The 72,089-nt window shown below is 43.6% G+C and overlaps 1 pseudogene; it reads left to right on the forward strand.

The window, feature by feature from the left end:
* The first annotated feature begins 29,985 nt into the window (after nucleotides 1-29,985).
* Nucleotides 29,986-31,264, forward strand: LOC147442336 (uncharacterized; annotated as a pseudogene).
* The last annotated feature ends 40,825 nt before the right edge of the window (nucleotides 31,265-72,089 follow it).

Raw genomic sequence — 72,089 nt, forward strand, 5'->3', positions numbered from 1 at the left:
CCACAGGGTGCCTAAGATTGCGTGCACCCAGGAAGCTGGATGAACATGACAGTCCTTCCGAAGAAGCCCAATTAACATCTTGTTGGTACTCTCTGCTTTTCCATTTGTCCTTGGGTAGTAGGAACAAGATTTTTGATGAAAGATCTTTAGTTTGACAGCAGCGTTGAGATTAGTTTGTTGACAAAGTGACTACCACGATCACTAGTGATCTCTAGAGGGCACCCAAACCTACAAAGGATATTTTCATACAAAAATTTGGCGACAATGTTACTTGTGTAGTCGGTAGTAGCCACTACCTCTATCCACTTGGTAGCATAGAAATGCCGCTTACCTTGACGAAGGACCACTTCAAAGTCGAATTCTCGGAATAGCAATAGCCACCTCCAGACTTTGCCTGCAACAACCTGGGGCTTATTTAGAAGATAACGCAAAGCATGATGATCTGTTATATTGGTGAAGTGTATCCCAAGAAAATAATGGTGGAATTTTTGTATGGAGTACATGATAGCCAAGCCTTCCCTTTCTGTGGTGTTGTAGTTGCGCTCAGCCTTTGTGAGCATGCGACTCGTATAGTGGTCTGGGTGATCTAGGTTGAACTCCTTGCTAGGCTGAGTCAAAACCACGTCGACAGCAAGTTGACTAACATCAATATGGACACGAAATGTAGTAGACCAATGAGGGGCAACTAAAATGGGCACGTCAGTCACGTGTTTTTTGAGATAGGCAAAAGCTTGGGACTCAACTGTGGACCACAGAAAGGGTACAAGAGCACTGTTTAGGCAAGTGAAAGGCTGTGCAACCTGTGCATACATAGGAATGAACCCTCCATGATACCCGGTATGGCCTACAAAGCTTTGAACACCCTTGGGATTAAGAGGGGTACGCAACCTCAGAATAGCCACTATCTTGTGAGGGTCAAGGGCCAATGCTTTGGCAAACACAACATGGCCTAAAAGCGTACCTTTAATGAACAAAAAGTGGCATTTATTGGGGTTGAGCTTTAGGCATTCCTCCCGACACTTGAGGAAAATTGCAGAGAGATGAGCCAGATGCTCCTTCAAATTGTCCACTGGGGTGGCACACTGCGCGCTAGAGAAGGTCAAAAAATCATCCCCATCTACCATGGGACCCCAAGAAACATGAGGCTGACTACCAGCGAGGTGGCCTCTCTGACTGCCAACCAAGGGGTTCCAAACTAGGGGCTGTCTCAAGTGCTCCTCCGTGTAGGTGGGTTGGTGCTGCTCTAGGCCTCTACTTATTTCTCTCAAGCATAGTCACATGGGGATGGGTACGGGTCTCGGGGATGTGACGGGTCTCGGTGACAAGGACGTGGCAAAACAGGGGACGGGGGATGTGACATGGGACGCGCTTTAAAAAATACTAGTTCTTTGGAGATTTAATACTTGACATATACTAGACAACACTAAGAGCACAAGATTGCAAATAAAAAGTGGGTTTTGCACTCGTATTACATAATACCAAAATATAACATGCAGTAAGGGCATGAGTGACTGTGGAGTCTCGACAACGCGCATGTTGGTGTGGTGATGAATCATTCTTGTCAAAAGGGAAAAAAGTAATGATGTACAAGTGAAGAGTGGATAAGTAGAGTTTAGCATTTATGGGACAATGTCAAGACTCAAAGAGGCAAATGACAAAAATTAGAAGTACAAAATATGACTCGAAAAGGGAAGGACTCAAGAGATCTACATGTTGGCCCATGGTGCCAACTGTATGACAACTCGCTCTGCAAAGTCCATTTGCTCCAAACTATCATCCTCAAGTTGTGTTGTCTCAATCTCTCCCTCTGCATCTATCTGTGTCTCTGGGATAGGATCATCCTCTGCAAATGCCCACTCCACGAAATCATCACTTTGGTCTGTCTTGGAAAGCATCTTCAAATTTGATGAGACATATATGAGATCATTGGATCTTTGCACATCAAGAAGATTCCTCTTCTTTGAGGCAACATGAGCATACACACTCCAAAGTTGCAGACACACGGTTTGCAAGATAACTCACGCAAAAGCTCATGAGAGCTTGCCTTGCAAGACAAAATAAAAAACTTGCAAGGTTAGCATTGGTGCGTAGCCTTGCCATTGCTAACTTGCTGGTGGTGTCGGCTTTGCAGTAGATACTCCATAGGGCATGCAAGGAGAAGATAAGATCTCTCTCTCTCTCTCTCTCTCTCTCTCTCTCTCTCTCTCTCTCTCTCTCTCTCTCTCTCTCTCAGTCACATAGTCATGACACAGAGTAGACACAATGAAAATGATTAATTCAAAAGTCTCTGAGGGTTTAAAACTTTGGCTTATATACATTCTTCTTGAGAGGCACATTCCTGTCAATTATAATCTCTTCTATCTATCGGAATTAAATATTACAAAAAATGGGTGATCCATCTCAGTGTTTCTCCAGCAACACTCTCCCCCTGCACGTCCATGTTGTCCGTGACATGACTGGTCCGTGTCTTTGTTTGATCTTTTGTCCATTCCTTTGCTCAATAGAACCCCGGGGGCTTAATAATCTTCAAGTACGATTCATATGTGATGTTGCCGATGCTCATCGTAGGACTAAAGATTTTGATGGCATATGTGAAAAAACCTATGTAGAAAGCCTCTTCAAAGGCTTGCATGTGGAATTTAGATAAGAACATCAGCCTTTGGTAGAAATGGTGTAGCACTTGTGTTGAGGGGTGAGTGGAGATCGAGGTCATAATCCAATTTGAGGAGAGTGTTGCCCATTGACAATAGACTTGAGTCCGTAGCTTTGTGATGCGTGAACACCTCGATACATGCTAGCAATGTTTTGCAGATCTTCCTTAGCATTACACACATCAAATCAGGAGAGCCACTGAAGAGCCTAATGGCACCCGTTAGGGTTTTCACCATATAAGTCCCACTTATTCTCTCTCTTTCTTTGAGTGGTAGAAGCTTAGGGTAATTCAGCCAAGTTGGATGCTTCTCCAAGAACCTTGAGTGGTCCTTCTAGGTTCTCATTCTCGATACTGTGCAAAAGGAGACACCATCTCTGACAGATTTGGGTACATCAACCAAATATACTAGGTGTGCCGGGTACTTTGTGAGAGAACCCTTTCTCCACTTTGGTTGTGATTCTACTATTCTCTTGGAGACTGCTTGATCTTTTATGTCACCCTCAAAGAGTGGCGTCGTCTCCTCTGCTTGAATTTTTTTCTTCGTGTGAGCACTTCAAATTTGAGCAAAGGGTAAGGGAGGGATGGATGCATCCATGATTCTTTGATTACATTTTCACCTAGCATTAGCATTCCCACAGAGTGTAGCATCCTCTGTTCCCATTCTATTGCCTATCTAGCACTCTCTTCAATTGCTTGCTCTATTAAAGTCCAAAGACAGACCTCGTACTTTGCTGTCAGCTCTTGCCTTCTTCTTGAGTTTTTGGAGGTTTCTCCACCAATATAGGCTCCTTTGAGGTATCTGGAATCTCCATAGGCTCTTGTTGGGCATTGACTCCTGAGTCACTTGGACCCGGATCTGTGGTTTGGCCCCCTGCTCTCTCCACTTTTTGTCTCAATTCTATTAGTTGCTTCTGTATAATTTCATCTCTTCTCGTGACTTCTTATGCATTATTGACCAACATATCTTGTAACATCTCCGATTGATTCTTCAGTTGATCATTCTATTTTTTAAGCTCTTGTTGTTGTGCCTTTAGTCTTTCTTTAGCTGCTAAGGAACCTTCTACAATATGGACTCTTTGCTTTTGCTCCAAATTCAATTCCTTTTGCAGTGTTGTGATTTGAGCTTCTAAGGATTGTACAGCCTAGTTGTCTGCTCATGCACTTTCTCTTGCAGCCCTTGGGGTTCCTCTTAGTCTTTGTATGGTCAATTCTTGGAGCTCTAGTTTGTCCTTGAGCTCTATTATCTCATCATGAGTTGACTCCAGCTCATCTTCTATCTTCTCTTTTTTCTCTTGCAGATTGGCAATCTCTTCACATACCTCAGTCATCTGGAGGGTGAGGGTATCCCTTTTATTTTTCTTCTTTTAAAATCTTGCTTTGTGCTTCTTGCTCTCTCTCTAAGCTTTCTGCTCTTTGAATAGATCTTTGCAGTTCTTTGGTGAGGTTATGATGCTCTCCTATCAGATTTTCCTCTCTCATCCTGAGCATGATTGTTTCCTCCACCATAGTGAGAGAACTTGTTTAAATTCTGTCCAAAATTTGGTGGGTAGCTCTTACATCTTTTCCATTTACTACTACCACACTCTTTGCTACTGGCCTAGGTAGTGGTCTAGTCAGGGGGACTTGGTGGCCCATACTTAGCATAGCTCCCATTGGAGGAGGGAATCATGGTCTTTCCAAAGGCCTCCCTCTTGGCACGCTAAGGATTTCTCCTAGCACCACAGTGCCGAACAAATACACAATTCTCTTGGTAGAAGATCTTTCTATCTACATAAATATTCACATGCATATGCTGCAAAAATCTAAACGGGAACGTTGTTGGCCCGTTTTCCATCATGCACAAAGGGTGGAGCACTTACTTATACTCTTACTGTGCCGGTGTTGATGAGTTAGCACATCCACAAGACGTAGTCTCCTTTCATATACTCTACCTTTCCTTCGTCGCTTAGCATGTTCTGGGTGATGGCGATTCATCTGACTACTCCCATCCTTTTGGCTAGCAGCAACTGCAGATAATTACCATAGTTGGCATGTTGCATAAATTCCACTCCATTCCGCACTAATTCCTCTTTAGCCCAATGGATTTCACCCGTGGTGGAGAGATTCTTCTGGATGAGCTATACAGGGAGAGGAGAAATACCCTTTACCCGTCTTCCATAACAGCGAGAGAAGTAGCCGAACCACTCTTCCTTAGGGCATGGGAACCTTCTTACCACTTCTACTTCAGGATTGTCGAAATGGACTGGCAGTACTTGCATGCGCTGTGCGAATCGATAAGCAAACTTCTGCCTCTTAGCCTCGGATGACCTTCTCTTTGGAAAACTAGGTACGACGCGGCTTTCCAAACTTGAAGCACACGCTTGGCCAGATGCTTCTTCCTTTGGGGTCATGTGTTTCCAGACTCGCTTAGCCTCTTCTTACCTTTGGCTTGAGCAACACCTTTTGGCCATTTTGGAGCAGAGGTTATACCTTTGATTGCAGTTTCCTTAGGAAAGGGAGGCCTTACCGTTTTCTTTCCTCCTTTGATATGGACGACTTCCTCACGGTGAATGTCAATGTAGATGATTTCGGCCCCTTCGCTGCCTTCATTGTTGGTGACGGACGCAAAGAGGACCCCGAACCCCGACGGCCTCTAAAACTCCGGGGGCCGAATGACTTGCCTCGAGCCTGCCACGGTAAAGCAAACATGGGGCACCACCTAGCTTTGAGCGGCTAGGACTCAAAGCCCACGATGATATGAACACCGCAAGCCTACACAGAGAGAGAGAGGAAGGGAGAGAGAGAGAGAGAGAGAGAGAGAGAGAGAGAGAGAGAGAGAACACTCGCAATTGATGAAAACAACCTCGGGGGTGTGAGGGTGAATTATTTCTGCAATATTTACAAGGTGGCATGCCGTGGTGGTAGAGAGGTAGGGGAAAGAGATGGTGCAACCTACTTGGTGAGTTCTCTAGGGAGACTCAATGACTGTGAATGTTCATTGCCAGGAGCGTGCATACGTGTGTGCATGGACCATTGGAGTCGAGAGATGGGTTTGGTTCCCTTCGCATGGTGAAATTTCCAAGGCAAACCGAACACACAAGACCCCCTCCCCGTGATGGTGATGGTGTCAATCCCTCCTACTACACTCTACCCAATGCTTGGTTCCACATAAGTTCCCCCCCCCCCGATAGTGACCTCTCAATGCCAATTTATAGGTGTTGGCTGCTTGGATTATGGTAATCCCAGTGTGGTTAGGATAATCTTAATCGGGGAGACAAAGCAAGTGGTGGGCCCGGTGTTGTTGACCCTTGCTTTGTTTTGGGGAAGGTTATTAAAAGATGGGAATCTCTAGGTGGGCCTTTGTCTCCATCACCTAGAGAGAGGATATTTACAAAAGGGAAATTTACAATGGCTTGGATGAAAACTGAAGATAATGGTAAAATAACCTAAAATTATTGGGACGGCATTGAGGTTGCGTGTTGCCGGCGAATGGCGAGCTGCCGGTTCGTTGGTGTCGAGCGTACTTCTTTTCGGAGTCGGCTGGGGCATGCCTTCGGCGCATTTTCTGTTTTTTGTCGTTGGCGGCGCGTGCTTTCGATCCTTCTTCTTTCGTTTGTTGATGTCGTAGGCGTTTATGCGTGTGTGTATGTATGTATGTGAGTGTGGGAGCATATATGTGTGTTTTTGCGGGTGAGTGCGTATATGTATATGTATGTGCGCATGCGTGCGTGGGAACACGGGAAGGGGGGGGAGTTATATAATGTATATATATATATATATATATTTTTTTCTGAGGCGGATGGAGGACTGTTGCGCATGACAGAAGGAGAGGAGGGGGTAGGATTGGGGTGTGTGTGTGTGTGTGTGTGTGTGTGTGTGTTTTCTGATGCCGCAAGGCACGTGTGTGTGTGTGCTTGGGCTGCGGACTGCGCGTGAGGGTGTGGGTGTGTGTGTGCTGCAACGCATGGGAGAGAGAGGAGGGTTGCACACTGGAGGCATCCAGATGGAGGGAGAGAGACTTGCGCGCTGGCGTGCCGTGAGAGGGAGAGTGAGGGAGAGGGGGAGGGGAGAGGGGTGAGGGGATAAGAGGTAGAGAGAGTGTGTGAGGAAGAGTGAGAGGAAGAGGGGGTATGGCGGGGCATGGGTTTGTGTGGGTGAGAGGGAGAGGGGGAGGGTGGTGTTGTTTTTCATGGGCTTAAGGACGAAGGAAAACTAAGTCAATGGGGGTGGGGGGGGAATATATCCGCGGGGGGGGGGGGGGGGGGGGGGGGGGAATGAGCCGAAGGAGGGTGAGGCGTGCGGGTGGCGAATGGGTTAAGGGGTCGGGGGAGGGAATATTGGCGGGCCGAAGGGGGGGGGGGGGGGTAGGATAGGGTAGAGGGTAAAGGGTAATGGGAGAGGGGGGGGTGAGGGTGAGTGTAAGAGTGGGGGGGGGGGGGGGGGGGGGGGGGGGGTCTCATGTGGCTCACACCGAGGGAGCACGAGAGAGGGGTTGGGGGGGGGGAATATTAGGGAAGGGGGTAGTAAGGAAAATGGGGGGGAGAGAGTGTGAGGGTTTTATTTGATGCCTGTAGGGCGGGAGGGAAAAAATGAGTTACGGTGGGGGGGTACTGAGAGTGGGGGGGGGTGAAATGAGTTTTTTTTTTCTTTTTCCTTTGATTTTCTGAAAGTCGGCTATCATTAGCCCTCTCTCTTTTGGCTAGAGGCATTCATGCTTCTAGCCCTTCTTCAGTTTCTTCAGCTGTAGAGTTAGAGGGTTCTCCCTCTTCTGGAATGTCTAGAATGAATTCTTGGTCAAACCTAAGAAAGTACCTCTTCAGTCTCCATCCATTGACTCTAGTCTTGTGAATTCTCCCATCTACCTCCATCAGCTCATAGCTGCCGTTGTTGTAGCGTTTCGTGATGGTGAATGGTCCTTTCAATCTGGGTTGAAATTTCTGATCCTTCCTGGTATCGAATCTGTTGTCGTATCGCAGCACTAACATGCCTTTTTCCAGTCCTTTCTCTTTAATCCCTTGATTGAAAGTGAGTCGGTATCCTTCTGCTTGTGCTGCATAGTGATGGATTGCTTCTTCCCTATCCAATTGTAGTATCTCTAGATCCAAGATGTGGTTTCTAAGGTTTACGATTGGACGGTGGGTCTGGCTGGCCAAGACTCGTAAGCTGGCTATTTGTACCTCAATGGGTATAATTGCCTCCTTCCCATAAACTAGAAGGAAAGGGGTGAAACCTAGTGATGTTCGGAACGTTGTTTTGTAGGCCCAAAGAGCTGCCATGAGATGTTTATCCCAATCTCCTGTATGGTTGTTCACCTGCTTTGTGATGATCTTGCAAATCATTCCATTTACCTTCTCTACCAGACCATTGCATTGTGGATAGTATGGTGTGGAATGCCGACCTGCGATGCCTAACTTCTTCATCAGTTCTCCTACCACATCACCTCTGAATCCTGGTCCTCTATCTGATATTATCTCAAGAGGAGTGCCAAAACGGCAAACGATATGCTCAAAAATGAACTTTTCCACCTCTTGGGCTGTAATGCGGGTGGTGGCCATTGCTTCTGCCCATCGCGTCATGTAGTCTATCCCCACTATGATGTACAACTTACCTGATTGGGCCCTTGGTAAGGGACCAATTGCATCTATTCCCCGTTTCTCAAACGGACCATATGAAATGATAGGGGTTTGTGGCTCGTAGGTTAGCGTGCGATCACTGACCACTTGACAAGCCTTACAGGTTTTACACCAATGGTGTACATCTCTGTTCAAACTAGGCCAAAAGTATCCTGCTTGTAGAATCTTCCTACTGGTGATATCTAGAGCAAAATGACCACTGTAGACGCCGTCATGGCAGCTTGAGATTACCTCTGTGATTTCACTGGAGGTTGGCACCCGCCTGAGAATTTGATCTTTGCCCTTACAATACAAGTGGTCGTCTATAAGGCAGTACCTAGTAGCCTTCCTTACCAGCCTTTTTTTTTTCCCTTTAGTGTGTCCTGTTGGACATTCTCCTGTATTCAAAAAGTTGATGATATCCGACATAGTTCACTGCCTTGGAAGAGGGGTAGCTTTAATTTGATTGCTTCTATGGAAACATCTTGTATTCTTTCTTTAGCTAGTGCATCTACCTCTTGATTTTCTGCTCTGGGAATATGGAAGAGCCTTACTGCTTCAAACTTTTTCAGAAGGTCCTTAACTTGGCGAAGTTGACCAAGTAAAACCTGATTTTTGCACTCCCAAGTGCCATTTATCTGCCTTATCAGAAGCAAAGCGTCGCTGAACACATTCAAGCGCTGAATTTTTTGTGAAATACATTGTTCCAATCCAAGGATTAGGGTGCATATTCTGCCTCATTGTTAGAGTGGGAGCGTGATAACTGCCCCATGGAGAATACTCGTTCCTGCCGTTCATTGAAAATGACCATGCCTGCTGCAGACTAATCCATTGTTATCTTGTATGCTCCGTCAAAGAAAAGAGAGTGAGATCTCTCTAGCTTAGGGCTCTCTTTATCTGGTGTTCCTTCCTTTGCTTGCGTGTTGACCTTCAGCTTCTTCTCGTAGTGGCGATGAGTGAGAATTCCTGCTAGACTAGCCCTGGTGGAGTTTTCTACTTGCATGGTGTAATCAAACTCTTGTAGTCTAATTAACCACTTTGAGATCCTAGATGAGACATCCATGTGTCTCATTACATAAGGAAAAACCTCTTCCATTGTCAGGATTACAAATGGTTTATGCAAGAGATAGGAGCGGAATTTCGTGGTAGCAAACATTAGTGCCAGAACCATGTGTTCTACTTCGGTGAATCCCTTCTCTGATGGGGTCATGACTCGACTAGAGAAGTAAATAGGGCGCATGAAAGAAGTTTTGGGATCCTTTTGCATTAGCACTGCTCCCAGAGTATCATTTCCCACACTAGGGTTCACATAGAATGGCTTGTCCCACTTAGGAGGTGAAATAGTGGGGAGCTTAGATAGGACTTGCTTTACCTCAGTAAACTGCTGCTCATTCTCTTCACTCCATGAGAAAATATCCCTTTGGGTGAGTTGTTGTAGGGGAAGGACCACTTGAGATAGCAGGTGACTGAACCTGCTTAAAGATCTTACCTTCTGAAGGAAAGAAACCAACTACTTGGCGGTGGTGGGAGATGATAATGATACCAGAGACTGAATTTTGCTGGGGTCAGCCTTGATCCCTTTTGCTGAAATTACATGACCAAGGAGAGTGACCTTGCTCTCACCAATGTGACACTTGTCCACGTTGAGTTGGCCACCCAGGGTTTGTAGCCTGGTTAAGCCATCATAGACTTTGCTTAGATGAAGGGCTCGTGAGCTATAGATGCAAAAATAATCAATGAAAACCCGTATTGATGTTCCAAAGTAGGGTTGGAAAACAAAGGTCACATAGCATTGAAATGTGTCTGGGGCATTGGTGAGGCCAAATGGCATCACTCTGTAGGAAAAACATCCCCAAGGTGTGATGAAGGTTGTCTTCTTCTGATCCTCCTCCGCAATGCTAATCTGGAAGTATCCTGTGTAGCCATCGCATATTGTGTAGCGTTCGTGACCTGCCACTTCAATGAGTATTTCATCCTGGAATGGGAGGGGAAAATGGTCCCTCTTTGTGGCTGCATTGAGAGGTTTATAATCCACACAGAATCTCCATTTACCATTATTTTTGGTGTGACTACTACTAGGGAGACCCATTCTGAGTCTTTGACAGGGTAGATGAAACCTGCTTATAGCAAATTCCTTACTTCTTTAAGCAATGCCTCTTGTTGAATTACTCCAAGTCTTCTGAGATTCTGTACTATGGGTTTACTGCCTTTCTTGAGCTTTATGTAGTGCCGCACTACTGTAATCCCTGTGATCTTATCATAGCCATCAATGAACAAAGTAGTGAAGTTGCCTAACATGGAGACATACTCCTTCCTCTCTTCATTGGTTAACTCATTTGAGAGCATTTTTTGTAGCTTACCTGCATCCTCCAATGACTGCTTACCTGATGGTCCCTCTTCGTTTGCTGAGGTTGCTTCAGATTGTGTTAATATGTTTGGGTCTTGAAGAATGACTCCCATTACTTCAATGCTACTGTCAATCCCATCGGTGGTGGTTGTGTCTTCTCCTGAGGTAGACGAAGATTCGTTGGTGGACTCCTCTTCTGAAGCCTCCAAGATCATATTGCGCTACTTTCCAGTCCTCATGTCATAGAATATGGACTTCCCTTTAGCATCCTTCATCTGGATCATCCCGGTGCTCCGGTCTTGTTTTGCTTCCATGGCCATAAGCCAAGGCCTTCCAAGAATGATGGGGTAGCCCTCCCCTTTGTGTGGAATGAGGAAGATGTCTACCTCCACTTCCGTATTGAATGCTTTTACTTTGACCGCATTTACAATGCCTACGCATTTTACTCTCACATTGTTTGCCATCTTAGCTCGGCAGGGTGTCGGCCTACTTACCTCTAGACCTAGGTGGTGCATCATCTTCTCACTCATGACGCATATTTGCGTGCCACCATCTATGTAGACGTTTGAAATCTGCTGCCCTTTGATGTGAGCCTCCATGGTTGGCAAGATGTCATCGAGATCCCTCCCAGAGATAGCCCCAACTATCCGTGGTTTTGATTTCGTGGTACTTACCATTTCGTGGTACTTACCATTTTTGTCTATTGCCTCCTCATTCTGGGTGCAAGGTGGAGTAATTGGGGCCAAGTTATCTTCCGGCCTTGCATTAACACATCCTGAACTAAGTCATAGGGTTGTGCTTCCTCACCTAGTGAGAAGTCCACTATGTCTATCTTCCGTCGCGGTTTAGCTGCTTGCTTGCTAGACTCGGCTTTCCCTTTCATCTTCTCTTCCTTTTGAGATGCCTCCTCGTGCCTCGCACGTTTCACTCCCATAGCATCCACTTCTTCTACCTTCGCTTTTCCTTTGTGCTTCTCTCGAGCCGACTCTTCTACCTTCGCCTTCCCTTTAGCCTCTAAGCTAATGACACTCACCGCTTGGTTCATCGTAGGTGGTGGGGGTAGTGGCGGAATGAGAGGTTGTGGTGGTGGTTGCTGTTGTATAGGTGGTTGCAGGATTTGGATTGCTGGGATTGGTCCTGGCTACCTTGGTGGTGGTCTTACTCTTGGCAGAGAGATTTGATTTTGTCTCCACCCTCTATTGAAATTCTGCCTTCTTGGGTGTGGGCAGTAGTACATTCCATGGCCATCTTCCCCGCAGTTGTAACAGTGGTATTCTGGGTTCTTCTTTCGTTGTCCTCTTCCTTGTTCTGGATTTCTGCCAGATGCATGCCCTTGCTACACCAGATGCATATATAAACTCTCTAGTTGGGTGGTGATGCGACTCAGCAGGTCTTGTTGTTTCTTTGTTGTCTCCTGTGGTTGGACTCTATGATTGGTTGTTGCCGCCACTGGGGTTGGTCGGGCCGAGCTTGTTTCCTCTGACTCGTTTACTCTTGCTTGCATGTGCAACTTCTTGTCTTTAAAGCGGGCTACTTCGACTGCCAACTCATATGTTGCAGGAAACCTTCCCTTCACCTTCTCTCTAAGTGGCGACCATAGACCAGTAATGAAACAGTCCTTCTTCAAGAAATTAGGCGCTCCTTCGCCTTCCTCCAGTGTGGCAACCCATATCTCCCATAGGTCCACAAACTTTGACTCATAGGTAGCGTACTCCAGCAGGCCTGCCTGCTTTAATTCTGTCAATAGGTGCCATAGCTTCTCCGAGGTTGTGCCTCCACCAAACCTCTTTACAAAAGCAACCCTTAACACATCCCATGCATTCTTGGTAGCCTAGGGCAATGCATTGTACCAAGACTTGGCCTCTACTTTCATCAGTAGAGGAAAAATTCTGAGTCGTGAAGCATCATCATCTTTTTTGGAGACGACACACGCAATGTCAAAATCATCCAAAAATCAGTGGTGAGATCCTCACCATTCTTTCCACAGAACATGGGGAAAGAAACACTTGCCATGGTGGTGACTCGGGAAATTACAAACCCTTTTTTTTTTTCAACAGCAACTGCTCATAGTGGTTTCTTACAGCGGTGAATGGATAGGCTAAAACAGGATAAAAATAGAGACATTAAAGGAATGATGGTAATCAAGTATGGGGAGAATGATAGGGTTCGGGGAATTGAGGATTTCTCCTAGTACTGCCGCACGAAATAGGTAGATGATCTTCTGTTGGTAGAAGACTTTCCTATCCAAATAGATGTTCACATGCATATGCTGCAGGAATCTGAACGGGAATGCCGTTGGCCCGTTTTCCATTATGCACAAAGGGTGAAATACTTACTTATACTCTTACTGTTCCAGTGTTGATGATTCGGCACATCCACAAGAGGTAATCACCTTTCATGGGTTCTACCCTTCCTTCGTTGCTTAGCACGTACGGGGTGATGGCGACGAGTCTGACCACTCCCAGTCTCTTGGCTAACAGCAATTGTAGGTAATTTCCGTAATCGGCGTGTTGCATGAATTCTACTCCATTCAACTGCAGCTCATCTCCAACTCACTGGGTCTCTCCTGTGGTAGAGAGATTCTTCAGGATAAGTTGTATAGGGAGGGGAGGAAGGTCCTCCACTCGCTTCCCAAAACAACGAGAGCAGTAGCCAAACCACTCTTCTCTAGGACATGGGAATCTTCTCACCACTTCTTCTTCTGAATTGTGGAAGTGGATTGGTAGCACTCGCATGCGTCCTGCAAATCGGTAGGCGACCTTCCGCCGCTTAGCTTCGGAAGACTTCTTTTTTGACAAAGTGGGTACAACCCGGCTCTTTGAGCTTGAAGCACTTTCTTGGCCAGATGCTTCTCCCTTCGGGGTCATGTGTTTCGAGGCTAGCCTATCTTCTCCTTGCCCTTGGCTTGAGCAGCCCCTTTAGGCCACTTTGGGGTTTTATCTTTGACTACAGTTTCTTTAGGGAAAAGAGGCCTCACCGTCCGCTTTCCTTCCTTGACGTGAATGACCTCCTTGCGATGAATGTCAATGTAGAAGACTTCAGCCCTTCCGTTGCCTTCGTTGCTGGCACTCATCGACCGTGTGCCTTGGTTGACAACAGTGATGGCACCTCACCAATCTGCCACCTGATGCTTTCGATTTATAGTTAGAACGAACGATACGAGATGGAGAATTTACCTCTTGAATGTTGATGACACTGCAGCCTGGTAGTAGCACCTCAATGAAGGCGGCTAAGGCCTCCTTCGTCTCTTCTTCTTCCGTCCTCCAGTTAGAAAATTCCTTTAGCCACTCGTCCATGATTGATAGTGGGAGTCACTTTCAGCATTGTAAACTGAAGGGGTCCTAGAAAATCCCTCCTCCGTGGGGGCACCAAATGACGGATGCAAAGAGAACCCCGAACCGCGACGGCCTCTAGAACGCCAGGGGGCCGAATGGCTCGCCTCGAGCCTGCCACGCTAAAGAGAACAGGGGGCACCACCTAGCTTTGAGCGGCTAGGACGCAAAGCCCACGATGATATGAACACTGCAAGCCTACACACAGAGAGAGAGGAAGGGAGAGAGAGAGACATACAGAGAGAGAGAGAGAGAGAGAGAGAGAGAGAGAGAGAGAGAGAGAGAGAGAGAGAGAGAGAGAGAGAGACAGAGAGAGAACACTCGCAATTGATGAAAACAACCTCGGGGGTGTGAGGGTGAATTATTCCTGCAATATTTACAAGGTGGCATGCCGTGGTGGTAGAGAGGTAGGGGAAAGAGATGGTGCAACCTACTTGGTGAGTTCTCTAGGGCGACTCAATGAGTGTGAATGTTCATTGCCAAGAGCGTGCATACGTGTGTGCATGGACCATTGGAGTCGAGAGATGGGTGTGGTTCCCTTCGCATGGTGAAATTTCCAAGGCAAACCCAACACACAAGACCCCCTCCCCGTGATGGTGATGGTGTCAATCCCTCCTACTACACTCTACCCAATGCTTGGTTCCACATAAGTTCCCCCCCCCCAGTGACCTCTCAGTGCCAATTTATAGGTGTTGGCTGCTTGGATTATGGTAATCCCAGTGTGGTTAGGGTATTCTTAATCGGGGAGACAAAGAAAGTGGTGGGCCCGGTGTTGTTGACCCTTGCTTTGTTTTGGGGAAGGTTATTAAAAGATGGGAATCTCTAGGTGGGCCTTTGTCACCATCACCTAGAGAGAGGATATTTACAAAAGGGAAATTTACAATGGCTTGGATGAAAACTGAAGATAATGGTAAAATAACCTAAAATTACTGGGACGGCATTGAGGTTGCGTGTTGCCAGCGAATGGCGAGTTGCCGGTGCGTTGGTGTCGAGCGTACTTCTTTTCGGAGTCGGCTGGGGCATGCCTTCGGCGCATTTTCTGTGTTTTGTCGTTGGCGGCGCGTGCTTTGGATCCTTCTTCTTTCGTTTGTCGATGTCGTAGGCGTTTATGCGTGTGTGTATGTATCTATGCGAGTGTGGGAGCATATATGTGTGTTTTTGCGGGTGAGTGCGTATATGTATATGTATGTGCGCATGCGTGCATGGGAACACGGGAAGGGGGGGGAGTTATATAATGTATATATATATATAATATAATTATATATATATATATATATTTTTTTTCTGAGGCGGATGGAGGACTGTTGTGCATGGCAGAAGGAGAGGAGGGGGTAGGATTGGGGTGTGTGTGTGTGTGTGTGTGTTTTCTGATGCCGCAAGGCGCGTGTGTGTGTGTGTGTGCTTGGGCTGCGGACTGCGCGTGAGGGTGTGGGTGTGTGTGTGTGAGTGTGTGAGGAAGATTGAGGGGAAGAGGGGGTATGGCCGGGCATGGGTTTGTGTGGGTGAGAGGGAGAGGGGGAGGGTGGTGTTGTCTTACATGGGCTTAAGGACGAAGGAAAACTAAGTCAATTGGGGGGGGGGGGGGCGGGGGGGGAATGAGCCGAAGGAGGGTGAGGCAAGCGGGTGGGAAATGGGTTAAGGGGTCGGGGGAGGGAATATTGGTGGGCCGAAGAGGGGGGGGTAGGATAGGCTAGAGGGTAAAGGGTAATGGGAGAGGGGGGGGTGAGGGTGAGTGTAAGAGTGAGGGGGGGGGGGGGGGGGTCTCATGCGGCTCACACCGAGGGAGCACGAGAGAGGGGTTGGGGGAGGGGGGAATGAATTTCTGCCTGGCCGGGGAGGGTAAATCGGGGGGGGGGGAGGGGGGGGGGGGATATTAGGGAAGGGGGTATGTAAGGAAAATGGGGGGGAGAGAGTGCAAGGGTTTTATCTAATGCCTGTAGGGCGGGATGGGAAAAATGAGTTACGGTGGGGGGGTACTGAGAGTGGGGGGGGGGGGTGAAATGATTTTTTTTTCTTTTTCCTTTGATTTTCCAAAAGTCGGCTATCAGTGGCACTCATTGACAGTGTGTTTTGGTTGACAGCAGTGATAGCACTTCATAGGCCTCCCACCTGATGCTCTCAATTTGTGGTTAGAACGAGCAACACGAGATGGAAAGCTTACCTCTTGAATACTGACGACACTATAGACTGGTAGTAGTACTTCAATGAAGGTTGCTAGTGCCTCCTTAGTCTCCTCCTCTTCCGTCCTCCAGTTAGAGAACTCCTTCAGTCATTCATCCATGATTGATGAGCTACGTTGCTTTTAGCATTGTAAACTGAAGGTTTCTTAGAATCCCTCCTCAGTGGCGGCACCAAATGACGAGTGAAAAGCGCAACACGGAACCCGACGGCCTCTAAAACTCCGGGAGCCAATGCACGCCGCAAGCCGGTCACAGTGAAGCGAACAGGGGGCACCATCTAGCTTTGAGCGGCTAGGATATAGACAACGGTGATTTAAAATATCACGGACTCTACACACACACACACACACAGAGAGAGAGAGAGAGAGAGAGAGAGAGAATAGAGAGGAGATGAAAACCCTCGGGGGTGTGAGGGAGAATTATTCTCTTGCAATCTTTACAGCAACCTTATTTTCGACGAGGTGGCAAATCATGGTGATAGAGAGATAGAGGGAAAGATAGTGAGCCTACTTGGTGTTTTCTCTAGAGATGACTCAGTGACACGAAAGTTTGCTAACATGAGTGTGTGTGCATTGACTGCTGGAGTCGAGATGTAGACATAGCTTCTTCACATAGTATAAATTCCCAAAGAAAATTGCTACACTAAATCCTCTCTCTCGTGGTGCAAATGTTGCCAATTCCTCCCACCAAAATACTACCAAGTACTGACCTCTGATGAGCTTTCCCCCCCTCTGATAGTGAACTCTCAGTGCCTTTTTATAGGTGTTGGCTGCTTTAGATTAGGATAATCTGATGTGATTAGGGTAATCTAATTAGGGGAGACAAAGCAAGGCCCTAGACCCTGGGTGGTTGACCCTTGCTTTGTCTTGGGAAATATTATAAGGAAAACCTCTAGGTGGGCCTTTATGACCATCACCTAGAGAGATGAGAAATTACAAATTTGGGGTTTTTACAAGGTTTGGTTGAAATTGGAAAAAATGATGAGAACCTATGTTTTTTACTGAAGAGGCCATCGTGGATGCGATGCCGACAAATGGCGGCCTTGTTGGCACGTTGGTGTAGCGCATTCCTCACTTTCCGGGTCGGCCAAGGCATGCCTTTGGCGCCTTTGCTTGTTTTGGTGTCGGTGTCATGAGATTTGGTCATCTTCTTTCTTTTGCTGATGTCGATGTCGTCCGGTTTCTTTTTTTATATATTTTTCTAGTGTGTGCATATATGCGTGCATGTGTATGTATGTGAGTGCGCGTGGATGTGTGTGTATATATATGAGTGTGCCGTGAGTGTGTATATGTATGGATGTATGTATATGCGTATTAGCGTGCGTGTGAACTAGGGGAGTATATGTATTATATATTTATTTATTTTTGGTTTTTTACTGCTGTAAGGAACACGAGGATGAGAGATATGGAGAGAGAGGTGTTGTGTGTGTGGGGAAGGGAGTGTGTGCACAAGAGATGCGGTGCCTTCGGGCTAAGGGCAAGAGAGAGAGAGATGGTTGCCTGTGCAAAGAGAGAGAGAGAGAGAGAGAGAGAGAGAGAGAGAGAGAGAGAGAGAGAGAGAGAGAGAGAGAGGTGAGGTGGGTAGGGAGGGAGAAGGTGAGAGGGTGTGTGTGTGTGTGGCGTGTATGTGTGTATGTGTGGCACCTTTGCTGGGTACGGGAGTGAGAGAGAGGAGGTGGCTTGGGTGGCCTGTCTCTGAAAGAGGTCGAAAAGGGGGGGGGGGGGGGGGGGGGGTATAGTCAACGAGAAAAAAGGGGGGGTTGGAGTTAGATAGAGAGAGAGAGAGAGAGAGAGAGAGAGAGAGAGAGAGAGAGAGAGAGAGAGAGAGAGAGAGAGAGGAGAGAGAGAGAGAGAGAGAGAGAGAGAGAGAGAGAGAGAGAGAGAGAGAGAGAGAGAGAGAGAGAGGTCCTTATGGCAGGTTCCCACCGTGGGGCGGGAAGAGAGTGAGAGAGTGTTGGAGTGGAGGGGGAGGGTGATAAGATGTGGATAAGAGGTTATTGAGGAGGAGAGTAAATTGAGAGAGAGAGAGAATGTAAGATTCCTCTTATGCCCACGGGGCCGCTCACTCAAAGGAAGAGAGTGAGAGAGTTAATGTGAGGGGAAGATAGGGGGGGGGGGGGGGGGGGGTATAGACCGGTGGTCCGCTAGAGCTAGGAAGAAAACAGAGGGTTATAGGAAGGAGATTGAGGGTGAAGGGGTGTGGAGGAGAGGGGAGATGGAGGGGTATAGTATGGGGGCCCGCTAGGGCTGGGATATGGATGATCAAGAGAGAGAGAGAGAGAGAATATACAAAATGCGTGGCGGCCTGCCAGAGGGGTGTGATAGTGGTATGCCGTCTTATGCACCCACTTGGCCAGGTGATGCAGCGGCAAAGTAAGTGTGAGAGAGAGAGTTGGGGGAGCCAAGCAGTAGCTCTGTCTTCTCGCAATCATGGAGAGGTGTGGCCAAATTGGTGGCGCCCCGCTAGTGGTTAAGCCTAGAGGAGTGGTGAATGGTTAAAGAACTTTTTTTTTTGTTTTTCTTTGGTAATATGCTCTCCCCTTCTCTGGGTATGGTTCTCACGGTCGCGGTTTTGAAAACCGGCCATCAAGAGCAATGTAACCACTTCTGATGGTTCTTCTGTGAGTGGAAAACCTTCTATTCCTAGCGCTTCTATTGGCAACACTTTGTCTCGGAGTTCTGGTGATATGGGCAAAGAGAAGATGTGTTTCCATTATTGTAAAGCTAATGATCACTTGATCAAGTAGTGTTCGAAATTAAAGGAAAAAGAGGCTAAGAAGAAAGAGGATGGATCCACTACAGGGTCAAATACAAGCGCATCTATTGTAGAGTCTTCTATGAAAGGATATTGTGATATGATGTTGATATAGAATGGTCTTTTAGTGTAGTGGAATTATGATCCCACTATCCATGATGCATGTATGTAAGTTGTTGCAGATTCCCATGTGCGGTATTTTGACAGTGGTGCTACAAAGCACATTACCTCACATCGTGATTTGTTTAGCTCTCTTAAGTCTATGCCTCATAGGAATACGGTGACTTGTGCCACCAATGCCTCGTATCCAATTCACAGAGTTAGAACGATTGTGCTTACTGGTATGAATGGCAGTTCTTTCACACTTGTCGATGCATTGTATGTACCTGGGATACAAAAGAACCTTTTGTCTGTATCTGCACTTTCTAGACTTGGTCTTGTTGTCAAATTTGTGGATGGTACATGTACAATTCATTATCTTATTTTTGGTGATGAAATTGTTGCATTTGGCATTTTGTGACATGGGCTGTATAAGCTCACTTTGTATGACAAGTGTCAGAAGAATTTTGCATTTTCAATTGTGGATTTTAAGGCTGTTTCAAATGAAAACTTTGGCATGCACGTTTTGGGAATCTAAATTTTACTAGTTTGCTGTGCTTGCAAAAATCTGATATGGTTGCTTCTTTGCCACCTCTTGAAGCACCTATCAAACATGTTTGTGAAGGTTGTATTTTGGGTGTAGTGTGCAAAGTTTCCAAAGGATGTTTCACTTCGGGCTACGTGCAGGTTGCAACTTGTGTTGCATATAGTGATGTTTGTGGGCCTATGCAAACTCCGTCCTTGTGAGATTACCTTTACTTTCTGACTTTCATTGATGATTACCCCAGGCATGCATGTGTATATCCACTAAAATCTAATTCCAAAGTGTTTATGTGCTTCAAACAATTTCTGGCTATGATTGAAAATGTCTCAAACTGTACTATGGGCACCCTCCCTTTAGATCAAGGTGGGGAGTATATGTCTCATGAATTTAATGCATTTTTGGCTAGTTGTGTGATAAAATACCAATGTACAGTGCCATATGTTAAGTTTCAGGTCCCGTGGCTAGGTTATGGCCGGGAGCCCGCCGATCTAATTGCCTATTCTTTGGTTATATACAGAATAAGGAGAGTGATAAGGCTTCCTCTCACAAGATCCACCAAACACAATTGTGCTCTCATCTCCTTTCACCTTTTATGCTTCCCTCTCTTGCACTTTGCGTTCCGCATCTACAAGTGGTATCAAAGCTCAAGAGCAACATCTTGAGCCTCGACATCTCCTGCTCCCAAACCCACATGTGCAGCAACTCCTCCAAAGTAGGAAACCTTGGAAGTTATGGATAACCAAGAAAGTGTCGCTCAGAATCCAGTTGCTTGAAGGTCAGCGTTACAGGCAGCACGTTTGAAATGTTGAGATCACATCATTGGTATACACCATTGGTCTGTGATGAGATGAGAAGGGAAATCCACAGAGAGCCGCGAGCAGGTAGTTAAAGGCAAGCAACTCGTGACCAGAGAATCGACAGCACATTAGGCATACCGAAGCAGGAGAGCACCGATCAAGTGAGACAGAGAGTGATTGTAGAAATTGTGTGGTCACAAAATCAAACTGACAAAAGGGTTGGGCGATCACGTGTCACTAGCTACGATGATGGCTTCACAACCTGTTCAGGCATCAAGTTGTAAAAAAATAGCAATGGACATCCTCCTCTTTGCTATATTAACCACCCAAATTGGTGTGCTCGTTGGCACCAAATACAATGGATCGGTTGGGGAAAGGTGGGTAATTACTAATCTGTAGATCCGAGTTCAACTCTCCCAAAGCCTCAATCAGGTAGTTTGGTCTCCCAGTCCCAAGTTGATCAACAAAAATTCCAATAGCTTTGCAAACAATTTCTTCATCTCCAAAGTGTATTTGCTAATCGCATGTCTGAATGAATCAGGATTGGGCCAGGTTTTCATTGTCCCTCATGGACTCGAAGTAGGTTCGAAAGTGAGAGAGAGAGAGAGAGAGAGAGAGAGAGAGAGAGAGAGAGAGAGAGAGAGAGAGAGAGAGAGAGAGAGAGAGAGAGAGAGAGAGAGAGAGAGTCAGAGTGAGTGTAATAAAGAGAGATCTTGAGAGAGAGAGAGAGAGTGAAAGCTTGAAAGAAAGAGAGAGAGCAGGGATTTGCAGCTGACATTAACACCTTGTAATTGTTGATTCACCACCGCATTGGTGTTTCATCGTTTCCAACACTGATCTCTATGACTCATCATTGACGGCTCAACACTCGTTTCACCCATAGGCCTCTATGGCTATTTGGCTAGCCACTTTTGTCCAACAGCAAAAGGCGACATCGATTTCACTTTTGTCATCATGCATATATGTTGCACGTATCAAAGAAAGGGACTTGCCGTACACTGTGTCCAAGCCACAAATGGCTGCAAGCACACAACCAGACTAATCTAGCAAGCTCAAGAGAGCAAGGGTGTATCACTCACCACCCTACGCGCGCCTTCATGGAGGATTCATCGCGCCGCGAAGAAGGGGGAGCTACCGCCATGCCACGCTCAACCGCCTTGACACCACCGTGTTGTCGCAATGCTCGATCACACACACTCTCTCTCTCTCTTTCTCTTTCTCTCGCTCTATCTCTCTCTCTCACACACACACACGCATACACACACACAAGAAGATGAATAAGAAGATGGAGATGGAGCAAGAGCACTCTTCAATTTCACAAATGAGAGAATGAGTGATTTTTACGTTTAGGTGACTTTTCTTGGGCGCCCATGCTTAACCAACTAAGCCTTGAATGTTCCAGTTGATTGCGCCTCTCATCGACAATCACTCTTACCCTTTTCCTATTGGACTGACAAGCCCGGTCTATGACTCGATCAATTAAGGATAAGGCGTCGAAGGTGATAGGGTGTCTGTAAGGGTTAACATGCAAAAATGTGCGCATTTGTCGCACGTGTCAAAGCAAGGGACTTGTCGTACATTGTGTGCGAGCCACAAATGGCTGTAAGCACACAAATGGATGTAAGCACACAACCAAACTAATCTAGGAAGCTCAAAAGAGCAAGGGTGTGTCACTCACTACCCTATGCTCACCTTCGTGGAGGATTCCTTGCCGCGAAGAAGAGGGAGCTACCACCGTGCCGCACTCAACCGTCGTGCCGTCGTGATGCTCTCTCTCTCTCTCTCTCTCTCTCTCTCTCTCTCATGCATACACACACACAAGGAGATGAAGAAGAAGATGGAGATGGAGCAAGAGCACTCTTCAATTTCACAAATGAGAGAATGAGGGATTTTTAGGTTTAGGTGACTTTTATATGAGCTCGCCCATTCACACTTGGGCGCCCATGCCTAGCCAACTAACCCTTGAATGTTCTGGTTAGAGTGCACCTCTCATCGGCGATCAGTCTTACCCTTTTCTTATTGGAGCGACAAGCCCGGTCCATGACTCAATCGATTAAGGATAAGGCGTCTGTCGAAGGTGGTAGGGTGTCTGTAAGGGTTAACATGCCCTCCTTCCTGATGTAGATTCCTTCCTTGAAAGCTATTGAGATAAAGCCCGTTCGTCGAGGTGGAAGAGAATCCGAGTTTGTAGTCTTGAGATTTCTTCAAACACTCAAAATCAACCATAAATCGCACAGTAATTGCATTCTCATATAAAATTAAAAATCATATGCAGTGAATAGGCATACAAGTTGATTGGTAAAAGAATATTAAACTATTTTTAGCAGTAAACATTAAACTCTAATATAGTTAAATGCATAAGAACTTGTAAAGGTAAAAAATAAACAAGTCTAGGGTCGCTAATTCAACGATCGAGAGGCACTAGAGGTCAACTTATTAATAGCATGGACAAGCTTCTCAATTCCGTTTGGTCAATTAAGCTGTTTAATTGCGAGAGCAGAGTATTTCATGTTCGAGGGATGACTAGAGGCTATACCTAGAAGACCTTCTAGTTAAGCTACAATAAAGAAATTACTTATGAAATCATCGCCTGAATTATTCTCTTTTCTTTGACCCCCCAAAGTTTTTTCACATTGATTCATTCGATGTGTGTGCTTATTTTGTATGCCTTGAGATTTTTGCTTTTCAAAGGAAAGCGCCCACATTGGGAACCTCTAGGGCTCTAGTACCATAGGCAATACATTTTAGTGAAGTACCAAATTAGGATTTTATATGTGTTAGCACTTTTATTTTTTGTTTTTTGATTTCATTGCCTTTCAATTTTGTAACTTTTGGGGGTCATATTGACACGGTAAAATAGGGACTAAGACCACTAGAAAGCCCTAGTACATTGCACACAATGTTGTCTAAATTGGATTAAGAACCTAAAGTAACCATTGATTATTAGAAAGGCATTCCCCATGGTATTAAGAGAAGATCTCTAACGCCTAACTTGGTCAAACTAGCTCAGTCAGACTGCTTGATTCTTAAACCTAGAGAAGGAATTATGACATAAAGTCATATTGAATCTAATGTTTTAATACTAAATAAATGTGATGAATATTGTGCTACCAATCAGAGTAAAAACAGGCAAACATGGATGCTAGAAAAGACCTGAGGCAATGCAAATGGACAAGAAACACCTGTTTGTGTTGATGATCGCGCTCAATTTGAAGAGTGAATTAGATAGAGACTCAAAATCCCAGCAATTTCAATATGTTCCTATACACACTAGAAAACACAAGGAATACCTCTAGGAGGCACATCCGTTGGAAGAGGCATCAACCTTTATTGAGCACAATCAAGCAATATAATGAACCCTGACCTAATTATTTTCACGCCCTAGAGAGTCAAGGGAATAGGATATTGAATAGATGGGCAGGTAGCCCTAGGTCTAAACCCTATCCTCATCATTGTCAATAAAAACAAAATCATCATCCATGAGACCATACGTGCCATCCGTGTAATCAAGTAACTCTTCCTCATCATTAGAGGCACAAAGGTTCACTAAGAATGTCACTAGGCGTCTATAGTCATCTTGGTCAAGAGGGTAAGCTTGTGCAATCGGAGAGACGTCCTCTACTAAGTATGGATCAGTCGTGGTCAAGAGACGTATCAGCCATTCTAATTCCTCAAAATTCTTCTCACAAGATAGCGTATCTACCAAATCTCATTCACAAGCAAGCACCGAGTAGACTATGTGAAACACTTGTGAAAAGTAAAGAGGGTACCTCTCACCCAAGGTAGGAGTGGATGACTCTACCATAGTAGCCATATATGTACACTCATATAGATTTTGATTAGTGTGCAAATATTATAAGGGTTGTGTCCAAAGATCGTGTCCTTGTGAGTGATATGTCATTATGATTCTTGGGTCCTGTACTAGCATTTGTAAGTTTTCAAACTTTTGTTTTGGTGACTCTTGCTCTTTTACTTTTTTTTTTTTTTTTCTTGAGTATAAGGCTATATATGTACATTCCATGGGATTGGAAGATTGAGAGGTCAGGGAGGAAGGTTAAGAGGGGAGTAAGAGAATGCTAGATGTCAGCAAACAGTCCCCCCTTCCTTGGGTGGGTCATACTTTTTGAAAAATTGGTCATCACCCTTTGAAACCAACTATGCCAGTTGGTAATAGGTGGGGATTTTGGCCAATATTTTTCTATTACCTTAGGTGTCTCATCAAGTTGTAAGAGTGGAAAGGTGCTCTCCCAAGAACAAATTTGAAGTGGTTCCTCAATGATTGTTGGACAATGGGAGGTGTGGATTCCTGTGTAGCTTCATGGAGGTCCACTATTGTAGGTGTAGGTTGTGGAGAAGATTTTACCTCTATGGATGCATTACATGAGGATCTAGAAGCTTGATGGGATTCTCCCCTTCCTGAGATAGGTGGAATAACTTGGTCTTGCCTTAAAACCCAAACTAGATTTGGAATGGGTGTGTAGCATTCTGTGATCTTTCCCTTTCCATGGTCTGCCATTGCCTTTGGATTTACACTATTTGACTCACATGGTTCTGTAGGTGATAGGGAAAGACACATTTTACTTTTAGGTACCCATATTTGATCATTTTCACCATAGTACCCTTGGGCTTCTAATAGTTGTTTTGGAATCCAACGTGATTTGGTCTTGACTCCACTAGAGGGCACTCTTGGTTTTCTATGAGAAGTTGTTCTTAAATTGGGTGGAAGAGTGGAGGTATTTGGAAGTAAGGCCTTTGGGACCCATTGATATGTACTCATAGGTCATGCAGGTTGAGTCCTTGTAATATTACTACTCTTTGCAAGTGTTGAAGTGCTAGGTTCATGGGCATCTGACAAAGACGAGCTAACCACTTTGGTTTGTTAATCTTGACTATCCTGCAACTTCACTAGAGTTTGCAATGTAGGTGACTTTTCTTCAATGGTAAGGGTAAGAGTTGGTGGCTGCGTTGTGACACTACCAGTACCCCAATCAATAGTGCATTTGGTTGCCAACATCCATGTGTGTCCAAGGTTTATGTTGTCCTCCATAGCTCCCGCTGGCATGACTAAAAATCTCTTAACTATGCTTCCTTTGTCATAGACAACAGGAGATTGAAGGATTCCAAGAATATCAGTTTTCTTTTTATTAATGCCCTTGAATTTCATTGTACTCTAGGATAGGGTTGGTTTCCCTAATTGACACCAAACTCCATAGGATAACAAATTGTCTTTAGCCCCCGTATCTAATAAGGCATTATATAGAACCTTCCCATAGGGGCTATTTAGCTCAATGGGGTATCGTAGGGGTGTCTCAGATTCTAATGAATTATCATTAGTGTCCTCAAAAAATGCTTGCATGATTCCCAGATTAGCCTCTCGTTGTGGTCGTTCTTCAACCTCAACTCTTGCTTGGATTTTCTTCAGCTCTGCTTGTTCCTTGGCAGCCTTCTTTTGATGAATGGATTTTAACTCTCCCTGGCTTAAAGGATCATAATATATTTTGAATTTACTCCCGTTAAAGAATTCAATGGTTTTAACTCCATCTAGAGTCTCCACACGAATGGTACCTTGCGGGGTAGTTTCACACACTCGATATGGTCCCTTACTAGCGTATTTCATTTTTTTCTTTTAGTTACCCACTCCATACATAAGGACTTTATCACCAACATCGATATCTTTGTTCTTGAAATGATGGTCAAACCATTTCTTCCTCCTATCTTTCTCCACAAGTGCATTTTTCATAGTCAATTGCCTTTCTTCATCTAACCTCTCAAGGATGTATAAGCGCTCAACTAAAGGGTTACCATACCAACCTTCTTTTGTGAAGCTACGCGCAGACTAGGAATTACAAACTCCCATGGCATAACTGCTTCTTGGCAATACACCATCTTAAACTCTGTGCAATTAATGGCAACCTTATATGTGGTACGATAAGCTCATAAAGTTGATGTGAGCTTTAGGTCCCAATCAGTGTGATGGGCCTCAACTATCGTTGTCAAAATGGAGATGAGAATTTTGTTGGTACTCTTAGCTTGTCCATTTGCTTGGGGATAATAGGGTGTAGACTTGTGGTGAGATATCATGAAGTCTAATGTGAGTTGTTTTATTACTTCATTTATAAAATGAGTTCCATTGTCGATCACAAGTTCAAAGGGGCATCCAAAACATTGGTGCAGCCAAACCGTGTCTGCCCACGGGGGTGTCAGAAGCGGGTATATAGAAGTCGGCAGGGTGATGACAAGGTGCTTTGGCAAGTGCTAGATGCATTTTGGAGCAGGTACCGCTGGGATATGTATGCGAAATGAGGAATTTTACAAGTCAAACTGTGTTTTTTTAGCTCTCCTAGTCGGGATACTTCGAGGTCTAGGGGGGGAACTATGCCAAGAAGAAGTTTGAGCTCAACCGGTTGCAGATTGGTACTTGAAGGTGGCCATTTTGTAGCTTATGGGTCGTGGCACCCGAACGAGAAGTTATGGCTCCAAAGGTGATGGCCATCGTGGTAGTTGTGCTTTGTCGATGAAGATCTTGTTACCCAAAAACCATTATTGCGGGTGGTTTATGTTCACTGTAGGGGATGGAGCTTTAGTACTCGGAATATAGAAGATTGGAATTGATTAGTGGGGTGCAAAGCTTGACACGGCCACGGCCATACGACCTCCTCAAGGAGCTCTACCAAAATTGAAAGAGGGAGTTTGCATGCTGGATTTGGATTATTGAAAGAAGGTCGAAGTTGCAGGAGAGAGAAAGGACAGAGGGCGAGAAGCGTGGGAAAAACAGATGAGATGGAGGTTTTTTTTAGTTTGAAAGTCTGCATGAACAGATGTGTGAAGTGGAGCTAAGGAGGAATTAAAAAAAAAAATTGTAATTCTGCATGCAGCAATGATGGTGCTCCTACAGCTCGGCATGGAAACAAACGAATGAGCTCGCGGGAAAAAGGGCATGATTAAGGGACCGAGGGCGGCCTTGGATAGGGGTCTGCATGAAGAGAGCCGATATGTGGCTGCCAAGTGCATGAGAAGGGGTCCACTTGTGAGCTAGTGAGCATGCAGGACTGGTAGGGAGGAGAGCTCACAAAGTCTCCATGACTGGAGTGGATGGTGGGGAATGAGGGACTCTGCAAGGATGCGAGCAGGATTGGGAGGCCGTGACCATGAGTTGGAGGGAGAGGACCCGCCTATAGCTACACATAGCAAGGCCAAGGTGGCATCTACAGTAGCCGTCAAGTGCATGAGCAAGGAAAGGTGGCACTGAGAGCTAGCCTTGGGCTAGGGTTACGACCTACAAAGGGATTGAGGGTGCCACAAACAAGGAAGAGGAGATACACTAGGGTCACTACATGTACAGGTTCCAAGGGAGGAGCTTCATCAGAACCGTGACCTACAAAAATTTCAGGTGATGAGATGAGGGTATTCTAGCATGCAAAAGACAGACAAAGCGGGATGAGCGTTAGAGGGGGACCCTTGGTTGAACGCATGAAGGAGGAGCACCAAGGGGTGGCCAATAGGAGTTGCACGGGGGGTTGCCACCATCGGGGTGATGAGCTGTAGTAGACGGTGAGGGCGACCGGGTGTGCCAGTTAAGGTAGGCGGGAGGAAACGGGCTGCAGGAGAGCAGGGCCATTAAAGGAGGGGCCGATACCGGCTGTGCAGGACTACAGGGAAGGGGTCATGAGTAGTAAGAAAAAGCTGCAGAGGAGAAAGGGTTACACGGTCTAGCTGGCATGAAGAGGTGCCCAAGAGTGCATGCTCGTGAACAAAAGCTGGGGGTCGCCAGTGCAAGGAGTACCGAGGACTACATACAGAAGGAGTGCTATTAGGGCTGCCAACTAGAGTGGCCTTGATAATTTTTTGACAAGGACGTGTGAAGCAAAAAGTGACGCCACCAGTGCGGGCTGCCTTTAGTCGAGGAAGGGTGCCGGATTGCACCGAATCGATTGCCGCCATCATTGTACATACACTGCCAGGAGTTTTTTGGATCAAGGGATTGTGCATATGTACATACACATGCATGGTGCACAAAATAAAGAATTGCCCATTTTCCAAAGCCAGGTGGTTACGTGGGGCCCACATGTTTACAGGTAGGACAACATGTACATAGTGCATCGATTTTCACTATCACTAGTACCAATATGTTTTTTCTACAATAATGAGGAGTTGGTAGTGCGTAAAAATTCTCGAGGAAGCTATCCGCGGGCTGACGACATGAGGTAAGCAGGTGCCTCAGATGGCATCTAGTGGCGTCAGGAGGTCGAATGGAGTCAATACTTGCACGTGGATAAGCACCGACACAACGTGGCTATTTTTTTATGATAATTATGCAAAAGGTCATCATGAGGACCATCTTTTGGGGACACTTCACGTGGTGGTAGGATGCATTATTGGAAAAAGTTGAGTGCCAGGTGTGCGGAAGGATGCAACAGGGTGACAACTATGCACTGCGAAGTAAGTTTTTGGCCTATTCGGGGTCCATTTGAGGTCATGTAAAAGGCCAAGGGTGCCCAAGTAATAAAGCTAAGTGTGGAAACTGAAAAACCTGAAAGAAGACCAGAAAAAACGTGGAGAGAAGAGGAGGAACAACCGCAACTGTGTTTTTGCTATTTTTGGAGCCTGTTATGGCCGTAAACTGCTCATCCGAGGTCGGATTTGAGCACTTTGACATTGTAGAGTGGGGTTTTGGGCCATTCCGGACGTGATGGTGCTGTCAATTTTTACAAATTACTCACTGTTTTTCTGTTGTTTTGGCTGTGTAAGTTTCTCCTATGAGCGAATCTTCTGCTCCAATTTGTGATTGTATCTGGTATATTTTATCCATATTGTGTGAGCTATTTGTCCCATTGGTGTTGGCCCAAGCTCATTTGTATCTAAACATCAGAAGTTCTCCTCTTTTGAACTGAGTTTTTTGGGTGTGTGTGTGTCTCGCTTTCTCTGTGTGGAGTGGGTAAATGGCTAGTCTCTCTCCTCTCACTCCATCGGTGTGTTCCCTGTCTCGGCCAGGCGGGTTGTATAAGCCGAGTGGTGCCCCATAGTGTGTGTGTATATCATCCCAAGAGTGTGTGTTGGGTCATTATAGAGGCATTGTGTGTGTTTTCATCCCGCTCACAACGCCTTTGTGATATCCTGGTTGTCTAGCGTCTTGTTCACTTATTTGAGTTCTCTTGTCTCTTTTGTCTTGTCTTGTACGGTTTAATCCATCATAGCGTGTGGCTCCGGATAGTGTGTGTGCGTGTGCTGAGAGGGAGGGAGAGAGATAGTGTGAGCTTAGTGCATGCATGAGAAGTTTGTGTACACTTGAGGCTTGTGTAGCCTCCCATCCATTGTGGGTGAGAAGAGGTAATCAAGGGTGACGGCGTGCTGTCAGTCAGATAGGTGCCAAGTTGTTCATGGGCAAGTGTGTGTAGCCATGATTGCTCGAAGGCTGTCTGTACTGTGAAGGTCGGTAGAAAGTGTTTATGTGTGTGTGATTCTGTGTGGTTAGGGGTGCGGGTTTATCCCTGGGCTATAGGGAGGTAGACATATTGTGTGCTGGGTGTTTTCAACCTTCCCCCTTTCCATCAACGTGGTGCCCCCACGGAGGATCTATTGATTGATTCGTGGAGAAGTCCTACAGATTGAAGATGATTGAAGATTGCATCCGCCATTTTTCACAGGTGAGGAAGATGTAGTAGATTCGATATGCGATCTAGAGTTGTATATGATGTCGCTAGGCATGCTGACCAAGGAAGAAAAGTTGAGAGGTTTGTCACAGGTGATGTAGGGCAAAGCAAAGGCCTGGCTCAACAATTTGGAGGTTGCCGATAGGTAGTCATGGTCGAGGAGAGCTTTCGGACATGTTTTGTCACAGATTTCAAGATGGGAGTATCAAATGCTTCATTGGGTGGAAGATTCGACCAAAAAGTATGCATTGCTGATGAAGAAGTTGACTCCTATGATGAAGATTTAACAAGCTTTGCCATTGGCAGATATGAAAGTGATGACAAAGATGCTTGGAGTGATTCAAGCTCCAGTTTTATGGAGGATTTTGCGGCTTATGATGAAGATTGGAAAGTGATGCTTGACCTAGCTTACCATGCAGAAGTGCAAGACTTTGAAGACCTAGTGAAGAAAAATGGACTGCTATCTACATCAGGTTCAAGTGAAGGAGAAGTAGAGGTATTCCGTGATGATTTATCTATGTAGGGGGTGGGGCAACCTTGCCTTGATCAGCAGGTAGAGGTGCACTTTAGGGTTCCGCAGCAAGTGTGTGGCTGTGGAGAGACAGCTCCGAAAAAAACTGACTCTGTGGAGACAGGTATTTGTGTAGCTTGCAAGAGCCAGGTTACTTGTGAAGAGGAGGGTACTGCCAACCTTGCAGGTGATGAAGTGTGGCATCAATTTTTGTCTTGCTTGTCCAATGATGTGGTGATCAAGGAGGTCGCAATCGATTGTGGGGATAAAGAGGCTTTTCTAGAACTAGTACTTGGGCACTTCAGTCCGGCCTATGATAAACAGGAAGAATTTGTAGGCTTTGCTATGCAGAAATCGGAGGCCAAAAATAAGGTATTCAAGATGTGTGCTATGCTTTTGATGGGCTTGTTGCTGAAGGTTTTTGTGCAAGCAACTGTGCACAGATTGCAAAGGCTTTTGGGACCAAATCATGCTACGGAGCTCTCTCTAGAAGGTAGCAACATTATGGTGTATGATGTAGGCATTTTGCAATGTGTACAGGTTTGTTTTGTGTGCGGAACAAGATTCTGGATACAGGTTGAGGTTTATGTTGTGCCAAATGGCCGGAAAGATTTATTCTTGGGCTTGCAGGTGCAAAGGGAGAGTTGAAGTCATATGTTTTACAAGTGGATGGCTACAATCAAAGCCATATCTTTGATCCTAGAGGAGTTTTCATTGCAGTTGGGGGAGCTTATGGATTTTCATTTGACCTGGACGGGTTCTACAGCCAGTTATACGCTGTCTCTATCTATCTAGTGCTTATGTAAATACTATCTATCAATTTTCTTCTTATGCAGTTATATTACCTATATAATGCTATGGTTGAGTATTAATGCTCAACTAGGGGGTGGGCAATGATGGTGCAGTCAAACCATGTCTGCCCACGGGGGTGTTAGAAAGGATCAGGGTATATAGAAGTGATCAGGGTGATGACAGGGTGCTTTGACAAGTACTGGATGTGTTTTGGGGCAGGTACCACTGGGATATGTATGCCAGATGAGGCATTTTACAGGTCAAAGTGTGTTTTTTTAGCTCTCCTAGTCGGGATACTTCAAGGTCTAGGGAGGAAGCTATGCCAGGAAGAAGTTTGAGCTCAACCAGTTTGCAGATTGGTACTTGAAGGTGGCCGTTTGGTAGCTTATGGATCGTCGCACCCGGAGGAGAATTTATGGCTCCAGAGGTGATGGCAATCGTGGTAGTTGTGCTTTGTCGATGCATGCTCATATCCTCTAGCATGCTAATTACTAAGCTAAGCTATGCTAATATGAGTGATTATGTGAGGAGATGTACATCTTTCTCATAACAATACTCCTTCTTCCTCTCAATCTACTCTCATACCCCGCTAGCTCTCACCATCTTCGAAGGTGTGTGAGGTCTTGGGTTTGAGACCGTGATGAAATTGATGTTGTGTTTGATAAGTGTTTTTCTTAGTGCATGAGTCTTCCATCTTCATTGCACTAGCTAGTATTGAAGCAGCACAAAGAATTGTATTGTAAAATGTCTCTCTTGATGGGAGAAACCATAATACAAAGCCTTTTGAAGGGGGGACCGGCTCCATGTAAATCCGGTCCTCAAATGTTATCAATAGCTTAATTTCTCTTTGTTTTGAAGTATTGTTCATGCTATCTAACTAGGTGTTATGCTTTTTGTTTCTCTCTCCACCCAAGAACTCTTGTTATTCTCATTAGGAATCTATTATAATGAAATGCTCACTATGTTCATGCTAATTTTTGCTACACACAAGTTACTAGGCCATTAAATTTTACAACGTCCATGGCCATCCAATAGGATTTGAGTACACCTTGTGGACATCTGGCCTAGGGAGCTAACATGTGTCCCTCATTCCCTTTTTGTAAAGGGATCTTGTGTGTGTGTGTGTGTGTGTGTGTGTGTGTGTGTGAGTTTGTCTCTCATCCCCTCCTTCTTGGGCTTGCCCCCTCCTTTGTAGGACTTGGGAAGGCTTTTTGGGACACACACAAAGCATCCAATTTCCTAAGCTTTTGACCATTGGACACAACCTTGGAATTTTGGAACCTTAGCATTTTGGAAGTCTGAATGGGTTGAACCCTAAGGTCTTTAAATCCCATTGTTACACATAGCTCTTTGCAGATGGCCCCCCCTTGGATCCCTATTTTCCCTCCTTTGGATCCCTACTGTGGCCGATCTCCCAGCTTAACCAATATTCTAGATTTTTCTCCCTTGGCGCTTCCACATATTAAATGATAAGTTTAACATGAGAAAATCATTTAGGAGAATTGGATATTAGTTATTATGACATGTATAGTGCTAGAACAACATAATACAAAGCCACTGGGCAATTTTGGGTTCAATCGGATCCAAATTGATACATGTTCACTCAGTTTCCAGGTTGCAAATTAATCCTTTGATCTTTGCCAAAGTCAAGTTTAAAAATTGTAACTGTTGACTCAATTAGCTTGATTTGCAGTGATACACATAGACCAATCACAATAGGTAGCAAAAATTATATTGTCAGTGTGAAATAATAGCTAACTTGGTCCAATTTATACAGGAATCGGGTTGTAGGCAAGGAATCAGTAGCTTGACAGATATTGCAATCAAGTCAGGTAGAAATTGACAACAAGTCAATCCAAAGGTAAGTACTCTATCCAAGGCTTCATAAGTCTTTATGAACCTTAGATATGATTGTGTACTAGGAAATCAAGGCATATTTGGAGAAACCTCCAGTAGAGTATCCACCAAAGAAAGCGTGAATCAAGGCAATCCCTTGCACAATATCCTTGAAGAAGTCTCAGACACTTTTTCAGATTCAGCCTCTGAAATGTCTTCTTACCCGACTCACTAAGAGACAGGAACAACATTGCGTTATAAGCATATAATCTCATTTTATAAGACTAATCGCCATGGAGCTCAGGTTTACCTTGATCCTAATGAAGAGTATGCTATTCGCATTGAAGACCATGGTATTGAGTTTAAAGAAGAAATCAGGGCAAACAAACAAGGAAAAATGTACATGGATTGAAACGAAACTCAGTATTTGCAAGTAGAAAACCATGACGTGCTAAAAAAATGAGGATTAGAAGTGAACACCATAATCCCAAATATGTCAGCAAAAAAAGGACCACCAACTTTACAATTTGAGGGATACGAGCAAGTAGATTTGAAACCTTTTAAACGGCTTAGTACGGATAATCCTAGGATCGGAGTCTATTGTTGGGAGGATAGAAATGTAAAAGATCTTCTCTCGAATTTGCATGCCAAATCAGGACAACTCACGTGTGAAATTAAAATATCTACCTCACTCTTAATGTTTATGATGTGTGGGACCAAATGATATAATGTACATAGTGTGATATATGCGAAAATGAATGCCACGGTTGCAGCCGTGTACATACCTTGTCGGGCGGGCGAGGCCCTACCCGTGGCACCATGGAATTCTTTTACACATAAATATATGCCTAATTTTCTTTGTTAATGTACAAATGTCAAGTGTTTCGAAGTGGCACGCTTCTTTTGCCTAGAAAGTTCAATGCGGACAATCTCGGCCAAAAATAGCAAGTTTCGTACGCTAGCGTGAAAGACATATCCAAAGTGCTTAACAAGTGGAAAAATGAGGTTCAACATGAAATTTTATACCAATGTAATTTTTCCACAATTTTAGGGATTTTTTCGAGCTCGTTTGGGCTTTTTACGGACAAAAAGTGACATTTTTGGGCTTAAAAATTGTTGAAGATGATGAAACAGGAAACAGAAGGAAGACAGTAACTCAGAGTAGGAAGAAGATGGAGAAGGAGAAGACACAGAGCTTGTGTACGAGATCTCTGTAGCCTCTCTCTCTGTATTGAAATAATAGTGTATGTACAAACTCAGAGCTACAAAGCTTATATGAAACCCTAAGAGATAAGGTGTCCTTTCACACCGGATGTCCAGGGGGAAAAACCCAGTGGGAGAAAAGTACCCCTGGTGAAGCGCGTATACACACTAACACTACTACATGTCTACAAATCCCCCCTGTAGTGATAGTGTGAATCCGTACAAGGTAGCAGATCATCATGTGTATGAGAGTAAGCCCAAAGCTTTTCGGAAAGCTTCAAACTTTTCTCGTGATAACGCCTTCGTAAATAGATCTGCAATGTTATCCTGTGTAGGACAGTAAGTTAGTGTGATCTCCCCTGCATGTAGCCTTTCCCTGACATAGTGGTAGTGAACCTCTATGTGCTTTGTTCTTGCATGAAATACTGGATTCCTTGCAACTGCCATAGCACTCTGACTATCAGTGAAAATGGTAGTGGGTGCCTGTTCACACTCACAAAGATCTGCCAATAACCTGCGTATCCATACACAATCAACTGTTGCCGTGAAAGCTGCCCTGTACTCAGCTTCACAAGTTGGTGTAGCCACTGTGGGTTGCTTCTTTCTTAGCCAAGATATACATGCATTTCCCAAGAAAAAACAATTGCCACTTGTGGAATGTCGTGTGTCAAAATCACCAGCCCAATCTGAATCGTTGTAACCAAGAAGCTGCATAGAACTGTGCTTTCCATACATATCCCCCCTTGGAAAGAACATGGCAAGATTAGGGGTACCTGAAAGGTAACGAAGTATGCGCTTCACAGCCTGCCAATGATGCATACCTGGGCTGTGCATAAATCTGCTTGCTTGTGAAACCCCAAATTGAATGTCTGGACGAGTGTTGCCTGCCAAATATATCAAGCAACCAACCGCCGCTGCATAAGTATGTACATCAAAAGTTTCTCCAGCATCATGCATGCTCAAATTTGATCCAGTTTCTACCGGTGTAGAGATTGGCTTACAATTTTGCATACCAAACTTGTCCAAAATTTTATGCAAATATTTTGCCTGCAACATGTATATGCCATCCTCTGATTGCACAAACTGAATACCCAAGTAATAATGTAGCAAACCAAGATCAGACATCTCAAAGGTTTTTCTCAAAGCATCTTTAAACGCTTCAATTTCATCTGCAGTATTGCCTGTAAGAAGCATATCATCCACATAAAGTGTTAGCATAATGAGAACTCCATCTCTCTTTTTGACATACAAAGTACTTTCTGTTGGACTATTCTGAAATCCCTGGCCAATCAAATAAGTATGTATCTTCTCATACCATGCTCTTGGAGCCTATTTGAGACCATACAAAGCTTTACGCAATCTACATACCTTTTGCTCTTGACCTTTTACAACAAAACCACTTGGTTGACTTACATAAACTTCTTCCTGCAAATCACCATTCAAAAAAGCAGTTTTGATATCCAACTGATGCACTTTCCAACCATGATGAGCAGCAATTGCAACTAGTGATCTAACTGTGGACGCACGAGAAGTAGGAGCAAAGGTTTCATCATAATCTATGCCTTTCTGTTGTGCATAGCCTTTTGCCACAAGCCTTGCTTTGTACCTGTCAACAGTACCATCTTGTTTCCTTTTTACCTTAAAAACCCACTTTGTACCAATAGGCTTTTTACCTGTAGGCAAGTCCACTAGATCCCATGTATGATTCTTATGAATAGAATCAATTTCTTGCTGCATAGCATCTTTCCACTGAACACACTCTAAAGCTTGTTCAAATGAATCAGGCTCATCTGCATCACAAAGAGTGCTAAAGCAAGCCAAATCTACTTGCTCTCTACCAAAAGTAGTACGAGCACGTGTTTTTCGTGGCAACGGTGCATCCAACTTGCTATCCTGCAAAGTTTTCTGAACCCATTTAGGCAAGGTTCTTTCTTCCCTGAGAACTTCTTGCTCTTCACGCACAATTTCCTCTACATCATGAGGTGTCACATGCTGATCAAAAGATTGATCAAGATTATCAACCTGTTGTGATTCTTGATTCTCCACAAAAGAAGGAAGCAAACCTTCAAATACATCATGTGTCTGCATATGAGGTACATCAAAAGAAACCATAGGTTGAGCAGTAGTTTCTGCAAAAATTACATCACGACTTTCAAAAATCTTGTTTGTAGCAGGATTGTAAAGTCTATAACCTTTACTTCCACTACTGTACCCCACAAATATACATTTGATTGCCTTATCATCAAGCTTCCCACGTAACTGCTGAGGGATGTGAGCATAAGCAAGACAACCAAAAACACGAAGATAACTGACTGAAGGTTTTTTGTCATACCAAGCTTCATATGCAGTAATGGTCTGCAAGGCATGAGTAGGACACCTGTTCAAAACATGTGCTGCACAAGCAACTGCCTCCATCCATAGCTTATGAGGCAAACTCTTAGCCTTGAGCATACATCTAGCCGTCTCCATTAAAGACCTGTTCTTCCTTTCTGCAACACCATTTTGTTGTGGTGTGTATGGCATAGTGCATTGGTGTTTAATGCCTTTCTTTCCCAAAAAATCCTTAAATGCACCTGACATGTATTCACCTCCTCGATCGGTACGAAGAGTCTGTACTTTGCAACCTGTTTCATTTTCAACCATGGCGACATAATGTTGAAAAACTGCAAACACATCTGAATTTGCTTTGAGTGGATACACCCAACAAAACCTGGAAAAGTCATCAATGAAGGTCACAAAATAAAGGCTGTTTCCTATAGATGGCGTCCTCATAGGACCACATACATCACTGTGTACAAGCTGCAACTTTCGTGTCGCTCTAACTAAACCATCCTGCAAAAATGCAAATCTGTGCATCTTTCCAAGAACGCAACCTTCACATACATGTCTTGGTGGCATCTCCAATAAAGACAAATCATGCACCATATTATGACGTTGTAAAGTCATCAAACTGCCATAACCAACATGCCCAAATCTAGCATGCCACAACTCAGCATCCTGCATGGCCTGAGTCTTTGTTTCTGCAATACATACCTGAATCTGCTTTTCATAACGATCTAGCACAAATAGTCCATTGTCCAACGTACCTGTAGTGATAAGAGAATAACCATTCTCTCGATCTCGTACAACACATCTGTCATCCTCAAAAATGACCCGAAGACCATTTTTTGCAAGAGAGGATACAGACAACAAATTCTTCTTGATCCTTGGAACATATAAGACATCTGGCAAGCATAAATTTGAACCATCTGAAATGGTAATCAAAATCTTACCAACGCCTTTGATTGGATAAGAAGCATTATTTGCACATGTCACCTTCTTTCCTGCTGGAGCTGCATCCAATGAACAAAACAAATCCTTCCTTGAAGTAATATGCCTGGATGCACCACTATCAAAGTACCAAATCATTTGTGTCTTGTCAACACTGTAAGCAGAAAAATCTGAACATACTACAAAAGCATAAGAATCCTGCACAAAGTTTGCAGACTCTTCTTTAGCTGTAGAAGAATCACCAGAAGCTGAAACAACCAAACTTCACTCTTTCTTCTTTTCTTTAGCAATTCGCTTTTTACACTCACTAATGTAGTGACCAGGTTTCTTGCAGTAGTGACATTTACCTTTCTTCTTGGACTTGTCGTAATCACCTTTAGACTTCTCTGAAGATTGTCTTGCACTAGACTTGGAGTGATGAGCACTCTCTTTATCCTTGTTTTTGTTCTGTACAACAAGAGCATGATCCATACCATCCACCTGTAAAGACTTGTTCTTACGTGATTGATCCTCCTGCAATAGCAAAGCCACTAACTCTTCAAAATGAAGAGGGTCAGGATTAGCTCGCAAAGACAGAGTCAAAGAAGTCTGAAAAGTCAAATAAGATGGTGGTAGTGAATTGAGTGTTTTGGAAACCAAGTCCTTCTCTGGAATCACTTCATCAATGCTAAGCAATTGCTCTTTAAGATCCCTGATTTTTGTAAGATGCTCGACAATATCGTCACCTTCGTCCATCTGTATTTTGTCAAGTTGTTTCTTCAAAAACTCTATTCTGGCAGCGTTTCTTCCTCCAAACATAGCTTGCAAAGTGTTCCAAGCATCCTCAGAAGTTCTACAAGATCTGATATGTGGTGTGATTGTCCTCTTTATGGTTAAGGCAATCACAGCCATAGCCTGTGCATCTTTAGTATCCCATCTCTTTTGCTCTGGAGTGACTTGTGAGGGTCCTGCACCAACAGCTGCACCACGACCAGGCGTGGCAGGTGCAATGCTACCTGGACGAACTTCATCTCCAGATACATAATCCCACAATCCTTTACCAACCAAAACATTTTTGGCCATAAAAGACCAAAGAGAATAGTTGGTACCATCCAATTTGTCTTCGGATGTAAACGCACCAAAAATCTCTTTCTCCGTAGATTGAGCCATACTGTGGATGCACACAAGAGAGCAAAAGAACCTCCAAGAGATTCACAAATCTCCTCTCCAATCCAAGCAAAACTCTACACAAAATCTCAGCACAGGCTAAGACAAGCTGCTTCCCAAAAGAACTGTTTACCTGAAGAAAATCTGTCAAAAAGCACACCCTCTTGATCTAAACGCCTCCGAAAAGTAACTTCTGCGACGCTACTCAGAAAAAAATTTTGAGGGCTCGAACGGCTTCGAAAGGGGGGTAAAACCCTAGGTCGCCTGATCAGAATACTCCCGGAACGTCGAGGATGCTCCCACGAGCAAATTTTCTGAAAACTGCGATTGTGCACGCGGACGCGAAAACGCAAGTAGAGGCTCTGGAAATCACCTTGCTCTGATACCAATTGTTGAAGATGATGAAACAAGAAACAGAAGGAAGACAGCAACTCAGAGTAGGAAGAAGATGGAGAAGGAGAAGACACAAAGCTTGTGTACGAGATCTCTGTAGTCTCTCTCTCTGTATTGAAATAATAGTGTATGTACAAACTTAGAGCTACAAAGCTTATATGAAACCCTAAGAGATAAGGTGTCCTTTCACACCGGATGTCCAGGGGGAAAAACCCAATGGGAGAAAAGTGCCCCTGGTGAAGCGCGTATACACACTAACACTACTACATGTCTACAAAAATGGCCTAAAAATGGTCAAAAATAGCCTTAAAAATGCTCAAAATAGCTCAAACTTCCACATCAACGATGTTGGAATTGTTGATCAAGTTGTGTGGGAATTTTTAGAGCCAAGAATAAGCTCATTTGGGTACATGAGCAAGGAGATACAGCCATTCCTTTACAGGGTGCTTGTGTAGTCCCATGCTGCTTCCACTACATGGTTGAGATTGTGAGGCCTCTAATTAGGGTTTCCCCTCCTCAAACAACTACTTGGGCTTCTCCAATGAAGTATTGAAGCTTCCATGAAATGGTCACGACGAAGAATCGAAGCGTAAATTTAGGGTTTTTAACAGGTCGAATGAGCACTGTATCTGTGCAATTGGGAGCGAGGCTACACCTAATCTTCACACACACAAGAGTTTTGAGTTAGTATTGGTTATTTTTGAAAGTGGAGCTTTCATGGCTGGAGTTTTTTTCTTTTCTAGTGTGTTTTTGGCTTCAAATCGTCTACGCCTTGCTTGATTTTGCAACGAATCCTCACAGTCAGAGGCCCGCCGCTTTCCTAGTCGCACTGCGCACTTCTTGACACGTTTTTGGTGAACCCGACGCGAAGTAGGCTAGGGTGAGGGTTTAAAATCTTCATTGGAGGTCTCAAAAGAAAGGTTTAAAGATATGGAGAAACAAGAGCAACAGGGGTCCGGTTTGATTATCACAATGCAAATGTTTCAAGCTTTTGCAGTGTTTATGCAGCAGCAGCAAGCTGCAGAAAGGAGGGAGCCTTCCTCAACCAAAGCGCTTCAATCTGTGGTGAAGAAATTGGACCAATTTAAAGGTAAATATGTAACAAAGTATCTTTGTGGGTATGTAAAGGAGATGGAGCTTCATCGAGTGCCCGAAGCAGAGATGGTGCAAAGTTTTGAGCTTGCTGTGGGTCTCGAGATCAGAGAGCATGTAAGGAAATTAGAAATGAGCATGGGGCAACTTGGGAAGCATTCAAATTAGCCTTGAAAGAATAGTATTTCACGGAGGACTCGGAAAGGGTAACAAAGAGGACTTTCTTAGAGTGGGTAGTTCGGCCAAAAGAGGGGCTCTCGCCTACCGAACTGCTAAGGGAATTAGAACGCCGTTATGATCAACTTTCAAGAATTGAAAAGGCTACCCTAAACTCAGAGAAGACAGAGCTCTTTTTGCAAGCTGTAGGTAAAGAGATTCAAGATAAGTTAGAGCTACTACTTGAGGATAAGGATGCGGAACAGGGTTTGAAGACTGATTGGAATGAGGTTGAAGACGCCATTTCACTTCTAGCTAAGCGACAACGACGAAGAGACAATATGATAGTCAACCCTACTCAATCCCCAAGTGTTTTTGAGAGTCCTATAAAGCCTATGATTGTGATTCCAAAGAGTGACAAATCCATCCTAGATGATATTGTCAAAGGAATGCAAGAGCTCAAGTTAAAGCTTACAAGGCTAGAAAAAAAGGGGCAACCATCAGGTCAATCTACAGGGAAATGACCGCAAACCAGAGAAGGCTTTGTCAATAGATGCATATGGTGTGACAGTACTGACCATGGAAGGAGGGATTGTGAAATTTTTAAAGACGCTTTGACAAAGGAGCTCGTTTTCTTTAAAGATGGAAAATTTCATTTAAGTGAAACAGGTAAGCTTTTGGGAACAAACTTTGGCAAAGGCGGGATGAAGAAACCCCGGGGAGGTCACCTAATAAATGTAACATATCACGTGAGTTCAACAAAAGGGTTTTTAAAGTTCTTGAAACTTACAGAAATATATATACAGAAGGGATTTTTTTTTTCAAATTTGAAAAAAACTTACATACTTTAAAAGAAAAGGGTACATTATATTCCTAACAAAATTCACAGATAAGGGGATTTACAAACATGTCTTGAACGCACGTGATATGGTAGTTTTACACAAAGTGAACCCCCCGAGGAAGAAACTAGTTGAGGACATGGCTACTAGCCATGCCATCTCAATGGTTGAGGCAGCCGCCTATGGGTTGAAGGTGGATCCTATTAAAAGAAAATGATCAATCAAGGTTGGAGAAGAGGAATCTAATGGTATTAAAGAGCTATGGCCATGCGCTATAGAGTCTTCTATGAAGGGTAAAATGACAACAGAGCTTTTACATGAAGCTGGAGATTGCATTCGGCTTGAAACAGGTTGGAATGACCCTGTGGACTCTTTGTCAGTGCATGCGTATACTGCCAAATGTCAAGAAAATGAGGCCATTGTTGAAGAGAAACGTAGGCGCGAGAATGGGGATGAATGGCCTTCAAAGCGGGCAACAAGGAGTGGAGGTAGAAATGACAAAGTGCCTCCTAGATCACCTTCCCCGCTACAGATGCCTGTCCCCAAAGTGCCTATGCAAGAAGCCTCTAAAGAAAAGAAGAAGGATGCAACATAATCCAAAGCAAAGGGTCCGGCCTACACACTCCAATCCGATATAGAGGCAGCAACGGATCTCAAAAAGGTTTGGGAAGAGAGGATTCTAAACAGTAAAGTGGGATTTACCTTGGGTGAGGTCCTTGGTATAGCAAAGCGGGAATTCCACGAAGAAATAATTGATATCATAAAGAGGAAGCGGCAGTCTCTTACTGAATCTATCCATGTACAGGGTGAAGAAGGGACTTTAAATGCACAGGGTGTAGAGGTCTATGGCAAACAAGGTGATGAAACTATTGTTGGATGCTACAAGTCTAGGGGAGGAGTAAAACACGTTCGCTTCTTGGATGATGAAGATGAAGTGGAGACCACTGACAAGAGCTACTACTTGAATAGTCACTGGGCAAGAGCAAATATTGAGATGCTGGTAAAAGTGGGAGACTTGGAAGAGCCATACATTGCGTTGATAGATCATGGGTCAGAAATTAACATCATGTCAAAGAGTCTTTATCAAAAAGTAAAATGGCCAATTGATATAAATCATGGATGGATGATTCGTGCAGCAAACAACTCATCAGGGGAGTTGTATGGAGCTTGTCCAAATGTTAAGGTGACTATAGGGGATGTGAAAGATGACCATAATTTCTTTGTGCACGAGATGTCTACATACCCTCTTATCCTTGGGCAGCCATACATCACTGCTACTCGCATGGAAACCAAGGTGATGGATGATGGGTCAGCTTATGCAAGAATAAGGAGCAGGGATGGTAAGCGTGCAATACAGTTCCTTACTATTTGTGTGGACCATAAAAGGAAGAGTGAAATTCTTAGAGAGCAACCCTTGCCAAAGACAAATAAAGAATTCAAGGACTACAGGGATATGAGGGGTTCTAGCCATGTACCATTGTAGAGTGGGATTGCAATGGTATAAGAAGAGAAAGGTTCTCGCATGATGTATATGCAAAGGAGACGTTTTCTACAGGTTTTGTAGGATTATCAGACTATGGATCTATTGCTTTTACAGAGTGTGAGGAATTAAAGCGGGGTGAACGACAACATGTAAATAGTGTACAAAGAGGTTTGAAGATGAATGGTTTGCTAGAAGATGATGAATGCATTGCAGGTGTGTTTGATGAGTGTTCGTTTGTGGATACTATGCAAGATTTGGAGTCTTTAATGGATTGTAATTTGCATATGGGAAATGAGGTTGTGAAAGTATGCTCAATAGAAATGTACAAGGTCATTGAGGATTTCACAAATGCTCAAGGTGTTGATGGACGAGTGGAGACTAAGTATAAGTCCGTGGCAAAGAAAGTGAAATCAGTGGCATTACCTCTACCAAAAGATTGCACAAATAAGATGGATCAAGCTGCTTTGCAGCCTAGCCTTCGTAACCCAAGAAAGATTGGACACAAGTTCACAAAGGATTCTTTGAAAGAGTTAAAGGTTGGTTGCGAGGATAGTTTGACGAAACCTGAAAAGATATGCTTTGAAGACATGCTTGCCAAACATGGAAAAGCTTTTGCATTTGAGCCTTATGAGATAGGGTGTGTTGATCCATCCATTGTTTCTCCTATGGTGATCTTCACTATCCCTCGTGTACCTTGGAACTTGAGGCCTATTCCTGTTCCAAAGGCTCATTTGCCAAAGATCATTGAGTTTCTTAATGAAAAGATCAAGATGGGTATCTTGGAGCCTTCTTGTGCTCCATATTCAAACAGGTGGCTCACAATTTCCAAGAAAAATGGTTCTTTACGCTTTATTCAGGATATGCAACTTGTAAATAAGGTGACGGTCAGAAATGTGGGTATAGGGCCAATTGTCGATGAGTTTGCAGAGGCATTTGCAGGAAGGGGAATATATTCTATGGGAGATTTTTACTCAGGGTATGATCAGTTCCAACTAGCAATGGAAAGCAGGGACCTGACTACCATGAGGACACCCTTGGGTTTAGTAAGGATGTGCACCTTACCTCAGGGGGCAACCAATTCAGTTGCACACATGATGAATGGTATGAACAAAGTCCTACGTGACTTCATACCGAAAACTACAATGCCTTTCCTTGATGATGTGCCAATCAAAGGATGTGATGTAAGTGATAAAGATGTGGCTCTAGACTGGAGGGGGTGCCGAAAGTATGTGGCAAACCATATCAATGATTGTGATAATATCTTGTCAAGGTTGGAAGAGGTGAACCTTACCTTGTCTGGCCAAAAGTCAATGTTTAGTGTAAATGAAGTTCTTATTGTGGGACATATGTGCGGGCCGTATGGTAGAAGGCCTTGTCCTGCAAAGATTGATGTAATCCAGAGAATGAAAGAGAAATGTATAAATCTCACTGAGGTTTGAAGGTTCTTGGGTGCATGCGTGTTTTATGTTATCTGGATTCCGCATTATGCACATGTAGCAGAACCTTCGTATCAGCTTTTGAGAAAGAACAAAAAGTTTCAATGGGAAGAAATGCATACCCATGCCACGAGGAAATTAAAGAAGTTGTTGCTTATGTCTCCAACTTTGAGAAAATAAAACTGTGAATGTGGAAGATATGTAATTGCGACATTGGATACTAGCCCCATAGGAATTGGATGGGCGATTGGGCAAGATGATAATGATGGCAAGCGATATGTAGTGAGGTTTGGAGCAAAAGTCCTAAGTGCTCGTCAACGCAACTATCCACAGGTAAAAAGAGAGTTATGGGGAGTAGTCACAGCTTTGAAATGTGACAAAGAGTATTTGATAGGAGCAAATGTAATAGTGGAGACTGATTGTCTACCCCTTCTTGGAATGATAACAAGTTTCTCAACTCCCGACATTTCTATGTTGAGATGGATTGCCTACATAAAGTCCTTGAATCCAGAATTTAAGCATATTTCAGGGAAAGATAATCCAGTTGTTGCAAATATGCTTTCAAGAGCAAGGTATGAAAAAGAAGAAGACATGGTTGTCGAGGGCGATGATGTAGGCACACAGTTCTATAGTATCTCTCATGCCAAGGGTGATCATGTTTGCCTGTCAAATGCACTTGAGTTGTTTATAGAGGACCTGTATCAAGGTGACTGGTTGCTCATCGGACGCTATGTGAGCACTTTGACAAGGCAAGAAGGGGTGACTGATCAAGAGTTCAAAAGAATACGGAGAAAGGCCTATGTATACTTTTTGAAAGATGGGTATTTATGGAAGCGTCCAAAATAAAGAAATGGAATTCCCATGAGAGTGGTGAATGATAAGGACTCTCAAAATGAGCTTATGAAAAAGTTTCATCAGAGTCTTTATGATGGACACAGAGGTGTATGGGCCACCTTTACAAAAATGAAAGAGAGGTATTGGTGGAAAGGTATGTATAAATATGTATCTCACTTTGTGGCATTATGTGAAACCTGTCAAATGTACGTCATCATGATGGGTTGCACCCTACTTACCCATTGACCATGCATTACAAGTGGGTAGTAGATCTGGTTACAATGCCATTGGGCTTATGGCAAATGAGATACATAGTGCTTGCATGAGAATACTTAACCAACCAAGTTGAAGTTCGTGCTCTAAGAACAAAAAGCACACAAGGGATATGTAAGTTCCTCTTGGATGATGTAATTAGCCCTTATGGCTGTGTTGGGAAAATAACAGCGGACATGGGTGAGTTGGATGCTGACAAAGCAAGGGAGTTTTTCTCTAGGTTGGGCATTAAACTTGCTCTCACTACTGCATATAATCCTGAGGGAAATGGTAAATCGGAGCGTGGGCATCCTCCTATCATTAAATATTTAGCTAAGGTCTACAAAGGTAAAATGGGAGAGTGGCCTAGATTGTTGCCTTATGCTTTATGGGAAAATCGTACAACTCATAGCTCGGTTACTGGTTATATGCTTTTTGAGTTGATGTATGGTCACAAACCTATAATGCCAATGGAGGATGTAATTCCCACATGGAATGTATTACCTTGGGAAGATGGAATGAGTAGGGAAGACCTTCTTGCTTTTCGCATACAACAGTTAGAAAGAAGGCCCCAAGATATTGAGATTGCAGTAGCAAAATTGAAAGATGCAAGGTTAAAGAATAAGGATAGATTTGATAAGAGGCATAGACTCAGACCTAAAGCTATTGAGGAAGGTGATTGGATCTTGGTGTATGACAGCAGTCTTGACAACCAACATTCAACAATAAGAAAGCTTTCCAAGAGATGGTTTGGTCCTTATGTGGTTCAGCATGTACATGGGAATGCAACTTATACCTTGCATGAATTAGATGGGACAAAAATGAACATTCGCATAGCAGGGAAAAGAATCAAGTTATTCAAAAGAAGAGGTGATATATACCCCTTTGATTCACATGAAGATCAAAATGAAGGCTCTGGTGAAAATGGTATGGATGTGGATGAACAACAAGAGGATGACGCGTTAGATTTTGTTGCAAGCAATGATGACATCAACATGTATGTTGACTTAAATGAAGAATGAACCTACAAAAGATATCTGTGGCACATGCCGAAGGATGTGCAGGTTTAGAGGGGGTGGATGTCGTGCCATGGAACGTTCATAATGTGAAATTAAAATATCTACCTCACTCTTAATGTTTATGATGTGTGGGACCAAATGATATAATGTACATAGTGTGATATATGCGAAAATGAATGCCATAGTTGCAGCCGTGTACATACCTTGTCGGGCGGGCGAGGCCCTACACGTGGCACCATGGAATTCTTTTACACATAAATATATGCCTAATTTGCTTTGGGAATGTACAAATGTCAAGTGTTTCGAAGTGGCATTCTCGTTTTGCTTAGAAAGTTCAATGCGGACAATCTCGGCAAAAAATAGCAGGTTTCATGCGCTGGCGTGAAAGATGTATCTGAGAGCGGGAAAAAGAGCAGTGCAATCGAGTGGCCTCTATACTCGTGCACACTCCACAAACCACGCCTCATGCAAACAAGCAAAGAACAAAACAAAGGGGGCACCACCCTAAATTAAGAGGTTTAGGGACCTCACACATAGTGCACATAGGCAAGTGAGACTTCTGGCATTATGATGGCATCAAAACATATGGCAAAACACATAGAAACGAAGCTTAGGGACCTTATGTAGCATATATATACACAAGAAATCAGCTTAACAATACAACGGCATTTGATCATACATAACAAGGATATAGAGAAGCAAGCCAAGGATGGCATAATCCCTTGTCAAAACAATCAACCCAGCAAGTAGGTATGATCCTACTAGCAACACATCAATACCTTAGAGAATGATGGCGAGGATGGTGGCCATGGAGCATGAGAGAAGACTCCTTATTTAGGTTCTAGAGCTAGTAATGTAGCATACTAGAGGGAGAGAGAGAGAGGGAGAGAGAGTAGAGCTCCCTCCATAGCTTCGTTGCTTGGTGAAGTGGGTGGAGTGTTGGTTTTGAGTGAGAGAAGGCCTCCTTATATAGGTTTCTGAGAGGGTTTAGGATTAGGGATAAACATGATTAAATCCGCTGATTGGGGTTACTTTTTGCTTAGGGTGGTCAACAGAGTGAGGTCACCTGATATGTCACCATCAAGATATTCTCTAGAGTGATGTGAGAGGGGAGGGTAAATGCTGATTTTTCTGATTGTGACACATGGGGATAAGGCCTTGACCAGCATTTAAGAGCAGGTAAGGTGGCTGTTGAAATTGGAGGTTCTGCACATGTGAGGGGGGGACCTGCTGGGTCCTCCTGAATATCAAACTCTCAAAAAATCCTCAACCATGGCTTCTTTTGACATGTGTTCTTTGAAAAAATCAGCATGTCTCTTTTCAACTCAAAAGTCTTTATCCCTGTTGACTCACCTTTACCATAAGATTTTCCCCTTTTCTCCTCCTGTAACTGCATTGTTGATGCCCAATCACTGCTTCTAGTAACAGTGAACTGTTACCTACCAAATACTTATGGTGCAGTAAAAAATATTTACCATGGGTAAAAAAAGTTACTGTAGGTAAAAAGTGATTTGTATTTACCATGTAGGTAAAAAATATTTACTGTGGTAAAAAATATTTACTGTCAGTAAAAAAGTGAAAACGGAGTATGTTGTGCTGTGAGTCCACACGAACATCCTCGTGTAAATTTCACTAGAAATTCACACCTAGAATGGGCTATTCTGTAAGATATGGGTTGTAGGCATGCATAAGAGCTCGTTCCCATGTATCTTCTGTCCATGGCACTTTTTACTCTTTGGTGCTTGTGAAGTAGATTTTTCTTCTCTTTCGAGATCCCTTGGACTAGAGTATCCTCATCTCCCCAACAACTGACTGTGCCTTTATTGCATCTTCAGAAGGGCTCCTAAAAACCATGCATCATATAGCCCTCCCCCTTAAGCTAGAGGTATTTGATGCCTCTAGCTGTAGGTTGTGCTACAATAGGGTTCTCTTGAATACTACTGCTTTCTTGGCTGATGCACCCTGTTTAGTCCTTTCTGATGAATAATTGTATCCATCCATGACTAACAACTGGTCTCCTAGACCCTTGAAAGCCATACCCCATCCATTGTCAATATCCGCTTTCACTGGTAGCATTCTCTTTTTTTCTTTTTTTCTTCTCTTTTTTTCCTTTTTTTTTTTTTTTTTTTTTGAAACGACTATGTACATGATTGTTACCTTAGTTGGAGCTCGAATATGATGAGCTCTCCTCTGAACCATCCTTAGCATTGATTTCACCAGCATATGGCTGTGAAAGACGACATTGGTAGGCCTTCAATCGCCAACCATTTACCGGGGTCTGATGTACCTTACCATCTAGGTCACCTAGTTGGTAACTACCATTTGAGAACCTCTGTATCACTACAAAAGGGCCTTCCCACTTAAGCAAGAACTTACCATCCTTCTTGCGATCAAAGCGATTGTCGTATCTGAGCACTAAAGAACCTTCCTTGATACCTTTCTTGACAAGGTTGCGATTGAACTTCTTTCGTTTCTTCTCTGCCTGGGCTGCATAGTACTTCACTGCTGACTCTCGATCTAGCCCTAACCTCTCCAAATCGATGATTCTTCCTTCCACGTGCTTCTCTTGACTATCCTTTTGATGTGCTTTTAGAACTCGGAGGCTCGCTAGCTCCACTTCTATAGGCAATAGTGCCTCTTGCCCGTAAACCAAGTGAAAAGGTGTATACCCCAAGGATGTTTTAAAGGATGTTCTGTAGGCCCAAAGTGCTGCATCTAGGTGTTTGTCCCATGCCTTAGGATGTAAATGCACTTGCTTAGTGATGATTTTACATATAAGACCATTTACCTTTTCCACAAGACCATTGCACTGAGGGTAGTATAGTGTAGAGTGCCTCCGCTTGATTTTTAACTTGCTCATCAATTGGCCGACTAAATCAGCCCGAAATCCCGGTCCCCTATCCGAGAGAATCTCCAAAGGTGTGCCAAAACGGCAACAAGTGCATTCAAAAATGAAATCACTCATGTTCTTGGCTGTGATGCGCTTTCTGGGACGAGCTTCTGCCCATCTGGTCATGTACTCCACCCCCATAATGATGTATTCCTTCCCTGATTGAGTGCAAGGTAGTGGCCCGATTGCATCTATCCCCCATTTTTCAAATGGCCCATAGGTTTTGATTGGATGTTGATTTTCATGGGTAAGACGCCTTGGTCCAGCTTTTTGGCAAACCTCACATGTGCGGCACCAATGTTGTACATCTCGATGGAGGGTTGGCCACGTAAACCCTGCTTGTAAAATCTTTCTGCTAGTAATCTCTTTTGCAAAGTGGCCACCACACACACCTTCATGACAACTAAACAAAATATCCTTTATCTCTTGGGATGCAGGAACTCTCCTTTAGACAGCATCTTTCCCTCTACAATACAAGTCCTCATTCACTAAGCTATAGCTGGTAGCCTTTTTTGCCAACCACCTACGTTCACTTTTACTCATACCAGAGGGTGCTTCACAATGCTCAAGAAAGTAAAGTAAATCATGCAGCTCCTCCTTTCCCTGGTATAAAGGACTTTTCACAAGGATAGCACCTACTATGAGAGTTTGTAGTTCTTCACCTACTAAGGCATCTGCTTCTCGATTTTGACCTCTAGGTACAAAGTGCACTCGAACTTCTTTAAAACCCTTCAACAAGGCCTTTGCTTCCCTCATCTTAACAGACAATTTGTCATTTTTACAGGCCCATACACCAACCATTTGCTTAACAATCAACATGGAGTCACCAAAAACATTTAGCTTTGTGATGCCCTGAGAAAGACAACATTGCAACCCTAAAACAAGGGCATGGTACTCTGCCTCATTGTTAGAATGAACCTCTTTTAGATGAAACACTTTTGCAAAGATCTTCTCCTTCTTTGGACCTAATATTACTATGCCTGCTGATGCCTTGTCTTTGGTCCTCTTGTAAGCCCCATCAAAATACAGACTGTGTGCTCCCAATAGAACTTCAGGCTCCGGGATAGGTGGTACCTTACTAGGTGCCTCTTTCTTGGCCTTCTCATAACACCTTTGTGTGAGGACATCTGCCAAACAAGCACGGGTGGAATCCTCTACTTGTAGTGTGTAGTCAAACTCTTGAAGCTGCACCACCCACTTTGCTATTCTTTGAGACAATTCCATGTGTTGTAGGGCATATGGAAAAACCTCCTCAGTTGTGATCACCACAAATTGTCTCGGAAGTAAGTAAGCCCGAAACTTCTCCACTGCAAACTTAAGAGCTAGCACCAATTGCTCAGTTGCGCTGAAACCCTTTTCAGCAGCTGTCATCACTCTACTAGAGAAGTAGACTGGTCTCATGAGAGATGTCTTTGGGTCTTTTTGCATCAAGATAGCTCCTAGAGCTTCTGGACCTACACTAGGATTTACATAGAATAATTCACCCCATGTGGGTTGTAGGACGACAGGCAATGAGCTCAAAATGGTTTTAACTTCTTGAAAGCACCTTTCACCCTCCTCACTCCATGTCAATGTAGTGTGTTTAGTGAGCTGCTGCAAAGGATAGATTGCTTGAGAAAGGAGATGTATGAATCGTCCCATGTAGCGAACCTTTTGAATGAAGGAGACTAGTTGCTTCACGTTTGAAGGAGTAGGTAAAGCTAACAATGTCTTTACCTTTTCAGGGTCAGCCTCAATACCATCTTGAGACACAACATGGCCTAGTAGAGTGACCTTGCTCTCACCTATGTGGCACTTGTCTTTATTCAATTGCCCACCCAATTAGGCCAGACAGATGAAACCTTCATCAACCTTGGACAGATGTACTTCCCTAGAGCTGTAAATGCAAAAATCATCAATGAAGACTCGTATGGACTTACCAAAGTAAGGTTGAAACACCAAGTTTATAAACCTCTAGAAAGTAGATGGGGCATTAGTTAAACCAAAAGGCATAACTCTATAAGCAAAACATCCCCAAGGAGTTATGAAGGTAGTCTTTCTTTGGTCTTCATCTGCAATTCTAATTTGGAAGTAGCCTGAGTACCCATCACACACTGTGTACCTTTCATGACCAGCCACTTCATTTAGTATTTCATCTTGAAAAGGCAAAGGAAAATGGTCCCTTTTTGTGGCTGCGTTTAGAGGCTTGTAATCCACACATACCCTCCACTTCCCATTTTTCTTTGGTGCTACCACAAAAGGAGACACCCACTCAGAATCTTCCACTGGGTAGATAAATCCTGCCTTGAGTAATATTTTTACTTCTTTTAAGAGTGCATCTTGTTGCACTAGCCCTAATCTCCTTAGCCTTTGCACCACTGGTTTGGAACCTTCCTTTAATTGGATATGGTGTTGGGTTACCGTCACTCCTTTAATGTGCTCGTAATCAGTTATAAAGAGGCCAGCATGCTTCTTTAGTACCTGCAAATAGGGTTCTCTCTCTTCTTCTAGTAGGTCCTTAGCTAGCATCTCCTCTAAGCCTGTGGCTTCTTCCTTGTTTAGAGAGTCTTGACCACCTTCTCCTTCTGGGTTTCGCAGTATTATACCCATGACTTCCAAAGAGCTAGCATCCTCCTCATATGAATCATCCTCAGAAGAAGAGCAGCTCCTTGTGCTCCATTCATCCATAGAAGTCTCCATCTCTAGGTCTTGTTGTCTACCCTGCTTCATGTCATACACAATTTTTTGTTGCTTGCCACCTACCTTATGATTTGGTCTCAACTCAAGGGAACCTATCTCCCAATCTTGCCTAGCTTTCATAGCCATAAGCCAAGGTCTTCCAAGGATTAGCGGATAGCCCTCCCCCTTAGTTGGGATCACATAAGCATCAATTGATATTGCCACACCAAAAGCTGAAACCTTCACTCCATTAACCTTTCCCACACAAGCCACCCTTACATTATTTGCCATCTTAACTTGTAAGGAAGTTTGCTCGTTTACTTCCAAACCCAACATGTGCATTAATTTCTCTGTCATAACACAAATCTCGGCTCCACCATCTACGTACACATTGGAGACTCGCTGACTCTTAATCTCTGCATCAATGACTGGCACGATATCCTTCATGCCTCTTGCACTAATAGACCCAACTGACTTTGCCTTAGCCCTCCTGGTGCTGACCATCTTAGACCAGGTTCTATGCATCTTTGGGGAAAGGTGGAGGAGTTGCTGCCATGAAATCTTTGGTCTTACTCACATCTGCTACGAGGTCGTAAGGTATGGATCCTACCCCAAGTGGAAAGTCTTCTACTCCTATGTGCCTCCTTGACCTACTATTCCTTTTCTTGTCTCCTATCACTTGGGAGGAACCCTCATTCCCTTTATGCGGCTCTGAAGCTTCCATTTCATCAGTTCTTTGTCTCCTAACTCTCTTTATTGGCATGGCAACAGCTTCCTCCATTTTTTCTTTCCCTTTATCCTTACCATTGTCAAGACTTATGACAGAGACAGCCCTGTCCTCCCCTCCCGACGGTAGTGGAGGGATCTCTTCCGGTGCTTGTGGTGGTGGAGGAGGGGGTCTCAATATTTGGATTGGTGGAGCCACGTGTGCATTTTGTCCATTTAGTGGCCTAGCTCGAGGAGGAGTGACTTGCAGGCGAGGAGGCCGTCTTTGATTACCATTTCCTTGATAGCGTCGTGGATGGGGGCAATAATACATTCCGTGACCTACCTCTCCACAGTTGTAGCAAATGTACTCACGTGCTTGCCTTTGTCCTTCTTGTCTATTTCGTTCATTTCCTGTCTGGGGAGCCCTTACACCTTGAACCAGATTGATGGACAGGCTCTCTAGTTGATTGGTGATTTGTTGAAGTAATTCTTGTTGAGAGGAATCTTGGTCTGTTGCTCCTGTCCCTGCTACTACCCTTGCCGTAGGTTGAGCTAGCGGTGGAGGCTCCATTCCCCCTTGTAGTTGAGCTTGGAATTTTAACTTCCTATCCTTCTCACTTGCATAATTCATAGCTTTATCAAAGGTATCTGGGAATTTACCTTTTACCTTTTCTCGAAGGATGGGGTAAAGCCCTGCCAGGAAATAGTCCTTCTTTAGGCATTCTGGCGCCCTTTCTCCTTCACCTAGTGATGCACACCATTTCTCCCACAGGTTGGAAAACTTTCCTTCATAGCTTCTATAGTCATTGGGTGATGTTTGGCGTAGCTCTAAGAGCTGTCTCCATATCTCCTCTGGAGGCTCATGGCGGCGAAATTCTTCGATGAAGGCCATCTTTAAGGACTCCCTGTCTCTTCTTTCTTCAGGTGCCAAAGTTTGATACCATAATTTTGCACCTTCCCTCAAGACCAAAGGAAAGGCCCTTAACTTAGTAGCTTCGTCATCCCTTCCTGATACCAGAAAAGCCATTTCCAAATTATCCAAAAAATCTGGAGCAACCTCCCCAGGCTTACCATAAAAATTAGGGAAGGCCATAAGTGAGAGAGTAAACAATTACACAAACAGCTCCAATTTATTTTAAAATAGAGTATGGTAATTACAATTTGGAGCTTTAGCACAACTTAGCTCAAAATAGGATGAAGATCGACACATCAAAGGAATGGTAATAGTCTAGTAAGGGTAGAATGACAGGATGAGGAGAGCGCAAGATTTTCCCAAGTCTCTCGGCTCCAAACAACAGGGCTATTCTTTGCTGATAAAAGATTTTTCTATCAATACAAATATTCACACGGATATGACGCACAAAATGGAAAGGAAACATGCGGGGATCATCATTTTTATTATTGGCATCCATACTTACACACAAGAGCCTAGCTTAGTTGCACCACCTTGGGACCAATGAGCCTGATCAGCCACAGAAGGTCAGCACCTCGGATCACTTCGACTCTTCCTGATGCATCTATGAAGACGTAAGGCGTGATGGCAACACTTTGTACAATGCTGAGCCTTTTAGCAAGCAACAATTGGATGCTATTACCATAATCAGCATGACGAATGAAAGTGACACCATTCATGTGCAGCACATCATCAACTAAGATAGTTTCCTTAGATTGAGATAACTTCTTGAAAATTAGCAGCAAAGGTAGGGCAGGGAGGCTTTTCACCCGGTCTCCAAAGCACTTTAGACAATATCCAAAGTGATCTTCACGCGGACAGGAGGTTGGCTTGGGATTGGTGGTGTCTGGATTCACAAAGTGCACTGGGAGCACTCGCAGACGGGCGGCAATCTTGTAGGCAAGGCTTCGCCTCTTTGCTTGAGGAGGATTTAGGGGTGAGAATCGTGGTTGCAAGTTGGAGGTTGAAGTTGGTTGCTCACTAGCCTTTTTCTTGCCTGTAGTGGTCATGTAATCCCTTATTAATGAGATTAAGCCAAATGTTACCTTATGCTTGAGCACGCGCTGCGGCCTTGGGCCACTTAGGTGTAGAGGTGATCTTCCTCCTCTTAGTCAGCTCCTCAGGAAAGAGAGGTCTAGTGATGCTTTCTCTTACCTTAATGTGTGTCACAGTACCTTCGTGTATGTTGATGTAGAATATTTCAAGCTCGTGTGCGTTGGAGGTTTCTGGAGCACTCATAGGTTGAGAGGAGAGGTGTATCAAGCTCTTCTTCTCACTCTCCTTCGTTGGCGACGATCACGAACAAGGCATGTAGAAGAACTTACTTCTTGAATTTCAATGACACTGCAACCTGGTAACAAGACCTCGATGAAATCTTTTAAGGCCTCTAAAGCCTCCTCCTCTTCTGTTCTCCAATTTGCAAACTCCTCATGCCATTCATCCATGTTGTAGATTGCACATCTTCATTGCTTGTAAACTGAAGGTCTTGAGATCAATCCTCAGTGGGGGCACCAAAATGAGAGCGGGAAAAAGAGCAGTGCAATCGGGTGGCCTCTGTACTCGTGCACACTCCACAAACCACGCCTCATGCAAACAAGCAAAGAACAAAACAAAGGGGGTACCACCCTAAATTAAGAGGTTTAGGGACCTCACACATTGTGCACATAGGCAAGTGAGACTTCTGGCATTATGATGGCATCAAAACATATGGCACAACACATAGAAACGAAGCTTAGGGACCTTATGTAGCATATATATACACAAGACATCAGCTTAACAATACAACGGCATTTGATCATACATAACAAGGATATAGAGAAGCAAGCCAAGGATGGCATAATCCCTTGTCAAAACAATCAACCCAGCAAGTAGGTATGATCCTACTAGCAACACATCAATATCTTAGAGAATGATGGCGAGGATGGTGGCCATGGAGCATGAGAGAAGACTCCTCATTTAGGTTCTAGGGCTAGTAATGTAGCATACTAGAGGGAGAGGGAGAGAGGGAGAGAGAGTAGAGCTCCCTTCATAGCTTCGTTGCTTGGTGAAGTGGGTGAAGTGTTGGTTTTGAGTGAGAGAAGGCCTCCTTATATAGGTTTCTGAGAGGGTTTAGGATTAGGGATAAACATGATTAAATCCGTTGATTGGGGTTACTTTTTGCTTAGGGTGGTCAACAGAGTGAGGTCACCTGATATGTCACCATCAAGATATTCTCTAGAGTGATATGAGAGGGGAGGATAAATGCTGATTTTTCTGATTGTGACACATGGGGATAAGGCCTTGACCAACATTTAAGAGCAGGTAAGGTGGCTGTTGAAATTGGAGGTTCTGCACATGTCAGGGAGGGACCTGCTGGGTCCTCCTGAATATCAAACTCTCAAAAAATCCTCAACCATGGCTTCTTTTGACATGTGTTCTTTGAAAAAATCAACATGTCTCTTTTCAACTCAAAAGTCTTTATCCCTGTTGACTCACCTTTACCATAAGATTTTCCCCTTTTCTCCTCCTGTAACTGCATTGTTGATGCCCAATCACTGCTTCTAGTAACAGTGAACTGTTACCTACCAAATACTTATGGTGCAGTAAAAAATATTTACCATGGGTACAAAAAGTTACTGTAGGTAAAAAGTGATTTGTATTTACCATGTAGGTAAAAAATATTTACTGTGGTAAAAAATATTTACTGTCGGTAAAAAAGTGAAAACGGAGTATGTTGTGCTGTGAGTCCACACGAACATCCTCGTGTAAATTTCACTAGAAATTCACACCTAGAATGGGCTATTCTGTAAGATATGGGTTGTAGGCATGCATAAGAGCTCGTTCCCACGTATCTTCTGTCCATGGCACTTTTTACTCTTTGGTGCTTGTGAAGTAGATTTTTCTTCTCTTTCGAGATCCCTTGGACTAGAGTATCCTCATCTCCCCAACAACTGACTGTGCCTTTATTGCATCTTCAGAAGGGGTCCTAAAAACCATGCATCAGTATCCAAATTGCTTACCAAGTGGAAAAATGAGGTTGAACATGAAATTTGAGACCAATGGGATTTTTCCACAATTTAAGGGATTTTTCCCAACTCGTTTGGGCTTTTTACGAACAAAAAGTGTCATTTTTGGGCTAAAAAATGGCTAAAAATGGCTTAAAAATGGTCACCAATAGCCTAAAAATGATCAAAATGGCTCAAAATTCCACATCAACGATTTTGGAATTGTTGCTCAAGTTGTGTGGGAATTTTTAGAGCCAAGAATGAGCTCATTTGGGTACATGAGCAAGGAGATACAACCATTCCTTTACAGGGTGCTTGTGTAGTCCCATACTGCTTCCACTACATGGTTGAGGCTCTGAGGCCTCCAATTAGGGTTTCCCCTCCTCAAATAACTAATTGAGCTTCTCCAATGAAGTATTGAAGCTTCCATAAAATGGTCATGATGAAGAATCGAAGCTTAAATTTAGGGTTTTTAACAGGTCAAATGAGCACTGCATCTGTGCAATTGGGAGAGAGGCTACACCTAATCTTCACACACACAAGAGTTTTGAGTTAGTATTGGTTCTTTTTCAAAGTGGAGCTTTCATGGCTGGAGTTTTTTTCTTTTTTAGTGTGTTTTTGGCTTCAAATCGTCTACACCTTGCTTGATTTTGCAACAAATCCTCACAGTCAGAGGCCCGACACTTTCCTAGTCACACTGTGCACTTCTTGACAACGGCCATGCGATAGAACTACCAACCTACCTATTTAGGGATTGTTATAACAGCAACTTTGTTATGATGACTCCTAAGGGGGTAGAACAAACCAAGTACCAGGGATATTCCATAAGGGATTGGATATTGGGCCAAGGACTAGAAACCATTCCAAGAGATGAAAACCGTGAGAGATCTTTTGAGAGTAATTTTAAAAAACTAGAAACCACCTCATCACAAAGAAAACCGAGTGACACTAAGGCCAGACCAGGGCTACATGAGTCACTATTTCCTTCAGATTGGTTTGAAGGAATCGGAATAGGACCAACTACCATGAGACCGAGAGTTGAACCAAACAGACGTATCAGACCAACTGATTTTCACAAATGGGTTAGAAAATACAGTGGATCAGGAGATCCATATGAACACTTAGCAAGCTTAAACCAAGTGCTAAGAGCATAACATATATTCCATTTCCATTCTCAGTTCGAGGGGTTTGGAATGACATTAGAAGTAAAGGCATTGACATGGTTCCAAAACATTCCACCAAGGTCAAGCATGGAATTAAACACATTAGCTCAAGGGTTTGTACATTAGGAAAAATTTGGACTCACAAATGGGCCCTTTAAGGAGTTTGACTTTACCTCTCTCTACCGAAATGGGCGCATGGATTTGCAAATAAACTCCAAAGTTGGCAGAGGTTTGACAATTAGAATGTCCTCTTCAAGATCTATCTACTGATATATAGCACGCCATGAGATTCCTCATATTTTAGAAGATTCTTTTTTTGATTCACTTAGATTTCGACAGAGTTGTCACATCATAGGTGAATCAAAAAAAGAATCTTCTAAAATATGAGGAATCTCATGGCGTGCTATATATCAGTAGATGGAGCTTGAAGAGGACATTCTAACTGTCAAACCTCCACCCACTTTGGAGTTTATTTGCAAAACTTTATCCATGCGCCCGTTTTGGTAGAGAGAGGTAAAGTCAAACTCCTTAAAGGGCCCCTTTGTGAGTCCAAATTTTGCCTAATGGTAGTTTCTTGTTCCAAAATGGGGATAAAACACAATACGGTAGCTCAAATCTACAGCTTTAAACAAAAACATAGTGAGTCTTTTAGGGATTGTGCAACTCGAACGAAACAATACTTTGCCAGATGCCCAGGGCTAGAGATACCTGCAAGAGGATGACTAGTATCATTGTTTCTAGAGGGACATATAAACAAAGAACTTCATGCTATACTATATAGCAAGAAGCATACAACCCTAGAAGAGTGTGTTTCAGATGCTATTGACTTAGGAGACAATTGTGATATTTTCAATGCGAAAGATGTCCCTAAGGATAACCAAAGCGAAAAAACAGCATCCACTAAACCAGCACAAGTGGGAATGGTTGCTGCAACACCACTTTCAACCATAGAAGACATGCTTAAAAGAATGAATGACATGATGAATAACATGCAAAAAGCACCTATGAGAGGACCAGGGCAAGGGATACCTCAATAGAGCCAACCAATTAGACCACAAAAATGGTGTATAATTGAGGGTAAATGGACCAACTATGAGACCAATGAGTGCTACTACCGACCAAAGTATGATGGGAATTTTTAGTAGGTGTCCATGAGGCCACAAGGACAACCCATGTACAGATATCAGCCTAACATGGCCCAAGCTCAAAGACCACCGATGGGTATGGAAAACCTCCATATCGAGGACATAATGTAGTTCTTGTAAAGTACATACACCCGGAGGGAGTCGTAGATGAATAAGCACTAGTGCCTGTTACACCCTATGCTGAGCCTATTCCATCTACAGTAATGGTAGAAGGAGATTGGTATAATTCACATCCACCACTAATGGAAGAACCTGTGACTTACGCTCCACTAGATCTTGCACAATGTATTATGTAGCTAATCAAGGTGTTAGACCTCCTATGGTAAGACCCATGATTAAGCGAAGAACGAGAAACTGTCATAACTGTGGTGCAGATGATCATTGGAGAAATGAATGTCCAGAGCCTGACAAAAACCTCAATCCGGTGGAAGCTTATTGCATACAATGTTGCAAAAAAGTGAGGACACTTCCCAAAAGATTGCCCAAAAAATCCTTTAAACAAGGGAAAAAGAGTCGTAAACGTAGTCCAAGTGATACCTAGTAGCTCATCTGAGAGTGAACCGATTGTTCCAATCAAGGTAATCACTAGAGCTCAGGCTAAGAAAAAGAAACATAACTCCTCTGATGAGTCGGAGAATACAAAAGTTGCCTCTCAAAAGATCAAAAGAAGCAGAAGCAAAAGATATGATATAAGAAAACAGAAACAACGAGCTGAAATCAAGGAGAAAGCAAAAAAGCTATTCCAGGAAAAGGTGAAAGAAACTAGAAGCGAAGTGAAAGTAACAACCGTAAAATCAGGAGGATCAATTTTGGTTGATAAAATTTTTGAGTCTATTAATGCAGCCTTGGAAGCTTACCAAGCAGGACTTAAAGTAGGCCAAAACATGGAAAACAAATGGAGAAACTATTCTTCCCAAACATGGAAGCAACTAAGCTTGAACCTTACCAAAATCTCGTAGGGATCACACAAAAAATGTTGGGAAAAGAGAAACCCAAGCTCGAAAGTATGGCAAAACCTGAGGAGCTTGTGGTAGGAGAAAATAAAGAAAAATCCAAAGTGGTGGTAGAATCCCACCTTGAAACAAAAGAGACAGAACTTATAGTGCCGGACAACGAAGATACCTTAGATAAAATTCCATTCCTAGAGGAAGAAAGGCCAGGAAACTTATGGGAAAAATTTAGAGAGATCAATGATGGGAGCCTAACTCTAAAGTCATCTCCTATAGAGGAAGTTTGGTTAGACAACCTACCTCCTGATATGGACATGGATGTACAATCCTTGTATGGGGATTGCGGATCTGAAGCTTCAGGATTGTTTAAACCATTGACCTTGAAAACATTACCCTCTTACTTGGGAGATAATGAAGATGAATCCATAGTGTGTAAAGACACTCAAGTAAAAAGAGCAAAACAGACCCTAGAAGTAGACAACATTCATTCAATCATGTTTATACCCATCCAATACACTCTTACTTTGGGAGAACTATTAAAAATCAGACCATATCTATGGAATGATCTACAGAAAACCCTCGAGAAGGTTGGGATAACGGGGCTCATCTCAAAAAATTTGGGAAAATTGAAACACGAAATGGACAACAAAGAGATTCGATATGTTCCAATGAACAAAGTCGTCCGGAGAATACTACAAAGGGGAAGAAGGAACCACCACCCTTCCAGTGAAATATAATGACATTGAAACCATGGCAATACTGGATAGTGGGTCAAGCATAGCCATAGCCACAAAAGCAATATGGGAATCCTGGGGACAACTAGCCATTAGACAAACTTGAATGAAATTGTAATTGACTGATGGACACATTGAGAGACAGTTAGGGCAGCTTGAAAAAGTGATAGTTAATTCCTGTGGGATTGAATATCAAGACACTTTTTCCATAGTAGACTTTGGGAAGAAACTCAATTACAAAATCATATTGGGAAGACATTTCATGCGACAGGTACAACTTATCCAAGGTTGGGGAAAAAAATATCTATACTTGAAGCAAGTGGGATCTATAACAAGGGTCAATTTAAAATATCACACTTAAAAAGATGTCATAAAAATGCCCATACAAGAGTTTGATTCAGTCTCTTTGACTGAAACTAAGCTTTCATCTTGGTTAAACAAAGACACTCCTATTTGGATGTGTGGAGCTTCAGAAAATGGAAGTTTAAAAAGAGAAGAAAAGGGATTGCACAGACGAATCCTATTTACCTGAACCCTTTCCATAACATTTTTTTGAGCCATTTGAGTGGACTCAAATTTTAGTGACAATGGATGTATGTGTGAATACGTCTATGTCTACTCAATTTTGCAATGAGGATGGTTACGACATAATTCCCATCCAAATGATTTCAACCCTCCACGTGGAGAATGAAAATGAGGAACCGAAGGACTTGATGAAATCTCAACAAGTTTTTTCAGACCTCTACTACGATGCAATAGATGAGTTAGAAGAAAACTCATCTACCTCAGAAGATTCCGGATCAGAAAAAGAACATGTAGGAGTTAAGCTACTCATGAAAGGAGGGGAGGATTTTTTTTTTGATTTTCCATTAGGAAAAATATGAACCCTCTAGGGGCCCTTTGGGATTAAGGTTAATTAGAGGCCAGCCAATGAGAAGAGGGTGGTGGACACACTCTATGCCCTCAAAAATGTAGGGGGACAAAGTAGTCTTACACTTTTTAAATGGGCTCTTACCTAGTGAGAAGGTGGGGTGGGGGGGGGGGGGGGGGGGGGGGGGGGTGGGCCATATGGAACCTCCAACTTCCCTCCTTTTTGATCCGGTTATGAAAAAATCCCAAAAATTTGAAATTTTTCAAAAATTTCATAACTCAAATTTCATCTTCTGAAAACCCCCCTAAAACTATTTTATGGTCAAGAAAGCATTTTTTGATCTCAAAAAGTCAAAACGTGCATCCAAAAACCCTAAAATTCAAAATTTTTAAAAAACTTTAAAAAAATCTTTTTTTGCTATCCAGAGCTCCCCCAAAATTAGTTATTCGGCAAAAAGGGATTTTCTCTCTCTAGAACCCCTTTTCCAACCCCTCCTTGGTTGCAACCATCACACTCATCCTCTACTCCAACACTCTCTCTCTCTTTACACCATCTCCATTGCTGCAGCAAGGAAGCTCCTTTCTCCTCCCCTACCACCTTCCATTGCCACACCAAGCAAGGCTTATCCACCTTCTCCTCCTAGTGCCACACCAAGCAAGGGTTGTCCACCTTCTCCTCCCATTGCCACAAGGGTTGACCATTTTCTCATATCACTTTATCACACCTACATTGTAGCAACAAGCAAGGTTCTTCTCCTCCTCCTAGTTTGCTTTGCTCAACCATGGCCAACTCTACTTCGCAAAGGCGACCAAAGGATGAGGTCACAGCACTTGCATGTCACAACACTAGAGGTGTAGATGATGAGTGGGTGCCACAAGAGTTCACCAAAGGTGCTTGGGTATACATGCAACCATCTGCTGTTGGCCCTCATCATGTGCGGAATCGTGCAAACTTGGATCTTCATTGGAAAGGAAAGCTCCTTGGCTTCAAGAACCGCAAAGACAAGGGGACCATATCCATTGTGCAACATGTTTTCTCAATGTCAACCATGCACTTGCAACAACCACCTCGATTTCCAACACATTGTAAGTACATGTTTTGAGAATACAAAGCTAAGTGTGAAATCACAGTGTAATGTTATTATGGATTCATACTTAACATTTGTCATGCATTTATAGTCATATTTCCATCCACGTTGGTGGAGGAGCAGCCACTACATAGTCTCTTCGGCACATTCAATGCTATACATGCGGATATTGGAGCAATAATGTTCCCGCATCTTTGCCCAACCAAACTGGTTCAAAGAAGGATTTTCTTCTATTCTCACTCCTATATTGTCCCTACTTCTACAAAAGCATTTGGAACGCTTGAACCCATCAAAGTAACTTCCTTATTAAGTATGGAGTGGCCGGTCCCAGATTTGTGGTCGGTAGCATCTTTCAAGCAAAAGATGATAATGGATGTCCAAAACTCTTTGAAATACTCTAAAGCTTCTAGGTATGTGGGCTTGAGCTGGTGTTTGCCTATTCATTGTTTTGTGCACATTTTTAAAGAGTTTGGATTTGTGGAGACTACCACAATGTTTGTATGTAAAGATGCGCATTACGAGGAATTAGGAAGGCTTTTAGAAGAGGACTGGGGTTTTGTGGAGGGCATGCACAACGGGGACCGGTACCGTTGTAAGGTTGGAGCTTCAGGTATTGGAATGCGCTATTTGAAATCCCGCACCTCCTTGTATATACGATTTCACTATGATCGTTGGATGTGCAATCTTGGAGTGTGGACTCCCTTACAGGTGTAGACGGCACTATTGCAAGATTTGACATTGTAGTGAAGATGCCCAACGATGCTTTGGAGGCAGTCCAAGTGAACAAGCATTGGACTCTCAGTAATGTTTGAGAACATTTGGTTATTATGGGTTTTGAGTCCCTTCAACAAGCACAATTTCGTTCACAAGGTCACAAGGTGAGAATCCTTCCACCACATTTTCAATACATCATGGTTTGTCGATCATTAGATGCTTACTGTTATGAATGTCCGCAGATTGGGAAGAGAATGGAAGACAAATTGAAGGTCGAGGAGGACTGGGGGATAGATGAAACTATGCTATCGATCTTATAACTTTGTAACTCTTGCAATTTTCATATTGATCCCCGCTGTAATAAACATGATTTGCTTTGGCAAATCATGCCTTTGAATATAATTTTTTGCATTGGGATGAGAAATCATTTTTTGGTGAAAGTGCCTTTTTTTTTTTAATGTCTTTAAAAAAGGGTACATTATAAAAGGGGGGCCACCTAACTCATTCACTATTTTCACTTTTGCAACTCCTGAGCTCCTCCACTCTCTATCCACACCCCAGGCTAAACATGGATGCTGCCACAGCCTCTGCATCTGTACCCACATCCACCCCTTTGTCACGCTTCATCCTCTTCCTCGAGGACACCAAATACAAAGGGAAGTTGGACCTCCACACCTTTTTTACTCGTCTCCCTGACCTTGACGCCACAGTTGCCCTTCACATGGATGCATTTGAGGAGATTTCTGCATTCATGGAGGAGCACATCATAAAATATTCTGTATCTATCCCCCCACATGCAGGGATCTGGGTGCCTTGCGATCTTTTGCGCTATATACACAAAGGTGATCGTCCATTCGCCAAGCGGTTGCAACGATTCCAAGAAATTGCAACCAATGCAGGCCATTACTTGGACGAGCAAGCCCCTGGGGTGTCAGCGCTCAAGAAGCGCAAGTTGGGGGTGCAGTACCTTTCTCAGCTCGCAACATTTAACTTCTTGGTGAGCGAGGAACCTGATTTGGAGGAGCTCCGCTTACCACACCTTCAAGTTGGGTCCTTTATCAAGGACACCAAGGAGCAACAGGTTATCCCCATGAACCCTGCAGCGGAAGGAAAAGCACACCAGCTGGAGTACCCTAGGGGTCTTGAGGAAGTGGTTGAGAAATCCATAGTTGCGGCTGGCCCTAGAGACACTCCAGTGCCACTACCACTGACGGATGTGGCTATCCCAGAGGTAGAAATTAGCCGCTTCTCCTCAGTGTTAGTGGATAGGGAGGAGTTTGTGTTCCTGCATGATTTGGAAAAAGCATTTGGCATGCGCATGGATGAATGCTTGAGCGTGCTATGCAACAGCAGCAAATGTCCCTTAGACAATACGCCAGATGCCCTAGAAAGCAAGCTCTTGCCAGATGGGGACTCTGTTGCTGACACTATTGCAGTTGTATGTGCGGAGGTCTTGGCAGCAGAGCAGTTGCACGTGGCTGATGAAGATTTCCAAGCCACGCAAGCCAAGGTTGAGGCTACTAGGATGCCTATGCCATTATGCAACCTCCCATCTGATGATCCAAAGCTTGTATCTGTGGTTCATGGGACCATTGACTTGGATGCAAAGGGCAACAGGGAGGAGGATGACAAGGAGCAGGAGGTAAACTGTACCTAATTTTCATGTTACTATTTTATCCTTCGTTGTCTTTTTTCTCAACCTTCATCGGTTTATGATAGGATGTTGTGGAGGTTGATGATTTTGCTGCAAGGATGGGTGGCAAGTGGACGGGCTTTGGACCTCAAGCTTCCCTTGTGCATTACCTCGGACAACTCCCCCCTGGCGATGTGGCCATTATCCATAATGAATTTACTCCCCGAGCCCATTTTATGACTTGGTCGTTAAAAGCTTTGAGCAAGTTTTTTTGTTTGAGTACCATTGCTCAAACTACGCATCAAGTGTTCCTAGTGCGTAGATCCCTTGTATGCAGAGCGTTTGGCACTGGCTTTCGTGGTAAAGTGCTTGCCCAGATAGGGATACATGCTTCCATTGGCTCAACTGACCCAAATGCCATAGCGCAGTCCCTCTTGACTGGGGAGTTGCCTTATGCACAAAATGGGCGCGAGGAAATGGTCAAAAAAATTCTGAACTCCTCAGATACATGATGTAAAATCACCGTGCTAGAAGGAATAAAAAATATTTGAAATTGTCTCTCTATATTGCAAATTATTTTCAATCTGATTTGTCAATCTTGAAAATTGTTTCAATTGGTGATATGAATTGTTCTTTGACTTTGTTATTTCAAGGTATGTAATTGCAGTCAAATTGAGTATAATTGTGATTTTTAAGTACCCTAGGGGGTTAGATTAACCTATAAGCTGCAAAAAATGCATGGCCACAAGGGCGCGCAAATGGCCCATCCATCAGTTTTGGATGGGCCATTTGCGCGCCCTTGTGGCCAGGCATTTTTTTGCCCCTTATAGGCCAATCTACCCCCTAGGGTACTTAAAAAGCACAAATTTATTGCAATGGATTGGTTTTGCAGCATTCATTTAAATGCAACCTTTTTATGGCAATTCCTGTATATGTTCACACTCAAGGACACTAGAAAAGCTCAAATCAATTATGAAATGAAGTTTCCAGCAAACTATCACTTGCTTTAGTTCTACCTACTACACCCTTGCACCAAAAAGTCAAATTACATTGGACACTTGGTTTCCCAATATGTTATTTGTTTTGATATCCTATAAGGAATTCAAAGCTTGAAATGACCAAAAAAAAGGTGTCCATAAGGATCCATATAAAATATTGATGCAAAACCAATCCATTGCAATAAATTTGTGCTTTTTAAGTACCCTAAGGGGTAGATTGGCCTATAAGGGGCAAAAAAAGGCCTGGCCACAAGGGCGCGCAAATGGCCCATCCATCAGTTTTGGATGGGCCATTTGCGCGCCCTTGTGGCCAGGCATTTTTTTGCCCCTTATAGGCCAATCTACCCCCTAGGGTACTTAAAAAGAACAAATTTATTGCAATGGATTGGTTTTGCATCATTCATTTAAATGCAACCTTTTTATGGCAATTCCAGTATATGTTCACACTCAAGGACACTTGAAAAGCTCAAATCAATTATAAAATGAAGTTTCCAGCAAACTATCACTTGCTCTACCTACTACACCCTTGCACCAAAAAGTCAAATTACATTGGACACTTGGTTTCACAATATGTTATTAGTTTTGATATCCTATAAGGAATTCAAAGCTTGAAATGACCAAAAAAAGGTGTCCATAAGGATCCATATAAAATATTGATGCAAAACCAATAGGTTTTAGTAAATTTGGTTATTTTAAGTACCCTTGGGGGTAGATAAGGCTACAAGGGGCAAAAAAAGGCCTGGCCACAAGGGGGCGCAAATGGCCCATCCATCACTTTTGGATGGGCCATTTGCACGCCCTTGTGGCCAGGCCTTTTTCTGCCCCTTGTAGGCTCATCTACCCCTAAGGTTACTTAAAATGCACAAATTTACTGAAATTGACTACAATTACATACAGAACTTGAAATTACAAAGATAATAGACAGAGTAGACACAATTGTTGATCATATTGTCATTGGAAAGTCAAATCATTACAAAGATAAGGGCGTGCAATACAAAAAGAGGGGTAACTTTGGCTAATGCTCGAAGTCTCATCGCAATCGTCGTGCAAGCTGCATATCTTTTGGCTGTATTGTCACTCGCTTTGCATGAATGGCACATAGGTTGGTATCTTCCAACACTGAAATGATGTGGGCCTCTGCAGCTTCTTGAATAGCCTCTAGCGCTATTGCTTGCATTCTATACTGATTTCCATAGCTTTGAAGCACTTCCTTCACAGTGCGAGCAAAGGGGGCACGTCGAATCAAGAGCTCTGTCGTCTTCTGGTAGTGGCGGATTTCTGCAAATGCCGTTGCTATTTTTCGGCGCCGCTGTGGTTGTCTTGGGGGCACTTGCACATTTGCTGGGGGGCGGCGTGAAGGATTCTTGAAAAACTTAGACTTGCGTCTGTTTACATGCTTAGGGGCTGGTTCTGCTGCCTGTTCTGATTCTTCCTCTTCCCTTGGTTGCCGATCTTGTCGTGTGGGGAGAGCTCCCTTGCCTTGAGGCAATGTCTTCCCCCCAACGGCCACCCGGTGTGTGCGCGGTATGTTTTCTCGCAACCATGGTGGCTCACTCTCTGATTCGGTGTCTGTATTGACCACCCGAGTCCTGGATGGTCCTGCTTGTGATTGGGGGCGCGACGGCTGCTCCCTATCGAACTCTGATGTTTGTTGGCCCTCTGCTTCTCTCCAACGCTGGGCACGTTGCTTCATTCTCTTTCTAGGTGTTATATCTTGAGGAGGTGGAGATTCAACAGTCCTTAATGACTCTCGTGCCCTACCACCATGCCCACTACCAAAAGAGTTCCTGGAACGCCCAGGTGTTCGTGGCCGTTTTCTTGTGCCTTTAAGCCATGATGGCTTCTCACATCCTTGGAGGGTGTTTTTGTTGGCAGGCGGATGCTCTTTCGCGGTTTGTTTGGTGCGCGCCATTTCGTTGGTAAGAGCTCACCTGTTCTTAAGAAATGAGTGATTTATGAGAGCATGCAATATTTATAAGGGCCCATTTAAAAAGGGCCCTGTTCACACTAATTTTTTTAAAATAAGTATTATTTTTTAAATAAACATGTCGCTAAGAGTTGGACCCTGCGTTCACGTTTAGTGACTCGCGCAGTATCCACTTTGATCCTTGTCGCACTCTGCATCGCCGCCATGCAGCATGCTTGGTGGGACCTTGCGACATTTGCCACTTGTTGCTATGCTCTTGACGACTCCATTTGCGCACTTCAATAGCAATCTTGGATTGTCGCGCACGCTCCATTGTGAGCTTACGAGCAAATGTTGTGCGAAAAAACCAGTTGAACATCTCCTCCAAATAATTGGATTGCACCATTCCACCACCATGTCGAGTATTTTTGAAGTACAATCCCCTTGCTCGATAATGGGACTTCTCCATACCTTGAGTGCTAAAAATTTCAAGCGATCCATACTTGTGCATAAAAAATGCACCATGCGCAAACAAGATATGTTGTTCACATGAGCAAACGATCCACATTAGTAAATAAAAACAATCCCTTGTAATGAATACACCATGAATGACTTACCATGTAATGTGTGATGTTATTTTCACCCCAAGAAAGGGTGAAGACCTTGGTAAAATCCGCCAAAGCTTCTTGAAGTGATTGCCGTTGTTCTTCTGTTGTGCTGTTAAGGCTCATAAGCTTGACCATTTTATCAAAATGGGCCCAAACTTGCTTGCGCTTGTTTGCAAGCTCGCCATTTGAATCATTGTCAATAGTAGCTTTGCATAACTCCTTCCAAAGCTCCCAAAGGTTACCTGCCTGCTGGTTGGAGCTGCTTTGAGCATCATATCGACTTGGCTTTCCTTGGGAAACTTTCTTCAAAAAGTGTCTAGCTTTTTGTCCACTCATTGACACTTGTTGAGCAATTTCATGGGCCTCCCCTGTGTTCTTTGCAGCAACTATAGACACATTTCCACCATGACAGCCAATGGAATTCAAGAGTACCTCCACTCTTTCGATCGCTTCCTGGGACTTTTCCAACGGTTTCTTTGTGAAAGCATAGTCAATGTGGAGCTTCAATAGCCTATCAAAAATACGCATGAATGCGTGTAATGTACAAAAATGTACATTCGATAGAGGAAATCAAAAGATTGGATTCCAAGTGTGGTCCTTTTGATCACGGTCTGGGGCATTGAGCATGGGACATCTCAGAATAGACGCTTCCCATTCTCTACCTTCATCTCCGACATCATGACAATCTAACCCTTGTTCTCCATGCCCTTGCCATGGAAGCATGTAACTGGCCTTTGCAGTGCTCTTATGTGATTTTTGTCCATTAGGTTTGTACCCTTGAGTGCAAAATGGACAAGGCATGAGAGAAGAAGCCCCTTGTTTGCAGCCAAGCAAACACTTTATGGTCTTCAAATCCCCACCTAAGTGCCACTCCACATCATAACTACCAAAGCCCTCAATCTCCAACTTCTGACCTGCAATTTGGGAGTGTATTACTTCTGTGATCCATGGAGTTCTCTCAAAAATCCACGAAAGTACTCCATTGGTCTCTTTGGGCACCTCAATAGCACCCAACCACCAAATGTTTTTCTCTGATTGCACGCTAAAAGATAGGGTGGGATATGGCTCGACTGAATCCCTTCGCTTGGTTTGCAGAAGGGCCTCGTTCATTAGAGTGACACTTAGCCTCTCTAACCTTCGGCCTTTCACTATTTGACACTCATCGAGTTTCAGCACAAAAGCGACTTTTGTGCCAAGCACTACAAAATAAATAGTGCTAAGACCTTAAACTTCAGCTTCTATGAAAAGAATAATACCAAAGAAAAAAGTAAAGTGTGTCACCTTCTTCAGGTAACTCGTAAAATCTAAGCATGGCTTCTTGAAGCCTTCTAAGATCTACGAAAATATTGTTCCACATTGTGTAAGGAAAGCCCTTATTCGAAGGTCTTATGGATTGTTTCTTACCTTTTCCCCTTGTCTTTGTTGCGCACGAAGCATAAAGGGAAGTTGGCATTGTGTCCTCAATGTGTAGGTATGTCCCAATGCGGGAGAACACATCTTCGTTTGTGGCCTTCTTTGCGAGCTTGACCTTGTGAGGAACGGGAAATAGGTTTTCCACAATGCCATGTTCTTTGAGGGCATCCTTTAGGAGTTGAAAAATAGCCTGATAGGCTTTGGTGCTGATTCCAGCCTCATCACAAGCTTGTTGAACGTCATCATCATTAACCACATTTATTAATCTACGCATAAGGTCCTTGGTGACTGCATCCTTAATGTGCTTACCTCTAGGTGATTGTAAGATAGAAATAACGTCCTCGGTATTGAGACAACTAGTGAGAAGGCTGACTCGATTATCTTGGCTTGTTCCACCGCATGCCTCCTGGATGAAGTTTCTAGCAACAAATAAACATAAATGTTAGAAAATAGTGTGAAGTAAGAATGCAGCATGCAAGTAAAGAGCAAATCACCTTGTGGTTGTAACTCGTCGTTTGCGTGCTCCTCCGGAATGTGCAAGAGTTTCAATGGATGAATACGGGCATTTGCGTTCCCTTGCACCAAGGGGTGTTTCTTTCAAGTATGTGATGGTGTTGGTAAGCTTCTGGATGTGGGACTCCTTTTCTTGCATTTGTTGTTCAAGACTTTTAACTACCCTCTCCGAAGAGACAACACTCTCTTGTAATGCCATCGTCTTGAGGTGAAGAGCTTGACATTCGTGCATCCACATATGCAAAGAAGCACCTGCACCCATACACAGCCGCTTGCAATAGCCTAACAAGCCTGCTTCTCCCCTCCCAAGAAATTGAAGAAATGTGGAAAGGCTATTAAACGGTGGATGGAAGCGGCTTATAGGATCATAAGGGTAAAAATGGCCATCCACCCAAATGTCAACATTGGTCTCACAAGCGGTGCGACGTTCCTGTGATGACCTTTGATCACCTTCACTAGTGGTCTTCGGTGCAAATGCCGTGGGTAAGCAAATATGTATGCTTTTGGTGTGTGGAGTACGTGGTGGTGGAAGCAAACCATTTGTGATGTCCGTGAGCACCATGGAAGCTGTTGCGTGAGGAAGAAAATGATGAAAAGATAGAGGGGGAAGGGTAGAGAGGCCGAGCAGGATGGGAAGAGAGAAAGAGGGAGGGAGGGGAGGGAGAGATTGGGGAGGAGGAGGAAGGTAGGGGCATAGAGGGAGAGGAGAGGGAGAGGGAGAGAGGAGGGAGGAGGGAGGAGGATGAGAGAACAAAATGTTTATTACTTTTTGGGGGAAAAGATTTTTGAAAAAATGGACTTTCTAAGCTTGTGGGTTAAAAAATGGGTCAAAAAATGATTTTTGGATATGTATATAAGTTGGGAGGGAGTTTTAAGTAAAAAACAAATAAAAATGAATTTTTTTTTAAAAAGTCAAATTTTGACTCTTTTTGACCCACGGAATTGCTGATGTGGACACACCCCTATGCTTCCTTCACTTTAAAAAAGGCTAGAGAGAGAAAGCAACCTTTTAGGTCCACATCCTACATTTGTCTAAAAAAAAGGCTAGAAAAGCCTACTCAAAACTACCTTCTTCAATGCCCTTGCCCCCTAAACCCCACACAACATTAGCCTTAATCCCTAAAAATTAGGATTCCTTACAAGGCCCATGCAAGGTTCATATTTCTCCTAATGCCTAACTAGAAATCGAGAAGACAAAAATGGTATAGACAAAAAGAGACACCAGAAATGTGAAAACTAGACCTATGCCATCAGTCTCCAGTAGAACACAGTTCCTAATGCAGATAGATGCACATGATTGTGTCAAGGACAAAATTAGTGGCGGATATCCTTCAAACAAAAATCCAAAAATGCTAAAAACATTGAGAAAAACAAGGAAGGATACTCAAGCAAAGCCAAACAAACAGGACAAAGAGCCAACCATGACATGAGTTGAGCGGAAAAATAAATATCTAGAGTTGAAAAAAGCTCTAAAGGAGATATATACAACCAAAATGGAAACCACAAAAGAGGATGGTAAAGATGTAATGAGTGCTCCATCCTATTACAAGAAATATACTCTCCAAGATCGGAAAATCATAGTCGAACAACCTATTAGAGAACTATGAAAACAAGGAGAGTCCTATGAAGGGCCTGAAAACGTGAAAAGGATAGAATTGGCTGAATCAGGAGAAGAGCATAGGACTAGCTACATTGCAAACGACCTAACAAAAGAAGAAGAAGAGATTTTACTAAGCTTACTAAAATAATACCGAGATATTTTCGCTTGGTCTTATAAGGATCTCAAGGGTGTTGATCAAGAAATTTGCCAACATACCATACCCATGAGAGATGATGCAAAACCAAGTAGACAAAGACCATACACGTTTAATGAAACATTTGACAGGAAGATCAAAGAAGAGATTGAAAAACTAAAGGAATCCGAATTCATTTATAAAATTGAACACACCAATT

The sequence above is a fragment of the Adiantum capillus-veneris genome, chromosome 14 (assembly GCF_014529385.1).
Source record: "Adiantum capillus-veneris isolate H3 chromosome 14, ASM1452938v2, whole genome shotgun sequence".
NCBI classification, from domain to species: Eukaryota; Viridiplantae; Streptophyta; class Polypodiopsida; order Polypodiales; family Pteridaceae; genus Adiantum; species Adiantum capillus-veneris.